General features: G+C 39.0%; 1 protein-coding gene across 3 annotated transcripts; it reads left to right on the forward strand.

The window, feature by feature from the left end:
- The first annotated feature begins 15,408 nt into the window (after positions 1-15,408).
- Cnr1 (cannabinoid receptor 1) lies at positions 15,409-41,020 on the forward strand. Of its 3 annotated transcripts, none has more exons than XM_074078362.1 (2): positions 15,409-15,466; positions 35,538-41,020. In XM_074078362.1, the coding sequence occupies exon 2, from the start codon at positions 35,600-35,602 to the stop codon at positions 37,016-37,018; it is 1,419 nt and encodes a 472-aa protein (XP_073934463.1). In that variant the 5' UTR covers positions 15,409-15,466; positions 35,538-35,599; the 3' UTR covers positions 37,019-41,020. The 3 variants fall into 3 exon arrangements, with proteins under 3 accessions (XP_073934463.1, XP_020019378.1, XP_073934456.1); XM_020163789.2 differs by lacking the exon at positions 15,409-15,466 and adding an exon at positions 15,678-16,649; XM_074078355.1 differs by lacking the exon at positions 15,409-15,466 and adding an exon at positions 16,710-18,158.
- Positions 41,021-72,089: the final 31,069 nt, after the last annotated feature.

The following is a 72,089-nucleotide window of genomic DNA, read 5'->3' on the forward strand; positions in this document are numbered from 1 at the left end:
TCCTAGTGTCTGCAGGCTGGCCTCAAGTCTCAACTCTGCAGGAAGCGCTCTGGGACAGACATACAAGTTCAGTTCCCCACCCCCACCTTTACAACCACTCCTGTGGGGAGCCACAGCAATGACAGGATAGTGACAATTCCACAGTCTTTCCTCACAGATTTTAAAGCACTCAAGGCTACTGCATTTACATTTTAACGGGAGAAACATCAGTCCCTTGATGGAGAGTGCTGTCTCCAATTCACAGCACTTCATTTTTTTTTTAAACAGTAGGGAATATTTTATCATAAGCCAAGACAAAGAAGATAAAGTATGACTTAATTGGCTCCTTCCATGCATATATTTCATTACTGACTACTCTATTTTCAGAAGTACAAAAAAGCTCACATTATCTTCATGACTTGAAAATAAGTCAATTCAGCATATTTCTTATCTAACCAGTCTACAAAAAAGTGACAGTATGTTTACTCAACTCCAAAACCCTCTTGTATTTTTCTTACTTTTACAGAAAATCAAAAGAAAATTGATTAAAATTACATTACATAAATATGCCTTTTATCTGTGACAATTAAATTTAGTTATATATTTAATTATAAATATTATAAAAGTATTTTCTCCAGAGGTAAAGTAACTTTGAATAATTTTGATTAATTACTGATCTGAGGCAATATGTAATTTATTACCTAGTACATTTTTGTGATTGTTGCTTTCCCTTGTGCTATTTTCTTTGTATTCTCTTAAACGATTGTTCAGAATAATATCTACTAAAATGTATATCATGTAATAATCATCATTGTGACAATTACTAAAACAGTAAGGCAGACTTCATTGGGACTTTTGTGGTAGGCATAGGAGCTACCTCAAAGGAGTTTTGCAGTAAAGGAGAGAGAGATTTGTGATGAAGCATTCCCTCAGTAACTTTATTTAAATTTTTGGGAAACCAACAGTGTTACTTCAATAAAGCTTAGCAGTGAGAAGAGACAGATGAAAAGTGGAGCCGACAGAGTTAGTAATATCAGTGTGGGCACACCTTGGAGAATATGAATCTCATGGGGTTCATGACACACTACCCTCTGCAGAATCTACTACCTTGGCATTGAGAAAACCACAGAATCAGGAGGTCTCTCTGTTCTCCTGCTCTTCTGCCTGGAAGCAGGCTATAAAACCCAGAAGATGGTTTGATCCCCAGCACCATAAAGAGAAAGAAAGGAGAAAGAGAGAGAGAGAGAGAGAGATTGAAGGAAGGAAGGAAGGAAGGAAGGAAGGAAGGAAGAAAGGAAGGAAGGAAGGAAAGGAGGGAGGGAGGGAGGAAGGACCTGGAAAAGAAGTGTCCTGGAATAGATCGTTAACCCATCAGAAGAGCTCTGACAACGAAAGGACGGAGTAGTACGTGAACAAACGTGGTTTGCTACAGTTTATTACAAATAGGTCCTTCTCCCCTGTTTAATCACATTTTTCCACAACTATCCACGGCTTCATCAAACAGCATAAAAATCCATGGGTTTTCAAAGTTGTTTCTTTGGATGTCTTCATTTCTAAAGCCTCCTATGTATGGAAACATATTGAATAAATTTGTGTGCTTTTCCGTTATTAATCTGTCTTTTGCTATAGGGGCCTCTGCTGCAAATGAAGTGAGAAAAGAAATCTTTTCTGCTATATAATTCTCATTAGCAAGGATACTAACAGGAAACTTGTTAGTGACCCTTTATTTACAGTTCCTCTAACATTAACACACGGTTCTGAGGACAAGATGATCTGGGTGTTAAGCACAACACACCAAACCTCCTGCCAGCATATAGGTGAGAAGGATATAGGTGGGAGTGCCTGCTAGGCCCTCTCTTTATGGTGCTTTGGACACACAGCTCTCTCGTCAATGGCTGCTTCAGTTCTCTCTCTGTTAACCTGCTTTCCCTACCTCCTGCTCAGAAAACAAACAAACAAACAAACAAATACAGAAGGCTGGGGCATGGCTTAAGAGATAGAATGCTTGCCTAGCATGAGTTAGGCCCTGGGTTCAATCCTCAGTACTCACCCTGACCCTCCCTCAGAAGCCATGGAAGTGAATATATTTTACTTTTTTGTGTCCCTAGTGCCAGTTCCATAAGGGATGATCAGTAAATTCTTAAATGTAGATGTGACATCAGTTCCCTGTGAAATTTTTCCCAGGCCTTTGAATTAGGCTATTTTAACAAACTTGTGTGTTCTTGTTACTCAATACCTACTGAGTGACAACCTGATGGTAGATACAGCTGATCCTTTTCAGCTCAGGATCCTGAGCTGCTTTGCCTGATTAAGCTCTACACATCTTTCAGGTTCAACTAGACCTCAAGTCCTTCTGAAGTCTCTCTGATCAGGCTGAACTGGGTAATTCCTTTCCCTGGCTTCTACTTTCATAGCTCTGCGAAGAGACCAATAACCCATTAAACTGGTGTAGCGATTACTTCAGAGAGAACACATCTGAGCTGTGGAAGAAGAAAGAATTTTATCCGAACTTCCTGTATCAGACAAGGGGTTTAATGAGAGTCAGTTGCAACAGAAGCACCTTTGGGAAGTTGACTTAGGGCACCAGAACAACAACAACAACAAAAACCTGTGCAAATAAACCTCATCAGAACCTTCCCTCCTTTGAAGTCCTAACCTCTAACCCATTTATAGGCTGGCATGTAAACCTTTGTCTCTAATTGTTCAGAGAGCTACTTTCTCTAACAGGTCCTCCTGCATGTGTAATAGATTGTTCTTCTCTTAATCTCTCTATTGTCAATTCCTCCCCAACCATAGAACCTAAGCTGGTGGACAAGTTTTCCCTCCTAGCACTATTTATTGCAAATTGACTTTAACATGACTAAATTCAGAAAGCAGCGACTGAGTCTGTCTTGTACTCACTGAATCCTCTAGAAGATTCCCTAAGCTCATGCTTATTCTCGACTGTGTGATTGTTTTTACTTCATTCACACATGAACAACAAATTAACTGGATATAGAATCTATGTATTACAGCATTTTCCCATAGTGCTAATTAAATATTTCTCAGTTGAACTAGTTCTTTGATCCATGGTGGATTACCAGTTACTCTCTTTATCTAAGTCCTCATCTTACCCTCCAAATCCATTCTGTGTTTCTCTACCCTGCTCTTATCCTTCTCTAGCAGGCTGACTGCTATTCTCTGCTTAGTACCCTTGCTGAAGAGTTCCTGGTTGGGTTCAACCAATGGGAGGTACTAGCAGGAACTAGAGGGCAAGAGGGGAAGGAGGTCCTTGTAATCTTTCCCAGGATAGAAAGATAGAAAGATGTGTTTCTTCCTGCACAGTGCAGCATCTTGGTTAGTAGCTGTGTCCTTTATGGATTTAGAAGACACAAAGGGCCCCTCCTTCAGAGTTCCAGCTCAGTAGGCTCTGCCTACTTTACTCTCCTGTTTCTTTAGCCCAAGAGACATTAATATCTTCCTGTTATAAGGCATCTCACTTTCCTTGTTTGCACTTTCAATCCTCTCTGTAAATACATCTAAAAGTCTTTAATTGAAACATCAGAGGTGGTTCCTGTTTCTTGCAGGGATCCTAAATGACAAGGTAGAAAACTGGATGGCTGTTGTTGGTTTTATTGTGTGTGTAGTAGGATGGAGAGGTGCTGAAAACGTCTAGGACTTTTACATTCTCTTAATAACCACATATGGTTGAGTATTACCTCCTTATGACTTTTGTCTGGGGATATTATTCATATTTTTAATTTTTGGGTGTTTAGATTGAGTTTCTTTGGATCAGCCAAGTTTTCTTCCAATAATACTTTGCTCTCTGTTTCTGGTTCATGTATTCTTTTCCCTCTAAAGAACTCTGTATTTCTTGTTGGATCTCCATGAAATTATTATTTCTGCCATTGCTTGAATATTTTAACCATTTCTTCTGTGTTCTATCAAAGTTTTGCAAATTCTTTTGTGACTGATTTTATTTAATATTCCCCATCTATTGACTGCTTCCATCTCTGTTAATTTGGCAGTCACATTTTTCAAATTCAAGCAATCCTTCATTGCTTCAGATTTTCATAATTGTTTATTCGAGTTATATAAATGTAATTCTCTCTTGAATCTTAATGAGAAAACAAACCAGTTATTTTTCAAAACAGTCTACTGAAAAATGGCTGTTCTCTGAGTTAGATCATTTCTACCCCCAGGTGTTTGGGTTTTTGGTTTTAAAAATATATTTGTAGACAATGTGATTTAGGTCATTACATTTAAGTCATTACATCATTCAAAGAATGCCATATGTTTCTCAGTGTTTGCTTACAATTAAGTAAAACTTGACTGGGTTCTATCAAAGATTGACTAGTCTGTACACATCCTTCTTTTAGCAAGCATTGGGACCTGGATTAAAGAAATAAAGGGGAAAGAATTTCAAAAGATATTAGCTCCTGGATCCAGTGGGGAGGAGTCAAAATGACCTGGAGGATGAGCTGCTGCCAAAAACCATGTTTTGTTCTTCTTTATATTCCTAGTACAATGTCTGGCTTAAAATTAAAAAAGAAAAAAAAGAGGTTTAAAGAGTGGATGGATGAACAAATGAATGAGTTCAAAGTTCAAGAGTTTTTTTTAAAGTAGTCACCGAAAGAAATTTTCCACATTAAGAAAAAAAAAAATCAAACTTTTAAATATTCATTATTTTAACACACTGTCAACTCAACAAAATTGTGGGTTTAGAGAACAGATTAATTTGATGTTTTTAAAGTCCCAAAGTGTCATTTTTATTAAAATGCCATTGTTTTCTAAGTTCTGCATCAATATTCTTTTTCTCTGTACTTGGAGGGAAAAATATGCAGATGAGTCATCCAAATTGCAAATAGGCCATGGGGGCAGAATGATGTCAAGAAAAGATCAAACCCATTTAGTGAGAGCAGACCAAATTCCCACTTCCATCTTTTTAGCTATATGACTTGCATATGTCATTTAAATGAAATCTCAGTTTTCTTCACTGAAAAATCTGCTTTGTCTATTTCAAAAGAAGTACATGTTAACCATGAGGCATTATTCAAACCTTAGTTGTGATTATTATAATAATTTCATGTATTGTGTTGATTTTTAAACAAAATGTTCTTTGAGTTAAGTATATGAAAGACTCTAGGTATAAGGCAAAAAAACCCAAAAAACAAAATGATCTCTGGCTGCACTGAAGATGGAACAAGAGGAAGTAAGTTTAATTAAAGAAGCAGAAGTTGAGAAAATCCCCAAGCCCTTGACCTTCAGAATAGGTGATACTGGCATGGGTCACCAAGAACGTCAGGAAAGCTCTCTTCCAAAGCGTATCAAAAAGAGAATAAACGGATCATTCTACATTGACCACCAGAGGCCTTCGGGAGCTTACAGACCAAATCTGCCCCCTGAATGAGTTTCATTTCCCCAATAAAGATGTTACTTTTTAAATAAACAAGGCACATAGACTTTCAGCCACAATAGTCTTCATGACTATTGTTCTTATACCCAGGCCCTTAATCATTCAAACCACTATGGAGTCCTAAAGGCTTTTGAGGTTTTTCCTTCCACTAAAGGCCAATGTCCTAGGTTGAGGCTTTGTTATCTCATAAGGTTTCCTGAAAGCATTCTAATGGTTTCTATATCTTCAGCCTGTCTTCTCTCCAGTCTCTCCTTCATATGATGAATTGGAGCTTCTTAGACTAGACATATAATAGCCTTTGAAAAAAGTTTCCAGACTTCCACCTTGACCCTCATCTCCTTCCTTGTTCTCACACTTTACCTTTTAGGTACTCCAAACTCTCCCTTTGCTAGATCTGACATCCTTTGTATTTCCAAATTTTTCATACAGTGTTTTTGTGATTAGAATGTCTGTTGAACTGCCTTTCCTTCTTTGAGGTCAAGGTCAAATCTCATTCCTATGAGGCCTTTCCTAATGTACTCTCATAACCCAAATTCTCACTCCATAAGAATTAGTTACTCCTTTTTCTGGTTTCCATAGCATTCTGCTCCTAATTCAAGGACTTCTACTGCATATGAACCTCTGCGTCCATGTCTCTGTCCCCACTGTAAAATCTTCAAGACCGGGATATCTGATTTACTTTTGTATCTACTTAATTTCTTAACATGATTGTAATTGAGGAGATTTACAGGATACAGAATTTTCAGTGGATATCCCCCCAAAGTGGGGAATACAGTCTATCATTTTCTCTTTCTTTTAGGATCAGTCACTACTCTTATATGGACCTTTTTGGTTGGGCAGTGATATTCTGTGGGATACATTAGAGAGCCAGTCTTTCAAAAATGTATTTTTGACAAAACAGAGAGGGCTGAGAATAATGCCAGTTGTTAGTCTATCGCCACTCATACTCTTCTTCCACACTTAAATCTGTAATAAGTACCACTCACAGCACAGGCTGAAGAGAAGTTGCTGGCACACTCCAAGGCACATCACCCTTGAACTCAGGTGATGTAGTCTGATGGAACCATACCCCTAAAACACTGCAAGACAATCTCATCCAAGTCATCAAGCAAGAGTAACACCTGTTTTTCACACTGTTATTAGAGAGAAATAAGACTAACAGATTAGATTTTTGCAAAAGAAACACCAAAGTAAAACCAGTGTTAAGAATAAAATGGCTTAAGAGGAATTTCATCATTTCTAGACAATAATCATTGTACATGATTTAAGTCTGCCCGTATTCCTATCTAATAGTGATCCAGCACACTCTAGGTCTTGATGACGATTGGACTGGACAGGCAGATTAGGTTAAACAAGCCTGGATGAAAAGCTTCCTGGCCTTTGAAACTTAAGCACAGTTGCAATGTGAAACAAAAGCAATCTCTGTCACTTTTCTATAATCTTAAAAAAAAAAAAAGGAAAGGATTCTTTTTTGCCCATTCCTCAATATCATTTCTTTTTAAGTTGACATATTTTTCTTTCTTTTTCATTATGACATTTTCATACATGTATATAGTGTAATTTGATATTTTCTCCATTACCTGGTCTTGTGTCCTTTTCCCCCTTCTTTGGTCTTCCTCTCCCCAGATACTCTCAGGAAGTTATTCTTTAAAGAATGTTTAGATTCATTTATGCAATGAATGCTTTTGAGAGCTGATTAGTGCTGTCGTAGATGCTAGGCTTGGAAGGATGAACAAAGTATATAGAGCCCTGCACTCATACAGCTTGTATTCTTGACGTGGAGCTAGTGTTTTAGTGATGAGTACAGATTTCTTACTTCTTTAAATTTCAGGGTCCTTGTGGTAATATTATGGGTAGTAAAGATTTTGGAAAAAGAATTTTCATGTTATGTAAATGCAAAAAATATATAGTGATAAGTCATCTTAGGAGAGAAAGAGAGAGACTGAAAAATAGGCTAAAGCATAATGAAATCAGAATTTAGTTATATAACACAAAACTTAGGTTTGTCCTAAAAATATGGGAGTCTGAGGCTATTATTAGCACACTGTGTAGTAAAACATATATTTCTTGCACTTATACTCTCTCCTTTCATGTCTAAAATTGCAAAAATCACCAGTTATTTAGTGTAAGTGGGGAGCAAGGATCTTGTTTTTACTCCTTCTCAGTAGGCTTTCTGGTCACTAAGTTGCCCAATTTGCTTTCTTTGAGAGAAACTCTTCTGCCTACAAACTGCCTGCCCCCTTTGAAGGGTAATATGCAGAAATGACCTATCTGGGCTGTGTTCTCTAAGGATACTGTGTAAGACTGGAATAACCTTTTACCTGGGGTTTCTGGGGCATGGTGTGGGGCAGGGGGACAGGCAAGAGCCTTGAGATAAAGCCAAAGGACTCATAAAACCAGGGGCCACATAAGCCAGCACAGACTGTCTGGATGGGGAAACACGATTGTTCTCTAGTGGGTTTCAATCCTGTCACACAAAACTCCTGTTTCTATAACAAATATTTTATAATATAATCGTAAGTGAAATAAAATTGATGGCTAATATAATTTATTCCACACATGCTTTTTTTTAAGAAAAATCAATATAATGTTCTAAATAAAATATAAAATGAACCAAAGGAAAGTAATTTATACACTATCTACATCATCATGTACAAGCTTAGGCAGTGGTGGCGTGGTCCAATTAGACAGAATCACAGTGAATCCACTAGTTATAAATATAGACTGAAAAAGATGTGTTGGTTGAGGGCTTAAATACCAGAGTGATGCAACTTTTCAAAATGTTTAACTCTTCATTGTATTCTGGTTGTATTCCTGGAAAATTCAGTATATTTTAAAGCCATGACCAAAAAATTTTGTATCTTTGTGTGAAATGTACTTAAGATCTGGGCCCAGAATAATAAGTATCTTCTTCACCAACATGAATGCCTCCCAGAGCATTTACAAATTATGTGAGACACAGGACAATTTTCAATTGTGTGGAAATTCCCTGTGCATTGCAAACTAGCCCCTTATTTTACCCTCCCAGTCATTTTAACAACAGAAAATTTTCATAACCTCTGCTTACTACCTTTGAGTTAGTTCAATGCTGCCCTATAGATGGAACCATGTTGGGTTTCCACTTGAATCTAGCCATGTATCCAAATGAGTTGATCAAACCCATTTAAAGGGCTTGGTGTAGAATTGACATTTTCTTTCAATATTTGAAACGTAGAAAACATTGACTTCCCCTCCAAGTTCCATACTTAGGAAATCACACAACCAATTATGTACACAAACAAACAACATGAAGAATTGCAGGATGGGGGAATAGGGTGGGGACTTCCTATCACGTTGTTTTTCTTTATAACGAGCATGTTTCACTGCTATTAAAATTAGTTTTTAAATGCTATTCTTATTCAAAAGTAACAGTAAAAGGCTGAAAATGTCATTGTCAACTTGAATTTTCAACCCATGACTTAATTCAGTTACTCATTCCACTAAGCACACTAACCCCAATATATTATTGCCATGTCACTAAATGCTGTCATCTTTGAAACACTTTAGAAATGAAACAAAATGAAATTTCCATACTTTGTCTCCGTGTGCTCTAACTTTCAGGTATATTCCTAGACCAGGCCATTTCTCTGAATTCTGTTAGAGCAGAAAGGAATAGTTAAGGGCCTCCCCTCACAGAACATGTGAAGAATTCTTCAAAATCAGACCCCTGGGGGCTACTGTGTGAAAGCTGAGCACCATTATCACTTCATATTAGACGAAGTGTAAGGCCACAGATCTCACATACCACCTTAAGTTTCTTATTTTTAGTACTTAAGGGAACCTAAGAGACACAAACATTCTGGAAAAATCTTCCTTCTTATTTTCCTACTGTTTCTTTTTTTCTTCTGTTTCTTTTTCCTTCCTTATATCATCAACTGACGCCACCCATGGCCTCCTGATAAACAACAAAACAAAACAAAAAAGTAGCTACTAGAGCGGAAAATAACTAGAGAGAGGGAAAGAAAGCCTCCTGTAAAAGGTGGCTGAGGAGCGAAGACCAGAGGTACCTCCTTTACATCAGCATTCTCCTCCTGTCACATCATCATAGAAAACTTAGAACTGACCAATGGGTCCTTTCCCCCATATGTTCTTTAATGACTTTAACACTACAAAATTGTCACCTCAGTTTTTTCTATAGTGTTGTGCTCCGCTGTATGAGATCATATCTGGGAAATTATTAATAGCCTTTAAATTAACTCCCCACATGGGATTTCTAACTTACAATTGGTTCTCTGATGTCTGAGAACCACACATGATATAGACATGAAGTTATCATTATTTCACTCAGTGCCAACAGTATGGAATATATGAGTTGTGTGGCCTTAACACCGAGCAATCCATTTTAAGGAAAATATTTTTAAAAGATAATAAATAATACGTTTTCTATCTTTTTACGCAGAAAGAAACTATATCCCTTGAGTTGAAAACATAACCCTTAGAGGGCAACAGTCTGTAGCACGTAGCAGTGCTAATCACAGGTAGATCAGTGTCTTCAGCCATTCAGGTTGCTACAGCAAAATTCCTTAGATGAGGTAATTTGTAAATGATAAGAATTTGTTTTTCACAATTCTGGAGACAGAGAAGTCTAAGATCAAGGCACCATGGAAGGAGTACATGCTGTTTCTTCACATGGCAGAACGGGCAAGACTGTTCCCTTCCCCCTCTTTTATAAAGGGCATATGTCACATTCTTGAGGGCAGAGCCCCATAACTTCTGAAAAGTCCTTACCTCTTAATGCCATCGCCTTGAAGGGTAAGTTTTGGCATGTGAGTTTTGAATGGACACTAACATTGAGACCATCACAAGCAGCCACTTTCCCAGTTTAAAGAGACATACCACTCACTGGGCCATGAACTGAAATTCCATACCCCGGCATTCTTGCTTAGGAGGCTTCAACTTAGCCATTAGCATACTACATCCTCTTCTCTGGGCCTTCAATACAAGATCAATGCTATCAAAGATTCACAATTTATTTACTGAAACCAGCAAAATAATGAAAATGTTCTATGTAATTTGAGAAATCAGTGGACCATTAAGCCAAATAAATCATTAATAGTAATAAAATCATTCATTTGAATTTTCTTGCAGCTTTTTCCAATTTATCCCTTTATTATCTTATTAGATATTTTCAAAGACTGTGTAATAGAAGTAATACAGATTAATGTTAGTCCATCTCACAGAATAGAGAGGTCTAGAAATGGTAAGGCCTGGGCCATCAGTGCCAGAACTGAGGAGTAAAAGTTTGATGCTTACATCGCCAGCTCCCAAGTCTCACCTACTTCCGTCTGAATCAATAGTTTTTTAAGCCAAAGATCAAGACACCATCTGATACTTTCAGTTCTTCAATAAGACTTGAGCTGTACCTGTTTCTTTCACAACAGATACAACAGACAAAGCAATGAACCCACAGACCAATCACACACCCCATTGGCTTTTGCCAATTCTCATTTTTACTGGCAGCTGCATTTCAAGGAAAATCTAGTGAACTGCAGGGAGTAAGTAATGGGGGCTTCTCAAGGTATCACTACATCCAGACCACTGTGCAAGGCAGATAATCTACAGAATCTTTTTAGAATGAGAGAGACAGCAAAAGAATCACAGCTGAGCCCCAAGAAACCCTCCAACTGCAGCACTGTGCTTACCAATCAGCTGCCTGGCCTCTGGTTTGAGAATTAAAGAGCCTTCAGCCATGCTGTGGTCATCTCCATATACTTAATAGAGATGCAGTCATAGCATAGCAGAAGTCGTGGGATAAATGAAAACAGCTTGCATTTATTGAGAGCTTACGTTCTAGGCACCAGGCTGAGGCTTTTATGTCTATTATTTAGTTTACCCCTCACTGCCCAAAATGGATGGCCATTTCTGTTTCTTTTGTAAGTTCCTACCAGAAGTTGAAACAAACCATGAAGAACACTAGGAACAGAGTTTACCCACAAGGAAAGCCAAGTGAATCTTTAAGAAGTACATAGCTTTTAGTTCCATCTTTACTATTTGGCATATTTTTACACAAAAATACTACTGCTTGCCCTATTTTATTTTTAAAATGAAATATTTAGACATACAATGTTTTTAGCTCTTTTAATTGGAGTTTGGATGACCAGCTTGTAAGTTTAATCAAGGGGGAACAAAAGCTTTATTAACCTGTTTTCTCACTCCCTTTACTTGCATTGTGTGCTTGTTTACTGTGTTCATATGCTCTGAAATGGAGGGTGGTCCATCTCCTCATTACTGATCCTCTGCTTGATGACACAAAACAAAACATACGAACAAAGGAAAAAAGCCTTGCTGTCACTTTTCTGCTTCCCCTGCTGCTGCTCAGCTGGGATGTTTAAAGATTGGGGTTTAATGAAAGAAGGTGAGAAGGTGAAGAAAAAAAAAAAGAACTCTAATGAGCATGTGTTTAGTTGCATGGAAAGACCACTGAGAAGTGGGGATAATTTTCTCCCTACCTAATACAACACAGTATATCCCCTAAGGTCAAAGAAGCTGTTCTGCCTTCCTCACTCATTCCTTCATTTCCTACCCTGGCGACCATCTTCTCCACTTGGAGTTGGCTCATCTCTGATGGTGAGGTGAAAAAGAATCTCCTGTCTCACTACCCACTTGTGGTTCTTGGGAAGCACAGGGAGTGGTACAGAGGTTCTTTAGGTGGCCTGTGTCACTGGTAGAGCACCCCATGAGTTGGCATTGTGGCTGACTGCCCTGGCTGGCCAGTCTGCAGGCATGCTGACACGTCCCTTTATATGGTGAGTGAAGAAGCCAATTCCCATTGCACATACTGCAAAACAAAATGCTTTAGTGCTTCAAAGGAGAGCCAATAACAGCTGTTGAAACTCTAAAGCAATGCTCCGAATTAGAATGAAATCATGTACTCATAATATCATTTTGGAAAATGTCTTTAATCAGCAAGTGTTCCAGGCCTGTGGTGTGAGTATCACACTGAAAATGTCAAATCAAACACAAGGGCCAAACCTTGGCCAGAGTTTCCAGATTCTAAAACAGAGTGATGGTTTTGTTTTGTCAGTTCCCAGATGAGGGTATCATTACACACCCCTTTGGGGAGTGGGAGGGAGGCATGAAAAACCATGACTAGTAAAACAAGAAACTTTGAAAAACGGCTCCTTTCAGATCAACAGCTATCTCATAGAGGCAGACACACCTCTCCAGCGTTCTGCGTCCAGTATTACTATGAGCAAATCGGCTGCTGTGAATTGAGACATTTCTTTGAAGTTGAAATATGCAGCCTTAACCGTGCTCTCATCTTCTACGTTTCACTGAGTGAATAACCTAAATTACACAGAACGACAGTAAATTGGCTCATCATAGCCCTGTTCTAATTTTAAAAGGATAAAGATCTAAAAAACCAGAGAGCCTAGCACTGAAGGAACTAGTGAAGCCAGTTAAGGAGCTGCCAGGATCTTTCCTCAGAAGGTCATGGATGCTAATTCAACCTAGGTTTGTAGTGATCAGGGACCATTCAAACATCTTGTGTTCAATGTATGTGCCCTCAATAGAACGTTCTTATAGGGATACTGATAGTTTACCTTTATCATTCTTGCTGAACAGAAATACAGTAGGTGGCCAGCCACATGCAGGATGTAAATCATTTCTTCCCATGTAGAGGTGATCTTTGCAATGTGAAATCCAAGGTTTCAAAGAGCATCTTTCCTTCATGCTGTCTGCTGCCAGCCTCTCTTCCAGCTCCCTGAGCTCTGAGAGAAAAGAACAGCAGCTTTGTGACTGTCAGTCTCACACCCTGAGCCTAGGACAGATGAAATTTGAGAACATGTGGGGCCAGCAGTACAGCATTTTCCAAACAACATAACTTTCTATTTCAACAAAGCATTCACTTGTGGCGATAAAATGACAGGTCATAGTCAAATTTTGACTCCATTACTGAGCCTTATCCTTGAGCTTTAAATGGAAAATCAGTACAATTCACCAGCTGTCCGGCTCCAGATCTCCACTCCTCACCACCACCACCACTCCCCAAACAACAACAGAATAACAAGCTCAACTGCTAGAGCTGCTGAAGTCATTTCTTGATTAGATTCTTAGTGACTAACTCAGTCCACAGGTCACTTTCAGCTAGTCAATCAACAAATAATTTCAGACATTCTAAGTTTCTTTTTGGAATTTTATAGGACTTAGTGGGGGAAAAACCCATTAAACAAAAGAGATTTGGGATGATTTAGAGACACACATAAGCTATCAGTGTTCCTCTGAGGAACAATAATTACATTGTTCCTCTTTCTGAAAAGGAAAAAGTTGGTGTTGGTTGAATTGAGATACAGCATTTCAGTGGCATACTTTTCACAGATTGTAAATAGTTCCCCCCTTCAGATTTGATATTAACCAGCAAGAGGGTAGATCAACATGTAGGAGAATGTCCTAGAAGTGTCATGACCAGGGTGTGTCAGGATTTTGTTCTGAGTGTTGATAAATGGCTGTGCCACCCCCAAGTGCAGGCACAGCGGGTTAAGGGGAGATGACAGCAACCTGGGAAATCCTGTTGTCTGAAAGCACAGAGGAGGCTACCTCCCCTGCATGTTCTGTGACTGAAAGAAGTCTCCCTCCATCACACCCACAGCAAGAGCTACCTAGCTCTTTTCTTTAATTACCAGCCATCATTTGAACCCAGATTGCCAGGGGGTGCAGGGCCTTGACAGTTAATTCTTGTCACAAGCCCCGGAGGTCACAGGGAGGGCAAAATTTTGTAAATGTTTCCTTGTAACAGGGATTTGAGATGAGGGTAAATATCTAACAACCATGACTCCAGAAAGAGAAAGGCAAACGATATTGAAGACCCCTTTCCCTGCCTTTAGGTCTCCAAGAAGAGGTGTCTTTGTGTTGGAGACTGGTTATAGATGGGCTATAGGTGAGTAAAGCTTCCACTTAGGCAGCAGGTTTAAAGACCAGCTGCAACGTTCTCCAGTCACTTCACCTATGGATGGCTGTCAGACCCTTGTAACCTTTCCATCTGGTAGAACTTGATTGTTTCAGCGGTGGATGCCATCTCAAATGGCCATTTCCTAAAACCTAAAGCCATCAAAGGGGGTTTTCACAGACTCAACTAGCGCTCTGCAGGAAGCCTTTCTAAGGCTTGGCCTGACATTGCCAGAGCAGATTTCAGCCCTCTCTACTCCAGGGCCTTGAATTCCCTATTCTGCAGCTTCCCTGTCCACCAACGTCCCTTCTTTCCTTCACAACCACCCCCACCCCCACGCCCCATCCGATTCCGATTCTTGTCATGTGGTCTAAGATATGAGCCCAGACACATTCTCATTACTGTTGGGCTCTGGGCTGGGGCAGGAGGACAGTGTGATGCTGTCTGGGCTAGACTTTGTCGAATCCCAGCAAGGTGTCTCGAGATGAATGCCTAAGGCAGCCACCACGAGGCCCGGGGAACCGAACGTGGTGCCCACGGCGAGGTCCCTGGGGGCGACGTGACGTGGCTCCATCAGGTGGAAACTGTGTGGTCCTGCCCGACTCGACCCAAAGCACGAGAGATAAAGATGTCTGCATAAGCAGGACCGCCGCCGCCACCACCCGGCCGGGGCCCGGGGAGGGGGAGGAGAAGCGCCTTCTCGGCTGAAGCCGCGGCTGGGGCTTGTTTGTAGGTTCGCAATTCACCATGATAAATGTAAAGACCAATTAAGGTTTGATCCGTGCACACGGGAGGCAGACGGCGGCTGATAGTGGAACCAATTAACGAGCATGTCCCCTAATTCCTGCCGCGGTCGCCCGGCGCACCGCGGATCCCCAGGCGCCTATAGCGGCCCCTGAGCCCCCCACTCGGCCCTGGAGGGGGGCGTCCTCCTCTAGCGAGAAGGTGCGAGGAGCGGGGCCCCCGGGTGGCTGGGGAGGGGGTGCGCCGGGCAGGGAGGCGCGGTGCCAGCCGCCTACGGTGCCCAACTGTTTGCAGCCGGGTATCGGCGGGAGGGGCGCACCCGAGTGGTCGCGCCCGGCGAGGGTGGCGGGGGCCGGAGCAGCGCCCAGCGTAGAGCTGGGTGGCGCCCCGAGGGCGGAGGACAGGTGGCCGCGCGCAGCCAGGTAGCAAACGGCTTGGGGGCTGCGCGCGCGGCGCGATCTCCAGGCTTCGCTGCCCCCACCCCGGGCCCGGCTCGCTGCTGGCCACTGCGGGAACGGCCTAGGGTAGAAGGCGACCAAGGCCGCCCCGCGGGGCCCCGCGTGCCTCGGCTTCTCCCTCCCGCTCCCCTTCCCCTTCCGGCTCAGTCGCCTGTCCCAGACGTGACCTCCGCGCAAGGTGTTGGCGCTGCGCGTGGCGAGCCGCAGCGCGCGAGATTAATGGCCCCGAGGTCGGGGGTGGCGAAGGCGTGATCCTCTGTTTGGCCTGGCCAGGGTGTGAGGGTATCCGGGAGGAGAGCGGGGTCATGGCCATAGGGTCCCCCGGGAGCGTGGAGGTGGCGAAGGAAGACCAGGAGGAGGAGGAAGAGGAGTAGTAGGTGATGCGTAAGGGAGAGGCTAGTGCCCTCTGGCCCCGGGGCCAGCGCCACCGCTGGTCCCAGCGCCAGGAAAGTTTGGAGCCGCGGGCGCCACGCGCCGGTCCCTCCCGGTGCAGTTCCCTCGGCGGAGTCTGTGCCGCCGCTGCTGCCAGGGCAGGACAAAGGCTCATTAACACGTGATGGGACCGCGCTTCATAAATGGGACTGGAGCGAGAGGGAGCCAGAGACAGAGCGCGAGCGGAGGGAGAGGCAGGGACCGCGCCAGCAGGGCGAGGCGACAGGCGCTCAGGCTGGCGGAGACGGGCGGCCCCACGCCGGGCCAGGCGGGGCGAGCGGGAGGACCCAGTGAAGAGCCCGGGAGAGGGGCGAGGCTCCCTGGCGGCCACAGCCGAGGGGGCGGCCAGTCCCTGTCGCTGTCGCGGGCGGGTGCTGGAGGCAGGGGAAGCCGGCGCGCGGACCGACTGACTTACTGACTGACCGCCGGAGGCACACCCCGCTCCGCCCCGGTCCACCTCGCACGTCCCAGCCTGGGCGCCGCCTCCCCCGTAATCCCCCTGCCACCCGATCCTTCTCCACTTCTTTAACGCCTCCGCCTCTCCCGGGCTCCCGCGGCGCGGGTGCCTTCCCCTGGCCCAGGCGGGGCGCCTCGGCTCCCCGCGGAGCTCTCCCTAGAGTCAGGGGGGACATTACGTGCTAGAGGAGAGACAGCCCCTGAGCTGGGCCAGAGGTGCCCAGGGAGCTTCTGCCCCGAGGACCGGGGGATGCGAAGGGTAAGACCTGACAGTTGCGTTTGGAAATACTTTTTCCACCTTCCGCCCCCCGGGTGCTGACCAACGTGGTCCCCAAGTGTCCTTCGTGGAGTTCTTGTTCCGGGAGAGCGGGTCATGCTTCGCTGTTTACTTAGCTGGATAGCTCCAGCCTGTTAACTGTTGTCTGTGCTACTTGTGGAGGTTTCTACCATTTACTATTTATTGAATGTGTGTGCACCTGGCTCTCTGTATGCACTGACGTCTGTTTGTAGAAAATGTGTAATTGTGCATGTTTGAAAAACAGGCTCTTGAGTTGATGCTTGATGTTTATAAACCGTATCAGCAACTAAGTCTTCCCAGAGAAATACATCAATCTGCGTCAGACTAGAAACCGAGTAAAGTAAAATGTTCAATATCATGTAAAGAAATGGATGTCAAATAATAAACTTTTGATATAGAAAAAGATAGTTCCAGAAGCCACTTCTCTGAGGAAAAACAAATGTGCATAGTGTTTAATGCCTATATTTGAATGTGATAGAACCGTGTAACTCAGAGCTAGCTATTAGATGAATAAAGTTGAGGTTGCATTTTTAAAAGACATTTCTTGGTAAGGTTCACAGATCACAAATGGATGCCCTCCTGGGATGCAAATGTTTGCTGTGATAGACGTGAAAATCTGTCGTTTGGTCGTTTGAAAGTTTAAAAGCAACATGCATGTTTCTGATCTTAATAGATCATGTATCTTTCAAAGGTTTTAAATTGAACAGATGACTAAAAAATTTAGTAACCTATTAATCATTTTGCTTCCCATCTTTTTTATTTTCTTCTAAATTGCCTTTGTTTATTTCTTGGTATATTAAGCCACCTTGGGCATTTGATCCAATAAGAGATTAGAGCAGATTTACTGGTTCTAAAGGTGTCGAAAGATATCTCTATGGGTCCCATAACTTCTCCTCATTTTTTATTACCAAGTTAATATCTTTTGAACAATAGGGGAAATGCAGTTTCTTAGAGAACTCAGTGGACATTTAGCATCAGTAGGGTTACTACTGACATCAATCTATTTACAGAATATTGAGAAGCTCAAAGCAACCAACCTTTAAGGTTCCCACAGGACTTTATCTGATTTAAAGTGTTGCTTTTCTAATCCCACCCTCCTGACAGTTTGCAAGGGAAGATATCCTGATTGATTTTTCTCTGTCCCTTTTTTTCCTCTGGTACTCCTCCCCCCCTCCCTCTGCTTTCTAACTCAGTTAAGAGTAATTTTATCAAAATAAAAGGCCATGAATACTTTCTTAAATGTGAGAAATAATTTTGATTCTATCCGTACATGAGCACGCACCTCCAGAATGCAAAACAGTGCATACTGCAGGCGGTTATTTGCAGACATCGGAGTTGGACAAGAGGCTTGATGTTGATATGGTTTTTTAAAACTAATGCATTTTAGGTTATCAAGAGAACTTACTGTAAACGGACTCTTTTTGTTTCAAAGATGTCTCCCACTCCAAGCGAGGAGCTCTCTTGGCTGAGGTATGTATCAAATGTCCGATGGGGAGAGGTCTCATTGTGTTTCTTAGCCTCAATGGTGGGTAAAATAATGCCACTGGCTGGAAATGCTCACTTCTGACCTTTCAAAAATAAAATTACTATGCTTGCATATTCATTGTTAGGAATACAAATTAGACATTCATACTCCTGAATTTTAAAAGCATCAGGATATGTGTATATAAGTGAATGCTGTAACTAGAACCTTAAATAAGCCATAGCTGATGTTATTTAATTTAGTGTGTAAAGTTTGAAATTCTGGTGAAAATCAGATCTTATGTTGGAGTAGTGCTTGGCTTTGTTTGTTATCCACTGTTTTCTTTTTCTGTTACCCTTCTCCCTGTGGACTATGTTCCTCTCTGTCTTGCCTGTGAGATTTCTCTCCTTTAATAAGCCTAGCTGCAGGATCAGTGTGTTCTTTTTGGCATTTCAAAATGTTAAAATAATGAAATTGTTAAATGTTACCAAGATGAAACTACCGAGGGTGAAATTCTCCAAAGGAACCACTGTATTTGCAGCATATTGCAATCTTCTTACAGAAAACTCCTTGAATCGGTTTACCTATTTTCTCAAGAAGGAAGCAGCTCCATTGATTGTGTTGATAAGTATTTAGTATGCAGCATCAGCTTATTAATTACTAAGGCAAAGCCTGAGAAACTCTTTCAAAACAATCATATGACATTCTTCTTTGCTTTGACTCAGAATTTAACATTAAACATCAAGAAATTTAGACAGACTCCTTGGTTGTCTTGTATATCAGTCTTTGGAATTAGAATTGGGACTCTGTGTCAAATACTTACTGTGTAAGAATAAACTATTATGAAATAGAACTTATCATAGCAGCGAAGAGTTCACCACACTTACCAAATGTTTCTTTCCAGAAAACAATTGACCTAATAAAGGCATTATTTTCTGTAACTAGCTATCAAGGAATGCTGCAAGAAAAAAAAGTAGCAAATCTATTTTAGAAATACCTAATAACACATAATTAGTAAAAATGAGATTTGGTCATAGGTTCTTGAATTTGGTTAGTAAGATGGAGCCTGTCTTTTAGGTGGCTGCCTGTTATTCTTGGGGATAATTATGTTAGCTCAGTTGTATAAAGAACACAGATGAGAGCTTGCATGCCCTGCTAAAAAGGATGTCGTATCTCCCCCAGTGCAAGTCTGTCTCTTCTATTTTGGTATTCATAATTTTCTAATTGAACTGACAAATAGAGTGACACAAGCCTTTGGGTTTAAATTATTTATAATTCTAAGTTTGACTCTGAACCTGGACCCAACATTGTTTGGAAACCTGTACTAGGGCCAGGTTTATATATTCCATATTCTGTATTTGTGGAAATAGCCAGATCTGCTGATTTTTCTCTTTTTGACTGAAGATGAGTAGAGAAGTTAAAGAATAAGAGGAAATAAAAACAATTTATGCATTTTGTATTGGCAAAATATTAACTTCATATTCCCCTCCACCCTGAATCTCCTCTTTCTTAATCTTGTTCTCAGAAAAAATTAACCTTGTATTGTAACTGCATGGGTGATGTTTAGCTGTATGGGTGTTGTTTTGGGTGGGCTGGGGGCTCAACACTTTGCCATTGAATTGCTTTGATAACCATTTAATTCACTTATCCATGTATTTTTAGGTTAGGTTGGATTCATCTTATAACATAGATCAACTCAGATTTCTCCAAAATATTTTTTGGACTAAACGAAGCTATGTTATTCAGAATCTCTATACTATCAAATTGTGTGCTACATAATTTTAGACAAATGAGTTTATATACATTCATAAACAAACTTTTTCCTAGATGTAGATCATAATCAAGATAAAAATTTAGACATACTGCCTTTTAATATATTGGAACATTTGATTTTAAATGAACCCGCAAATTTAGGAAGATGTCCAAGTTCAAAGCAACTATGCAGATGGACACTGAAGACTCAAGACAAAAGGAAGTGTTTACCTTGAGTCAAAACAAGGCTGTTCTTGTTTTCCAGGATAGGTGGGAATCCGTTCCAGTCCCATGTGCTCTAAGAATTTTGAGATTATGCCAGGATGAGCATCACCACATTTGATTATCATAAACTCTGATGGGCTTAAGACAGCTTTTAGCAATCTTGCTAATTATTAGTTGGGCGATTAGAACTACACTAGTTGGAAGAAAATATGAAGTTATTACCATATCACACAATGCCTATTAAGATGGTTATGTTTGTTTTATATATAATAGATCATGATGCTATTGTGAGGAGGTTTAGACTATAGGAAGTTTGTGAGAAGGGGAAAAGGAGGATTGTTTTTAGTAGATTCCCTCACCTCTCTTGCTACTATTCAAATGTTTTGATGTTAGATGAGCTTCTAACTCAAGCTTACTCACATGGATAGAAGGTATATTTAGGATATACCAGTAATAATTGGTCAAAGTCATTGCATAATCAGTGAGATTACCTCTAGTTCTTAACATAAAATATCTACTAAAAGCTTTCCTGGATCATATTTCCTCACTGACCAGGATGTCTCATGGTAAAATAAAGTACATCCCATTGTAATAGTTCTGTTAGGACAGTTAGTTGCATGTACAAACATATTCTTCATCTAGTTTTCATTGATACTTTTCATATGTTTGAAGTGTTTTCCATATAGGTTGCTAATGAATAATGTTAGGATACCCTCTAGTTTGAAAGTGTCACTTGGACAGGTTAATTAAATAGCTTAGTAATTGAGGTCCATACTTGAGTTTGCATTTTGAGGAAACAATTGTTTACTTCTCAAATCTGAGCAAATGGATCTACCAGAGTCATCACATTTGTTCTAGAATGCTATGAATTCTATTTTGGCCCCAGCTGTATAAGTTTTCACACTTGCACTTTAGGAAAGCTTTCAGAGTTTTGCTTTCTTTGTTTTGTTTTTGAATAAGTAAATTGAGACTGGTTAGATGAGAATCATTGTTTTTTTAGCTAACTTTAAAAAACTCATTATATATATATATGTATATGTATATATATATATATACACATAACCTAATATATATGTATGTAACATTACTTTATATTCTGTGTTTTTTAGTAAGTTTCTTAAAGTTGATTTTGCATCTTTTAATTCAAGAAGATATTTAAGTTCCCTTTTTGCTGACCCAAATGGCAAATAATTTTTTCCTAACAGTACAGCATTTTATTATTTAATGTCTCATTTTTCACTCTTACTTGGATTCTTAGAGTTTCAATTCACTGAATAGATTCAGTATCTTTGACTTGAGTCCTTACTACCATTATCAACTCTGAGTAGCTTTACATTTTTTTAACTTCAAGAGATAAAGTGAAGTATAGCTTCCTAAATTTGATAATGTAATATCTATTTTTTTTCTTACTCGCAAATTCCATGCTATTGCTTTTTAAAGAAAAGCAGAGGCATTTTTCAAAGATGTGCCAGGCAATCTGTTGTGGTGGTTTAGCATACTGACAAATGCTTTCACAAATTGCGTATGTCCATAGTATATTTAAAAATAATTAAAATATGATATAATTAGGAAATCAAGTTTTCAGAGCTTATATTTAAGGGAGAGAGAGGGTCTCCTTCTTTCTTCATCATTTCTTCATTCTTTTAGGCCATATCTTTAAAGAAGAAATTGGAATCAATGTGAGTTTTGCAAATTGAGTTAAGTTATAAGGAGTGTTGCATTCAAACTGCTAATAAATTCTAATAATGCTTTTTAAAAAAACAATTCAAAAATTTATTTTAAATAAATGTCTACCTCAATTGAAATGAGGTAGACATTTACTTAAAAATGTAACAAGTAATTTTATAGCATTGATTTCTATAAGTAAATCAATATCATTGGTCTTCAAAAATTTAGGTAGTATATATGCCTGTCATTCATGTTTGCTTTAAACTCAGCTATATTTAAAATCAAATTTATTTATTCTTTTTAAGAAGGACTTAATTTAATGCTACTATGGTCTGAGTATTTTGTTTATTTCCTAGTGGCTGGTCAAATGGACCAAGTTTTCAATTCATTTTAGTGCATTGCTAACCACAATTAGTTTGTTTTCTCTCACTTTTGAACAAGTGATGAGCAAATAGAGAGAGAGAGAGAGAAAAAAAGAAAAGCTAGACAGTTTAGCACCTAAGTAAAGCCAGCAAAAAGATTGTCTGAGGGATTCTGTATCCCTGCATATGTGGGAGTTTGACTTTGGGAGATACTCCACTACTTTCGGAAATGACATCTAACTTCTAATCAACACCAAAGGGCAACGTTTACATGATTTTAGTTCTCAACTAAGGTATCTATAAGTAGTAATCTGTGATCCATTTTTATTTAAATAATTAGGGAAAGAACAGCTTGCCCAGTCAGACATTTAAGAGCTTTAGGACATATTTCCATATTTGTATAACATTCAGGTATTTTTGAAAGATAGTGGTCAACTATAAGAAGTATAAATTGTATCACTGCCAGAGTTAATTTTTGTGGGACTTACAGTGGATCTGTAATGAGCATACTGCAAAATTTCCATCCTAGTTTGTCTTTTTCTAGGTTCACTTCTTGTGATACATTATTTTATGGTTTAGGGGGAAAAAAGAACAGAAACAAATGTTTCCAGCTTAAAATGAGATGTTAATCACTTTTCCTTTTTCTTTTTCTATTATGCTCAGTAATCATGTATTCCTTCCCACTGTTGTTGAGAGAAATATCTTAACTGTCCTACAAAGCTTTGCATAGACTTTGTAAATAGAATTAGGAGAAAATGGTATAGGGTTTCTTAATTTATGTCTGTGTATTGTGTCAGTACACATTACATCTTGAAGACACTTTCCTTTGCTGAACAAAATATATAACAGTAAATTTCCTGAAAAAGTCTAGAGAAGCCTTGAATTTTAGACTGAAAAACCTTGGAGGTTCCCCACTTCCTTATGCTTGTTTTCAGGCCAGACTATGTTATTCTGTTTCAGTCAAATAGGAATACCCTGGTTTTAAAGCTGTCCTGTGGGAGGCTGCTGTATGAACAGGTTCCCTTAGCAATCCACTGAAGTCATCTAAAAACCTATACTCAGAATATTATTTCTTTTTATCCAAATTCAAATCTTCTTAAAGATTACTCTCTCCTCGTCCCCCATTTTGTCTTTTTCATTGGTCTTCATAATCTTTAACAGAGACTCTTAAATGTGGTAGAAATTCCTTGAGGCTTTGTTAACAATGCAAATGTACCCCAAACTTGGCATTTCTGATGGATCAAAGCTAGAGTCTGGGAACTTGCATTTTTCCAAAGTTTCCAGATGATATGGTGCTGCTGTTTGGGAAAACACCCTTTGAGAGCCACTAACCTGTAGACTAACCCTGCGGTCACTTATAGACCACTAGGTGACCTCTCAGACTGTTTTCCAAGATGTACACTAGCGCTTACTCCCATTTGCACCCACCTCATCTCCTACTTGTTTATCTTCATGTCACTCTTTCTAAACCTTTGAGTTCCAGGTCTGTTCAGAATCTCAAAATTGTAGCACACAGACTATAGGATGAATTTGACCTTGAATGAGCACAATAGAACTACCTCATGGTTTCAATGGCACAAAAATTCTGCATTTGCATCCATTTCATATGCTTCTAAATCACAGCTACATTTTTAAAATGTATTTTGCATTGCTACTGAAGCCTAATACTAAATACATTTCTGTGTGTATAGTTATTTGCATCTTCAAAACGTATTTTTCTGGTTATGTCTTGCATTGCTAGTACACACTGAAAAATTTCCCAACATTTTAACTATAGTAGGTACATAAGTGCCTGATTTTTAAATTAAGTCCAGGAAATACTGGAATTAATGATAAAAATATTTGGAATAATTCCAGTGAGAGAATGATAGGAAGGAAATTGAATTATTTAGAGTCACTTTTTCCTCAGTTTGTATGAATATTTAAACCAATATTCACTTCTTGTGAAATATTACAGGTTAGTCCCCATAATGATAGAAAATAATTTTCATTCTTTTTCAGCATGAGTTATAACCTGTGCTAGCAATTTCATATTTGTGAATTAAAAAGCCAAATATTTCATAAAATAGAAAAATGAGTTGAGTTTGTTATTAGAATTGATTTTGGGCTCCTGAGACCGCCTGTCTTACTTTCAGCATCTCTTGGCATAAACATATTTGTTTTCAGTAGAACTACTTTTCTTTACTCATTCTTAATTACTTTCTTGAGGCAAAATTCCAAATATTCACAATTAATTTTTGTCAATATATTAAATTTTCTCAGTGCTCCTTTGCCTCAGAAAAGTAATTAGAAATTTGGATTTTTGTAGGCAGTAGTAATAACCTGTTTTAACCCTCCGTGACATATTTTCTTATTTATATTTTAATTAATTCAGTTGTAAAATTCATAAAATGTTGTAGCAAGAAGAGAAGTTGCTCAACCAAAGCCAGAACTATGTCCTGTGAATGGAATAATAAATTGATTCCTGAGGGCTTATAAAAGCCACTCCATCTAGTGGTTGAGTTTTCACATAACTTCTCTTACACATTGTTTTGAAAACACACTGGCAAATGGAGAAACCCATTTGGGATCTCTCATTTGGGAGAGATCAATGCATAACATGCACTCTGGGAAGGAAAAGGTCCATTATAATAATAATTTCATATATTATCTTTAAAGATCTATCAACAGTGCATAATTAAGATTCATTGAAGATTGTGCATATCATAAAGCTCATTTTATGTATCTTTATTATGTGGTTAATTGTTCATAATACCCACAGTGAATGGGGATTAGAGTAAAAAGTGAATACCTGGTCTTTGTCCATAGCTTCCACTTCCCATCAATAGAACTTGCATTTGATGCTGAGGAAAAAGATTCTGGGGTAAATCATTGTTTCATATCATTTTGACATTTGGACCCTTTTTCAGATGGAAGTTTATGAGACTAAGATTTTGGTTTAATCCCCTAAGGATCAACTGGCTTTATGCCAAGAAAAACTATCCATACTAAAAGCCATTCTGTCAAGTTCACCTGCCACGTTGCTGTTGCATGGTAATATCCATTTAGTAAACAGTACCTACTCTGTGCCAGAGCACTGTGCCAGCAGAGGACTTGCAAGGCCAAATAAGGTGTATCCAGGCTCTCAGAGTATTGTGGTCTAGAGGGTTTAGACACAAAAGAGACTACTATAGGCTGTCTTATAGTTGCCCATCATCTCTCCCAGAAGAAATAGAAAAGCCCAGTCCATGTTCTTTGATTATTAAAATGCTCCTATTGCATTTTTTTCAATATCCCTTTCTTTCCTCTATAGAAGGGGATGGACAGATGGGTGGGCTTTATTTGATGGGGTGAGGTGGAAAGGAGAATCATTTCCCCTGCTTTATCCAACCTATTATAATGGAGTTAATGGTTAGTGGAAAACCCAGAGTACATGCCCAATAACTATGTGTTAAATGAAGGGTGTAAAGACATAACTCAAAATCTATCAGCCACACTGCTATAGTAACACAACTTTATATATCTATTAGGCACTGGGAGTCTAACAATCACTCATTTGTTGGAACCTGAATAAGGTTTATGTAATTTGTCTACCTTGATTCCAGCCCCAGAGTTTCCTCAGGGTCTAAGAAAACTATTCTGTTCATGGTGGGAACTTGAGTGATTTCAAGTAGGTTTGATTTTCACCATGCAGGGAATGGATACTTTAAGCTTTTGTTTACTAACAGCCATCATGTCTTCTTCTGACATGAAAAGGTGTCAGACACTGAAGGTGCTGCCTTAGTGTCTCACTGTTGTGGAAAGGTGTCATTTACCATCTACAACTCTTGTAATTGATTAATGAAGCACAAAACAAAATGAGAAACAACCACCTTCCCTAATTAAAAACATAGTGACAAGATAACTTAGATTTTACTTACTTGCCAGCGATTACTGAAAATAAGGTGTTAATTTGGGGTTAGGATATATAACTTATAGTTAATTGTCATATTTTGTCCTCATAGACCAGGGGCAAGGATGCTTTGCAGGTGATATGGACAGTCTTTTTGCTCTCAGTGGGTCATCCCTTCAGATTTTAGTTGTTTATAAACACATACTGTTTATGACCTCCTTTCCCTCAAATCAACTCTTTCCTCTTCTGAGAAGTCAAAGATAGGGTGCCTTCCTAGGTGGTACCTGAACTCAGAGTGAATATCAGGGGTTTTGAGTTAGGCAGACCTGCCCCTCTATTTGGAGACTTGAGGCAAAACATTTTTGCCTCTTTTGTTTTGTTTTTCTTTTTTCAGCAGTAGTGGGGTTTGATCTCCAAGCCTCATACTTGCTAGGCAGGCACTATGCCACTTGAGCTATTCTGCCAGCCCTTTTCTGTGTTTGGTAGTTTCAAGAAGATAGATTTTTGTGAACTCTTTGTCCAGGCTGGCTTTGAACTGAGATGCTCCTGATCTCTGCCTCCTAGGTAGCTAGGATTCCAGGCATGAGCCATCAGTGCCTGGCCATTTTTGCCTCTCTAAGCCTCAGTTTTCTGGGGATTATAATATCTGCTTCATATGGATATTGAACAAAAATAATATATATGCTTAGCGTGATACCCAGGACATAATAAGCATTCAGGAAATGTTTCTTTGATGAAAATTTTGAAGCATTGAGATTTTTTAATATGCACTTATTCATTCAAATCTCAGCTTTGAAGCTGGAGAGACAAGACTTGGATTTTAGTTGGACTTAATTTTTATGCTTATTGATTCAAAGAGAAAAAACCCCTTTGCCGATAGATGGAGGAGAAGAAACTGAAAGTTGTGGTGCACAGTTGGACATCATGTAGTATACTTTCAAGCATTGCTGTGAAGACCTTGATATTGAACTATAAAGATAAAAGCCTGTTTACTGAGTTCAACATATTTTATGGGCCAAAATAATGTATTGCTTTCTACTGATTTGACTCTTTGTTGTTGTTGTTGTTTTGTGTTGTTTAGTTTTTGAAAAAGGTCTAGATAGCCTAGGCTGGCTTTGAACTCACACTCCTCCTGCCTTAGCCTCCTTAGTGCTGGGATTATGGGTTACTATTCTCAGCTCGCTTTCTATGTTTTATGATCAGATCTCATGTGAAAGATAAAGACAGTTTTAATGAGAATCTGACATATGGACCATGGCTTTTATTGAATCCGAAATGTTGCATATTTTCTGTTAAGGGAAGGCTCCTTCCATAATTGCTTTTCTCACAGACTATGTGGAAGAGGTATCTCTCTCAAGGAAAAGGCCAATGTTCTTTGTAGGAGGAAACAGCTAAACAGTAGAACAAAATTAAATGGCAAATGGTATTTGTTACACAAGTCAAGAAATCATTTCATTTGTATTACTAATTCACCTTTGTGATGGGCTTTTCTTGTTAACATTGTCACCAAATAGTGCTTAAGCCTATGTGATTTCAAGACATCATTTTCTTGAGCCCTGAAATTAAATTTTAATAAGCCTTTAAATGTTAGATAATAAGGCATATTTCACATTAAATTTGAAAAGAAATATACCCTTTCAGTATCTTAATGTCTTTAGTTCATATTAATTGATATATTTTAAGAGAAAATCTAACATTCACTCCTATTGTTAGTAAAGAATAGACCAGAGAAAATGGTACATTTAATAACTTCTGTTTTTTGTTAGAAAATATATGAAGAGCTGAAGCTTTGAGAGTCAACCAAGCATTACTAAAGTAATGGAATTTTCTTTCATATATAGAAAAAGGAGCTGACATTAATACAAGGAAGAAAGATTATGTATTTTGCCTGAATTATCAGGTTAATTAAATAAATTCTTTATTTTGCTTTGCGATAGAAGATCATGGGGAAAAAATGAACAAACTAATAATTTTAACTCACTATTAGGTAGGATTTAGAAAAGACTCATGGTCCATTCAACTGACATAGAAGCATCATTCATCTGTTATAATGTTGGCCCATGAGACCTTCCATGTCTATTGAGGACATGACTTAGACATAATGTAGTTACAAGAGTCAACTAAGATTTTTCCTACTAACTTTAGAGAAATATGACCTCCTTTCTCTCAGATCAACTCTCTTTTTCTTGATTAAATTAGTAGAAACCAGACTTGTTCCTAGAAATTAATGGAAAATAGCAAATACCCACTGGGACTTCCATTCTTTTGTACCCTTCAGAAAGTTCTATGAAGGCCAAATAAGCAGAATAACACAAACCAACCAACAAAGCAGGGAAAATAGAAGGGTTAACCAAGGGCTAGAACTCCTGCATTTGGTATCTTAGATTCTTGGCAGCTCATACAGTATGAGCTGACATACAGTATGAGTTTAGCATTGTCTCCTTAAAATGTTTATAAACTTAGAATATTAGAGGAGCAGTGTGACTGGTTGAAATAATCTATAACTGTATTAAAGAGCACCGGTCTTTCAGATACTTCTCAAAGGTCTTCTGCTGCCAGCCTACTACCTATTTCCCCAGAGATGCTACACAATCCAGATTACAAATAGTTCAATTCCAGATACAACAGTGATAAATGCCTAAGTTATTGCAAAGTCCCTCCAAAACAAGGAGGGTCTTCACTGGGGCAATGGAAGCTAGAATAACTGCTGTTAAATTATACTGATAGAGAAACGATACTATTTGAAGTCTTGTTTTCAAGATCAACTCCAGAAATGTGGATTTTTTTTTTTTTTTTTTTGTCTTTGAGACAAGGTCTTGGTATATAGCCCAGGCTGGCCTGAAATTTGCTGTCCTCTTGTCTCACTCTCCTGAGTGCTAAGATTATGGGTTTGAACCACTACAGTGGATTGAACATGGATATTTTATATCCTTAATGGATCTAGAAGTAAAGATTTGGACTCTAGATAAACATTTTTCTGAAAAAATACGCTGTTATGCTTGTAAAATTCCTTTGGTGCTACCACAGCCTGTTCATTGATAATGTGCATTTTTTCTGGAGGAGGAAAGGAGAGACAGATGTGCATATAGAGTGGCAGACAAAAAGAGCAGGTGATACTGTTGTAAAAAAGGGAGCTATTTTTTTCCTAAAACAAAAATTGTACACATTAAAATATTTTATTGTTAGTGTAAAGGCATGATTTATACCTTAGATTGTTAGGATGTTTGTTATATTTTTAAAAGTAGAATTCTAGGAAGATATCCTTGAATGTCATTCAATAATTCTTTTACTATAACTGCAATAAAAACTGAGTATTCCTTTAATAGGTACATCTATGCATCTTGCTAGAAATTTCCAATTATGATTTTCCTATTAGTAAACAAAAACGAAATTAATGGCAGCTACATCCCCCAAAGCCTAGGCTATATTACTAATGAACTCTCAAAGAAAACTCTCCATGCAAAAAAATAATAAGGTGGAAATTACTGTAATAATCCAAATGTAGAAATAAAGGAAAAAATTACCAAAATGCAGAGAACAGTTCTCCTACCATGATCCTGTTAACTGCTGAAATAGCCTGTGCACAGTGGTGTTTTGACATTGTCGAGATCCCTGAACTGCATAAAGTCATGTTGTTTTAAACTGTGTTCTTAATTAAAGTTGGCTTATATTGGACAGAAATTATATCTCATAAAACACTATCCCCTGGCTTAGGTTTTAACAAGCTGGTTTGTTTTAATGAAAGTGCTTGGTCATATTAAAATGGGAAATTGTATAAGCATTATCAGAGATACATACACACATACATATACATGCACATACACACACAAACACACACATATATGCATATTTGTGTTTCCAAAAGTGGGACTGTTAGAGGACACTAAAGGAGGAAAAGAAGAAAAGACTGACGGAGAGTGTGTAACATTGAAATACATCACATCTATGTAGGAGCAGGGCACAATACAACACACATAAAACTGTTGAACAATACAGAGTAGGGGGAAAGGATAAGGAAAAGTAATACAAAATGTTAGACTGATTAAAGTACAATATATTTATAGGTAAAATACCAAGGCAAAACCCCACTGAACAAAGAACAGGCAAACAATGAAGGACAGGAATGTAAAATAGGTCATGTTAAGAGGCAGGTAATAACGGGAGGGGAGGATAAATGAAGAGGCTAAAGGAGGGTGAATATGGCTGATGTACTTTCTATACATGTATGAATGTGGAACATTGAAACCTGCTTGAGTTATTATAAGAAGGGAATTGGGGAAACAGGAAAATAATGGAGATGAACCAAACCAGGGTACACAATATATGTGTGTATGGAAATGTCACAACAAAACCCTCTGTGTAACTATCACATACTAATAAAAACATTTTAAAAAATGGGAAATTGTGATCATATATGTAGGAATCTTACAATGGAGTCTATCTCAGAATGTTTTTGCATTATTGAAGTAATTTTGAGATCTTTTGTCATCACTGAAGAAACTTGATAGTTCTTCCAAATACTGAGGGTAGTTTTAAACCTTTGGGGCCATGCAGTAGACAGATTTGTCTAGATGAGCTAGGATAGGAAATAGTGATTTAGTAGGAATTAGTGTAAATTACTAGTATCAAAATGCCTTAATTTACATTTTTAAGAACCTAGAAGATTTGAATATAAAATACAAATGACTTTAATCTAGTTACTGTTAATCCTTGAAACAACCCAGAGTCTAAAAGATTCTGGAGTCTGGGAAACATGGATCCATCTACAAATCCTTCATATTCTGGATAATTTGCTTAATATCTAATAGCTTCTATTTTGTCTATGAAATAAGGATAATAAGTAATCACCTGATAGGTTACCATGGAGTTTAATGATAGAATATATGCAAAGTTTCCCAAATGTCTGAGTCAGTAAAAGTTCCCCCTCCATCACCATGTATGTAGCTTCTAATTGCTTCATGCTTTAAATGCTAAGACAAAATAAAATCAAATAAGCAAATGATCTAATTAAAGTAGTGCATTTTCTTGAGATATAATTAGTATATATAATATCATAATTAGTATATATTATTGAAATACAATTAGTGGGTAATACATGGCAAAAAGCCAAAAGTACTAAGTATTGATGACAGTAATATTTATTGAAGACTTACTTTTGTGCCAAGCATTGTGCTAAGTGTATGCATCTAGCTTGGGGACAATTCTGTGATTTAGGTATTATCATCAGCATCATTATCCCACTTTGCGGATGAAATATTAATACTTAAACGCTGACTACCTGCCTGAGTTATGGTCTGACACTAATCTTGGTCTGCTAGTTTCTGATGCAGTGTTTTTTCCATTGACTAGGGCTTTGACTGGATGGAATCAGTAGGGAAACAAAGGAAAAGAGCTTAGAGACAGAATGTATCACGAAGGTTAAAGAGCAGGAACTCTAGATTCACACTACCCAGTATGATAAGCCACTAGCCACATTAAGCACTTGCAATGTGGTTAACATCCAGCTTTGGTTCCAGCTCTACCACTTATTAGATGTGCTAATGGCAAATTACTTACCATCTCTGTGCCTTTCATCTAAAAGTGGGGATAATGACTACAACTACCTGATAGGGCCATTATAAGAATAAGCGAGTTGATACATGTAAAAAGCACAGAGTGCCACCTGCCCGTAATAAGCACTATAGGTGCTTAAATGGGGAAAATCAGCAAGACTATAGAGCTTATTATGGGCAGGTGGCACCTGGTTGTAGAAGCCAAGAAGGAGGAGGCGGCACAGCAAGATCAAGGTATGAGCTCAGATGACAAGAAAGGTTACTCACAATACCACAAGGAATGTGAAAAGGGAAGTGGTTGGAGTTAATTCCTAGTAGTATTATTTGTAATAAAAAAAGATGAAAAAACACCTGAAACCTGGGGTCAGCAGGAGGCTGGTCACATTCATCTAACAGATCCTCAGGGCAGCTGCCCAATGAGGAAGGAGGTTTTGTATGCTAACATGGAAGTGACTTCATTGTATACTCAGTGGAAGGCAAGGTGTAGAGCAGTGGGTACAGTATGTTACTACTTACTAAAAACAAAGTAACGAGGGGTAGCCATACATATACATCTTTGTATTTGCTTAAATGTGCATGGATGATCTCTAGATGGAGTAACAAGAAACATATTTCATACCTCGGAGAGAAAAGGTGCATGGCTAAGACACAGGAGTGAGAGAGACTGACTTCACTATACATCATTTGGTACCTTTTGAGTTTTGAATCTTGTAAATCTAATACATATCACTGTATGATATCAAAATTTCAAAATTAGCTTCTACTGGGAAGTGTGGCAGGGAGTTAGTTATTTGAACCATGGAATGGTCCCAGGAAGTACTTGAAATGTGGGCTTTGACTGATTTTTAGGTTGAATGTTCATTGAGTTCTCTTTCTCTCCTCTAATTTTAAGAAAAGGCAAATGTACCAGATGACAAAATTCAACTGCTGTCTTACTGTGTTCAGGTGAACATTTCTGTGGGAGCCCAGCTATCTCTTCTCCTGCTCTCAGGCTGGTAAATCACATTACAGAAAAACAAACAAACAAAAGACACTCTGTGTTTGGAAACTGCATTCTAGTTGTGGAAATAAATATATAAACCTATGATTAAATGGTAGAATGAGGCCTCTGACGGAAGGATGAACTAGGGGAACTAGTTTGGCCTGGTGGCTCATACTGGTTAGGAAGGTCTCAGACACGGAAATAGAATTGACATAGGCCTAGAAAGGTAAGTTTAACAGGCAGGCTGCTTGGAAATGAATATTCAGAGGAGTGGGAGGAGGGGGGAAGGTTTGCAGGTGTGTGGAGTTCTCAAGACCAGTGAGTCATCTCCTAGGGCCAGGAAGTTGTGTGTCTCATGGGTTTGATGAGCTACGAGGGCCATATGAAGAACAGCTCTCATAGACTGGCTGGATCCCTTTGATTATGGACGAAAACTTCCGTATGTACATTGAGTTGTTTAGCAAACAAGTTTGTGAAGAACAAGAGTCAACTCTCTAGGAGACATAGCCCAATGTTGGGATGCATGGGACATGGTCTTAAAGAAATGAGAATGTGAGAAAGGATACAACCGATAAACAGGGAACCTAAGGACCCTTGAGAGTTAGTTAGAACCATCTGAGGTTGGAGAATTCAGGAGAGATTTTCAGTAAAGCAGCTGGGAAGCACCAGCGTCCAGCTTGGTCATTGGGCTGTGGTCTTTTATTTCTGCATCCTTTATTTCTGTAGCCTCAGCAACAGGCCTTTGCCCCTAGGCCCTTACTCCAATTTGGTTGGGCTTAGCAAACTCTAACCACACTCTGTGCCTCTGTTTGGTTTGTGCTCTGGAATTCCTGCCTCTGGGCAAACAGTTGATGGCTGTCATGTGTCTTGTTCTGTGCCAGTACAGGAACAGTGTGCAGAACTAAGAAAGTTTGATTTCCTGAGTGATGACAAAAGTTACCTATGGAGGATTCAGGGCCCTCTATTTGGCAGTGCCTTCATGCTGTCATTGGAGCAGGCCACACTGATCATGTAAAAGGACTACAGGACCATGGAGGGGCAAGGGAGCACTTTGAGTGCTGAGGGGTCTCACTCTGTTCACCATTTGGCATGGTAGTGTTTGCCTCTCTCTAGCCACAGTTGCCACAGAATGTAGACAAGGTGATCATTATGCAGTCAGCTTCATTCAGAATACTAACAACTTCACCTAACTGGAGCACTTTTTCTAGCACAGATGGAGCAGCTCCTTAGGCTAGAAACTGATTCAAGTGGCACACTTATTTATTTCTCATTACGATGACAACGATCCCTCTCCTACCTTGAGTAGAAAAAAGCCTTTTTGGTTCTCTTTGAAATATGTGATTAGAAGGGCTAGGACCAGAGAGAGGCAGAAAAACTGGTCAGCAGGCATGTGACCTAATTCTGGTGAGCAGTGATGATGGCCTGGTCTTGAAGGTGGCAGAATAAGGAAGGTGGGTCACATCTGGTACTTTTTGCCTGGTCCAAGTTCCTTTTTTTTTTTTTTTAAATAAAAACTTATGACACTAAAATTACTCATTTAAAAATCTTTTCTTTTACTCTGTGTCCTGTTCCCACCCACACTAATCATGCATCTTGCTATAAACATCCTTCCGTTGGGGAAGCCTCTTTCAACCCTAGGCTGAGTGTTCCACATATCCAGGCACAGCCACACCATACTTAATCATAATTGCTGGGGCAACCGCAGGCCCCTGCAAGATGGGGCACGTCATGTGGGCCATGTGACACGAGTGTCTACTACAGTGCCTGACACACTATGGGTGCTCCATAGTTATTAAATGGATAATACGGAAATCAATGAAATTATTGGTTCAGATAGGTAGGCTATATTTTAGCAGGAAGACCCAGAACTTCTTAATTTGTTCCAAGATTGAGACTTCCCCTCTTACCCAAATACAGTGTGTTATGTATAGGAGCAACAAGAGACAATTAATAGGAAGTAAAATATTGGTTTTATGATTATTTTAATTACTATAGATACCACACTGTGCTGCTTTTTTAAACTAAAGAAACAGCCACTTTTCACACATTTATAAATGGCGACGTCAGTTCTCTGGCTATTTATTTTAAAACAACACAAAATTGCTTAGCTTAGAATTGTAGTACCCTTAAAATTTGGCTCCCTCCTCTTAGTATTTTTATTTCCAGTGCCATCTTTGGAAAGTCTTGGGGCTCATCAGGCCTGTCTTCTGTCCCCTGTTGTGCTTGTGTCACCACACAGAGGATACAGTTCTCCATCATCACCCTGTCTGATGTTAAAGACCTTGGTCTTCCATAAGGCTCAGTGCAAGTTTGGACTTGGTGATGTTTTCCTTGGTTGGCATAGACTTTTTAGAAGTTCATGAGTCATGGCTCCATCTACACCTCCCCTCCTCTGGGTGAGGAAGCCTGCCTACCATGGCCTTGCACTGCCTCTGGTTCTCAGCATTCCAGTCACTATATACTCACCCCCTGATTCTACACTGTCTCATTCTTTGGTTGTCTCGTATGTTTAGTCTTACCTCTCTGACAAGGTGTGTTCTAGAGCATGGATCATGTGATGTATGGTTGCTATTCCCAGCCACATCCGCACAGGATGCTGTGTATGTAATGGTAGAGGAGAGGCAAACACTTCCCATGAAATATACATTGCACCCAATGTAACTTGCACCCAAGTTACATTGAATGTAACTTGGCCTATTTGACCCTGGATGTCCATTCAGGACTCACACAGTGACTTCAATCCAGAGAATTTAAGTGACAAGAGCATTACGTGTCTGGTGCGTGCTGCTCCATTCTCTGCTTTGGGGTGCCTTTCTGCGTTACTGACTCATTGTATTGACTGAATATATAAGAACTTGACCTGTGTTCAGAGTCAGGAACAAAATACCCTGAAGACATGTTTGTAATGTACACAGTATGTTTACTATTCTCCTGGTTTTCTCAGAATTCAGCTTCTCTGTTTTCCCTCCTGTTAGGGTTCCCTTCTGCCAACTCTTTCTCAGTCACTTTGAGTCTGGCCCATTTGAAGACTGAGGTTATGAAGTCGATCCTAGATGGCCTTGCAGATACCACCTTCCGCACGATCACCACAGACCTCCTCTACGTGGGTTCGAATGACATCCAGTACGAAGACATCAAAGGCGACATGGCATCCAAATTAGGGTACTTCCCACAGAAATTTCCTCTGACATCCTTCAGGGGCAGTCCCTTCCAAGAAAAGATGACTGCAGGAGACACTCCCCAGATGGTCCCAGCAGACACAGGGAACATTACAGAATTCTACAACAAGTCTCTGTCATCCTACAAGGAAAATGATGAGAACATCCAGTGCGGGGAGAACTTCATGGACATGGAGTGTTTCATGATTCTGAATCCTAGCCAGCAGCTGGCCATTGCCGTGCTGTCCCTCACACTGGGGACCTTCACGGTTCTGGAGAACCTGCTGGTGCTGTGTGTCATCCTTCACTCCCGCAGCCTGCGCTGCAGGCCTTCCTACCACTTCATCGGCAGCCTGGCGGTGGCAGACCTGCTGGGCAGTGTCATTTTTGTCTACAGCTTCGTTGACTTCCATGTGTTCCACCGCAAAGACAGTCCCAATGTGTTTCTGTTCAAATTGGGTGGGGTCACGGCCTCTTTCACCGCCTCTGTAGGCAGCCTGTTCCTCACAGCCATCGACAGATACATATCTATTCACAGGCCCCTGGCCTATAAGAGGATCGTCACCAGGCCCAAGGCCGTGGTGGCCTTTTGCCTGATGTGGACCATAGCGATTGTAATCGCTGTGCTCCCTCTCCTAGGCTGGAACTGCAAGAAGCTTCAGTCTGTTTGCTCGGACATTTTCCCACTCATTGACGAAACCTACCTGATGTTCTGGATTGGGGTCACCAGCGTGCTGCTGCTATTCATCGTGTACGCGTACATGTACATCCTCTGGAAGGCCCACAGCCACGCAGTCCGCATGATTCAGCGTGGAACGCAGAAAAGCATCATCATCCACACATCAGAGGATGGCAAGGTACAGGTGACCCGGCCAGATCAAGCCCGCATGGACATTAGGCTGGCCAAGACCCTGGTCCTGATCCTGGTGGTTTTGATCATCTGCTGGGGCCCTCTGCTTGCGATCATGGTGTACGATGTCTTTGGGAAGATGAACAAGCTCATTAAGACGGTGTTCGCCTTCTGCAGTATGCTCTGCCTGCTGAACTCCACCGTGAACCCCATCATCTATGCTCTGCGGAGCAAGGACCTGAGGCATGCCTTCCGGAGCATGTTCCCCTCGTGTGAAGGCACCGCGCAGCCTTTGGATAACAGCATGGGGGACTCGGACTGCCTGCACAAGCATGCCAACAACACGGCCAGTGTTCACAGGGCTGCGGAAAGCTGTATCAAGAGCACGGTCAAGATCGCCAAGGTGACCATGTCTGTGTCCACAGACACGTCTGCCGAGGCTCTGTGAGCCTGACGCCTCTCTGGCAGCACAGGAAAAAGAAATTTCTCTTTTTTTTAAAGCTCAAAAATCTAGAAGAGTCTGTCATCTCATCGGTTTATATATTTTTAAGTTTACCATGCTCAGTGAAAAGGTGACTGTCACCATGCTCATATATCAGTTCGCTGACATTTTCAATAGTTTAGGTACTCAAACTCTGTTCTCCAGGGGTTTACAGTAAAGAAAGCCTGTTGCTTCAGTGACTGAACAGTCCTTCAAAGTCTCCGTGAAATACGAGGGAAACCTTTGGCTACACAGTTTGAAGTCTAAGTACCCATAGAAAAATCCCATCAAACGAGTCATGCCTTTGTAATCACAACTTTCATTATAATGTGACATGTGTCTGTTTAATATCAGAGATGTCCATTTTTACTAGTACTAAAGTAGAGATATTTTGTAAAACGTATTGTGTCCTGTGAGTGGTGTATCAGTGTTTACTGTGTTATTTTTGTCTAGCTTAGCAAAACTAAAAGGTAGACTTTGTTGAGAACAATGGAAAACAGCAGTGGATATATGCCAACAAGACCACTTTTTAAAAAAGATATTATTGTCCATAATATAACTTTAGAAACCTTAATATTTCTCTAAGTATCTCTATTTAAAATTGACACTGAAATAACCATAAAGGTTATTTTTTTCTGTTAACACAAGAAGAAAAAAATTGAAGACTATCCAAAGTACTGAGCAGAATTCACTGACACTTAAAAATTCATTCGCCCTGTATTTTCATAGGGAGACATTTGTTATCTCCTGGACCATAGCTGCTCTGTGGGGGTCATGGATTATAATCAGAATGGAAGAAAGAAAGCATGTTGACTTTTTAAAGCTGACATCTCTGATTTTCTTCAGTTGTTAGCGATTATTGAACCTGTTAAGACAGCATGTGTCAACTTAATGTATATTGTTATCACTGTGCAGTTACTGTTTACTTGAAGAGTATTTGCATTCTTATATTCCAGGTATAAGTAGATGTCATGCCTGGGTCACCAAACAATAGTCTTTATTTTTTAACTGAAAAGAGTATTGTCTGGATCAGTAAAATTGTACTGTGTGTGAGTGTGAATATAAATGTGTGTAGGTGTGTTTCTATCCTGTAAATGTTACAGCAATGTTGTAAAGTGAGAAAACTGTGACCAAGTGTAAACTCTGCCACTTCCTGCACTCTTGCACATGAATTCAGTTTCTAAAATTGAGTTCTTCCAGAAATCTTGTTGATAAAATTTCTGGCTATGACCATTCAGAAAATCTACTCCCTTAAGAAACTGAGTCAGGTATTGCTAATATCTTTAGGTGTTACATAAGACCAGTGTTTACCAAGGAATAATCAGTGACAGATATTCCAGTAAAGATTTGTATTTACAGTGTTATTGTAGGGAAATGAGAGTGAGTGAGTTTCTGAGCACTTAATATCGATCTAGTCCACAAAGATGCAGATCATTGAAAGGAAGATTACTCTGGAAACCCAAAACAGGAGCATTTTCAATTGTGCATGTAGGCTGTATGAGTCCCAGTTGTAACTAATACTATACACCTCACACTAAAGTAGGACTACCAGGTCCATGTTCTGTGGCTCATGAGGCTGGCTCAGATAGAGGGTGACATAGAAAAGGGCAGAGAAGAGCTGGCACACTTGAGGTTGAGGCCTGGGTAACGCGCTGTTTCTGTGCTTTGCCCAGGTTCTCCTGGTGACAGTCCGGCATCCAGTTTTGCCTAGGTAAGTTTGGGCTAAGGAATAGACTTCTCTGCTCACTTAGGAGATCTGCTAAAGCATAAAGATGAGCACGGCTTGCTTTCTTGTGATGCCCCAGTCTCACACTCTTTAAAATAGTGCTGTCATGCTCAGAATTGGGCCCTCTTCCAGTAAGGAAAGATACTGCTTAAGAAGCCACTTGACCCTGACAAATTTTACTTGTAGTCTTTCTTATACAGACAGAGCATGACTCCTACCAGGCCCTGGAGCCTATGTAGCATGAAGTAAAGTGGAGCTAGTGTCTATCTGGTAATTTCCAGCTCTTGTAATACCCAGTGTAATGGGACAGTGCCCCTTTTTGCAATTGATGGTCCAGATGGAAAGTGGTCTATGGACTGGGCTGGGATACAGCTAGAATGTGCCTGCTGGGTCCCTCACTTTGCCTTTCTGTGATATGCAGACGAGGGCTCAGGTTGCTGGAAGAGTAATAAAATTTCTATAGAAGGAGAGAAGGTTATTGACAAAGCCTCACCAGGGTCTAGTTTCCACTGAAGAATTGCCAGTCTTTTGTCCTGCATCATTCTGAATCTTAACCCACAGTCTCCAAGCTCATCAGGTAGTACTGACTCTCTTCTCACAGCTGTGAAGACTTGGTAAAGATGAAATTATTATAGGTATAAAAAAATCCAGGATTCATTTTCAAAACTGTGTTTGTGTGAATGCCATGTACATTTTATAGTGTATTGTGCTTTCAAATCTAAATCACATATAATAAATTAAGGGACAATGGGGCTGACAGCACTAAACTTGGTGCTTATTGATATTCTAAGAAATATCTGTGAAATATCATCATGTATGTGTTATACTACCTTCATTTAAAAACGTTTAAAATTAGTTGGATTCATTTTGACACGTCTCATATCATTTCCTAACTTGAGAGACTAAAATGTCCTCCCCAGTGAATACACCCATTCGAATTACTGTTCATTAGTATCATTCACTTACTAGTCCCTTAATTAGATCATATAATTTAACTGTGACTTAAATTTAAGTATTTATAAGCTCTGACATCAGACTTATCTGCTTCCCTCTAAGGATTGCACATTTGCCCTGACAATGCATTCTGCATAACTTGTCTTTAGAAAGGGCCAAATTCCCAAACCTCAACTTTTTCAGAATAATGATGAACAGTCCCAGGCTAATAGTTTCATTTAGACCAGTAAGGCTGTCTCCAATCTAATTTTTAATTATGTCTTAAATATATGTTTAAAATATAAATCTAGGAGACTCTGCAGAGTCTGCAACTGAGCTGATCCCCAACCCACCCCGGCACTTTGAACCAGGTCTGTCTGGTATTCAATGTCAAGGAATTTTGTTGCCTAAAATCCTACTCTGCAGGTAACAGGCCCCATCACCAGGTGAGAATCAGGCCCTGGATGAGTAGCACTCTAGGGACTGTCCTGTTGATTAATTTCTGTCATCCCATCTCCATTAAAGAGTCCACTGATATCATGTGCAAAATTAGATTTCTCATACTCTTAACTGTATATTTGTATGATATTTAAAAATCTCCTAAATGCTGGGCAATGGCTATTCACATGTGTCTTGCACTGGCCTTCTGATGAAATGTTAACAATGCCTATTGTAATATAGACAAAACATTCTATCTACTGATTTGGGCTGAATGTATGTAAATAGGTTTTTTAAAAAGTCAGATGTTCAAGCAGTGGTTTACAAATCAGTGATTTTCAGATAGGAAGGTTTCTTTACATTGCTGTGGCATTCTGAAAGCTCTCTTCATGTAAACTTACTGGATGAGGCCTCCTGGGGATCAGAGTCCCCAAGAAAGGAAACTTTTTCTTGTAATAATATGAATCAAGACACCAGATTACCTGGATTCTTATTTCCAGTGTTTCAAGTGGAAAACATAAGTCTTTATTGTCTATAAATCTAACACTATTAATTTTCCTCTTAGAAGAATATCGTATTGTTAGATGTTTGTTGAACTGGTAACATCATTGCAACTGCTGTAATATCTTCGTTAGTAATCTGTATAATACTTTGTATACAAGTACTGGTAAGATTGTTATTAAATGTAGCCTCAGTCATTAAATTACTATAGCAAAGTAGTACTTCTGTAATATTTACAATGTATTAAGCCCACAGTATATTTTATTTCATTGATGTAATTTGACTGTTATTTATTCAAGGGAAAACATCTTACCATGTCTACTGTCCAAAGTTATCTGGAATCAAATAAAAGTCTAGATTATCATGAAGAACATATGTATATGAATTCTGCCTTATTTCACAGTCTCATGGAAAGACACTTGTGATTTATATCTTAAAAGATTACTGAATAAATAATTTGTTCCCCCCAAAAGCCCTAATGATTTTGTTTGAAAGGTGGAGACAGACTGTATTAACATACTCATTTTCCAACCTAGGAAAACCAATGCGGGAAGCCATCATTTAAACCATAAAGCAGAAAAGGCTGCCATGCCTTTCAAGGCATTATCTCATTAAAGATTTTAATGATTTTGCAATAAATTAAAACAAACCCAGCCACAATGTGTGTATTAAATTGAGACTTAGTAGGCATAATAAAATATAAATCTAAAGAGCTTATAAACATATTCTGAACCACATAAGAGATAAATGCTTCTCAACATAGTTTGTAAAATCTCACGTAATTACTATTTGATAAGTATAAAAAGTATTATAGTGAGGTTTAAATACTTATGTTTGAAACGAAGTATGTTTGCAGTCAATTTTGAAAAAAGTTTTAAATTTCTCAAATAATTGGTGAATATTTGGAAGTAGATTATCTTTGTTTTTAAGTAACTAATCAAAATTGATTATTCTGCCTCTTTTAGTGAATACTGTGGCTACCTGCATAAGCTGAGTGCTTCTAACAAAAAGTAATGTGTACAAGGAAGGGGTGAGGATAAGTAAGACACCTAAAAAATTAGTTAGCATTTGTTGCCCTTAACGCAGAGAAACTAAAGCAGATACCTTAAAAGCAACTGAGGCTAATAGGAAAAAGGGACCAGGAACTAGAGAAAAGGTTAGATCAACAAGAATTAACTTAGAAGGTAACACACATGTACAGGAAAGCAATGCGAGTCAACTCCCTGTATAGCTATCCTTATCTCAACCAGCAAAAACACTTGTTTCTTCCTATTATGGCTTATACTCTCTCTACAACAAAATTAGAAATAAGGACAAAATAGTTTCTGCTGGGTATTGAAGGGGTAGGGGGGAGAGGGAGGGGGCGGAATGGGTGGTAAGGGAGGGGGTGGGGGCAGGGGGGAGAAATGACCCAAGCCTTGTATGCACATATGAATAAAAAGAAAAAAAGTAATGTGTATTCTTAGCTCTTGAATTTTATAATAGGACTTCATAGGAGAAAGGTACTTATTTATTTTTTAAAACCAAAAATTGATCCCCCAATCAATATGTGTTGTTATCTATATTGAACTATATATTTAGAAAGATCTAGAAACAGAAACCAATTGAAACATGGAGAAAGTCCCCAACATTGCTCACAAGTGATTCTGACTGGACAAGCTCCACTGTCACTTGTAGAACCTTCTTTGATGAATTTTTCTGTATTGCAAGTGATACGTGTGAAGTTCTTGGCTCCATATCGGATTATAGAGCATGAGAAATGAATACTCTCCTTGTTTCTCAACTCTCTGCCCCTGAAATGCTGATGAGGGATAGTTGGAATGGATATACCTGCTCAGGCTAGGAGGGACTGAAATGTGGACTGGATGAGCTTTAGAATATCACAAAAGCACAGGTCATTGGCTGCTATTTTTAACTATTTCAACATTAGGTTTTTTCTCTACAGCAAAATACCTAAGATAATTAACTTAAGAAAGGAGGAAAGGGTTATTTTGATTCATGGATTCAGAAGTTTCAATCCATGAGTGCTTGACTCTGTTGCTTTGGCTTGTGCATCATGACAGAGGAGGCCTGTTAACTTAATAGCATTTGGGAACCAAAGAGAGATGGGAGAGGGCGAGGGTCCCATATCCCCTTCAAGGCCATGCACCCAATGAGCTAACTTGGCTTCCACTAGCTTTACCTCCCTATCATTCCACAGGCTAGGGACCAAGCCTTCAACCTGTGCACCTTTAGGGGACATTCAAAATACAAACTACAATATCCTATAATGTTAAGTAATGTGTATGTGGGATTATAGGACATATAGTTCCCTGTGACATATGCAATTAAAAAGGGAATGATAGGAAGGAATTGACAATTAGGAAGAGTAAAAAAATATTATAGCTATAGTCTTAGATTGGGAGAAAAACTAGACACCAGAACCATCCCCTTATTTTGAATATGGGTATTCAAATATCTGTAGAGCAAACAAATAATTTTGCTCCTAACACTAAAAAATAAATGACTAATGCAGCACTTTGGTGTTTATTTTAATAATAATAATAATAATATGTAGTATTACATAGACCTGATTCATCTGAAAACATTCATATGTTCTACACCTGGTACAAACTCTTCTTTTTCAACATCAAAATTAGGACAAATGTCAAAGATGCCCAGCCTGACTGGCAGAGGCAGCTATCCTGCTACAAAGAACCCTGGAGAAGGAATTATTAGACCCAGGATGTTTGGATCATCACTCACTTTCCAGCTGTTTGGAGTTGAACAAACCACAACCCATGATGTGACTTTCTCATTTATAAAAATGCCAACTCTGAAAATATCAGTAGCATCCTATGATATAAAGTGTTTTGAAGAACTTTGAAAACTGTGAATGGCTATACAAATATAACTAATCCATGTTTGAATCCTTCATTTTATCTTACTCAATTCTTTTGCTGATGATCGGGAATAAAGAAGCTCAATTTTACTGTGCCTACAGAGCAGCAAGCATTGCTCCATGTGTATAGTATTAACATCATTTGACAGGTGAAAAGAAACCTTACTGGACCACCAAGCTAAGGTTAGAACGGTGGGCTTTCTGATCACAAATCCCATATTATTTTTATTAACAGTACTTCATTCATCTGTTCATTACTTACTTACTTAAAAGCCATATATTCCAAAAGAAACTATTGAAAACTTCTTATGTGCTAGCATGAGAAGATCACCACTTCTACAAACCAAAATGTCTAGTAAAAAGATAATAATGCCTAAAGTTCTAGTACAGTTCTACATGTATAAGTGCAAAGAAGTCAAATTATCTTTCCCAAGTTGACAAGGACAGTTAGTTGTACATTGCATCTGTTCAGCTGAGACTCAGGTCTTTGGGCTCTAAGGCTAGATGTTAGTATTTTGTTTCCTTCATTTTCCAGACCACAGCAATTCAGAAACTTTATCAAATCCTTTCTGGGTATAAAACTAAATGTCTATTTTTTATTACTTGCCTAATATGAATTGTCACTCAGTTTGAGTAGCTGAAAGAATAGCTGAGGAGAAGTTTGATTTATTTAATAATCAAAACTGGACACTACAAGTACAACCCTGGTCCCGCCTATGGTCACTTTTTTCTAGTCTTTTGGCTACTTTCTACAGAAAAGTTTTCATTTTAATCACATAACTAAAGAAGCAAACTTCTTATTTTTTTTAACTTGTATATAACATAAGGTGTCTAGGAAATCATACTCTATATTATTCAATGAAATGTAATTTATTAAAGTTATAAAACATAAATCAGCAACTGAGAACCTATCTTGTATTTGACACTGACATTATGAGATACATCATCTCATTTAATCCTCTCAACTACTCTGTGAAATATTAGTACTCCTATTTGACAGTTAACTGACCAAGTTGGGCAACTAGTAAGTAGTATAGTTCAAGTTTGCTCTTAGCTACTAATTACTGAGTTGAGATTTGTAAGTCAATTTCCATTTAGTGAATTGTACTTTGTGTTTATCCTATTTAATTCAAGCAACATTTATTGAGTATCTACCCTGCTAAATTATCAAGTAACTTAAGATCTATTAGATGAACGTAAAGATTTTCAACAAATAATCTCAATGCAATTAAATCAATGCTAAAACAGAGAGGGATATGGGGAGCCAAAAAGGGCGCAAATAACTGACCTAGGAAGAAGAGATGATACTTGGGTAGAGTACTGAAGACAAAGTTGGATCTAGCCCAGAAAAAGAAAAGGGAAAAATGGGCATAGAGGAAGTGATAGGGAGAGAAATAATGGTTGGGTAGGGGCAACAGGCGAGAGGTGTAAGAGAGTATGATGCGTCCAGTGCATGACATGTGGTCTGTTGTGACTGGACATATATCTGAAGAAAAAGGATGAGGGGCAGATCACCAAGGGCCATAGACACTAAGGACATTCATTGTTTTCGGTATACTGCACTGTAATTTACAGAGGCCTGAACAGATTAATAGTATTATACCAGAAGGTCAATGTTTAGGTAGTCTTTTTCCTAGTTCTGCTAATTCAAAGACATTCTTACAAAGCACTATATACACATGTAAAAGTGTTACTTCCTGTGGGGCCTACTAGCTCACCAAAGGGTTGGTATGAGGGCTCCATATTCTATTTCCTCATTAGCTAGCCACATATTTTTCCCTCCTGAAGACATTATTGTCACTGCAAGAAAGGACATTATTCACTTGCAACAGAGGGACATCAATTAGCTCCCCAAACAGTGCAGTCATCAGTCACAAAGTGTTCTTGGTCATTATTCACCTGGACTGGGGCAAACCCTCTGATCCTGGGATGACAGGGACCTTATTGAACGCCAGCCCTTGGGGCCTCCAACCCTCTGCCCTCCTGCCCCCTTTGTAAATAAGATTATTGCTGTTGCTACTGTCTGGTTTGCCTGAAGGGGTACAGAAATCCTTCAGGGAAAAAATAGATAAGGACTAAGGGAGAAAATCTTTTTAAAAGCAGCCCAACCCTACATCTGACCCAAGTGTAATTATTTCATTCATACTTGATAACAGACTGTTTTTCAGTTAGGAGTTTGAGTTTTATAAAGGGAAGGGAAAACTGAAGACATCTTTGAATTATGCTGTGAAGAGGAGAGTAAAGCTTTAAAAATATTCTATTAATTTTTTCCAAATTAATTGCATATTTCATGTTATTGGTAAAGATTTTACCATACATAAAGTCACAAAATTTCTTCATGCAAATCTTATGTATTTTTAAGGAAGAGTGAGCTTTGCCTTACATTTTGACAGATTTTATTACTTGTACTTAATAAAACTAACAATAATTTTTCTGGCTTGTACGTCATTCAAAATATCTGATTGTTCTATAAAGAGGCACAGACCCCTCAGCCATTCACTTCAGTCTCTGATTGCTTGTCTTGTTAAATCTCAATCTTTCTAACCTGGGTGGCCATGAACTATTTGTCTTACCTGGTCATCCATCATGAATATTTTCAAATGTTAATCCCTTCCCACTAACTGAGGGAATTAGAAATGGAAAGCCTTAGAAAACATCCTTCAATTCCTAACAGTGGGACAACATTTCTGTATTTCATTATTATATGTCTAAATTGGATAGATGCAAATATCTCTTGGAATAGGCCATGCTTGCTGCAATATGCCACTATCTCCCAGGAACAGGCTCTTCAGAGAGATGAGTGTGATTGGGTCATGAGGTTATTGTAGCAAATCCAGTTCGAGAAAGATCTTAGCATAAATTCCCTTCCCAGAGAACCCTCCCAGAAGATGGGGCTTAGGAGAATCTACTTCTCCCAGAGACCCTGTTCTGACAGCCATTGTGATGTTCAAGGTGGAAGGAAAAAAGGCAGAGTTCATACATGAAGGGAAGACTGTTGGATATTTTCTTCAGTAATAATTCTGATCAGTTCCAATGCATAATCACTCTTTATTCTAATTATATTATGTCTAAGCAGAGGGAAATAGGAAAAGAAATATTGATTCTTAAAAACTGATTATGAAAGTAAATTCTTTAACAAGGTGGCCTCAGGAGATGCCTGAAGTAGAACAGGAAGCTTCTTGAGGCCTTATGTGTATATTAGCAGACTACCCTGGGTGCTTCAGACCTAGAAGCAAAGAAGGCTATGATGTGGTATCCACATTGGAATCAGCTTTCAAGGACCTCCATTTCTCATTCCTTTGTTACTAATGGACACAGACACATGCCTAGATTTTTTTAAGATTGAAGAACAACCAAAGATGCTTCTGGGTCTTCTAAGGATTAGGCATGTATGAGGAAAGTAGTCATTGACCATGATTTCTCATTTTAGATAAAAGAGGGAATTGGTACCACAGCCAGAGAAGAGTTGTGAACCAAGGGACTTGGCAACAAGGCTCAATGCCATTGTTTGTGTGATAATCATCTCTGCCAGCAAGTAGTATAAAGCACCTCAAAAGCAAGAGCTTTCCTTTGTGAAACTCTCGCTTATTTTTCACGTCACTATATGTTTGTGCTGGAACTCTGAAGCTGTGTACACAAGTGAAAGCAAAAAAACCAGAGTAATCACCTGGAAAATGGGAACTAAAAACCTGAGCTTCTGCCAGGAATAGGAGAGCAAAGATGAGACATAAACAGAAAAGAATAGTAATCACAAAAGTGAAGATGAGTTTATTCTGACTCTTTGGGTCTAAATGAAAAGTCTGTAGCAAGCAATTAAAGTATTTGCAAAGACACGAGATTTAGAACTGTTAAAAATTGGCCTTTCTTACCAAAATATACATAAAGACAATAATGAATACATTAAACATTATGTATAGTAGACATTTCTATACCTGGCTGTATGAACTGGTCCACTTAATTTTCTCCCATATGTATAGAGAGAGTGTCCAAGAATTGTAGAAACTTAGTCAGGTCTGGTCCATGGAAAACCTTGTCTAATTTATGATAAGCACTTCGTAGCTTTGAAAGTGGAAACAGCCAGGCAGTTTATAATGCTCCCTTGAGAGAATGAGTTCGTACGTCTACCGTACATCTCACAAAAGCATCTTGGCAGATTTATCTATACAGGTGTTCTAAGACAACTTGATATATTAAAATTCAAATTCATAAAAAGATAAACAGGGAGGGAATTATTTCCTCCCATAAATACTTTGCACCTGCAGAAAAGCTCACAGCATAGTGTGCTTTGAGGAGTTGACACACCTTTTTTCAATTCAAAATGTAACCAAATGCTCCTAAATCCAAATTACAAGAACTTGTCAGAACCAGCCTTATTGTTCAAAGTGAGATGCTCCTATATGGTAAAACTTTTTCTGTCCTACCCTTTAATCCTACACGATAGAGCTTCCTGTGTATTTTTGTATTCTATAACCTGGAATTCTTGGCCATAGATAGGGATTACAAACTGAACACACTCACTTCTTCAGGGCATCGGACTCCTCTACAAATTTGAAATAGTGTTAAGAACATAGGCTAACCTCAGCTATTCTCAGTAATAGCGGATGGAAGTGAAGTGAGTAATGAAATCCATAAATAATCCCCAGATCTCCAAATCCTTGATAGCTGAGTATGAAACATTCTGTCCTCATCAAAGATCTCACTACTGATGCTAACAAGTGGGAGAAGACTGATTAAAGTCTGACGATTTCTCTCACTGACCTCTGTCTGCTGACAGAAAGAACAGGAAGGCAAATGGTCAGAGAACAGGCAGCACAGGCCTGGGTGCTGAGACATTCTGTAGACTACATGATTAACTCCTAAAGAATAAGGAGAAGGCAGAAGCAAGCCAGAGGAGATTTTGCTTCCATTTAGCAAAGATTTTGTCCATGTCTGTTGGATGCAAGAAGACAAATGATCTCAATTTAGCATGGTACTTCAGATCCTCCCCCAAGACTTCCCTGACTGACCTTTATCATCAGCTATTATCTGCTGCAGACTCCACGAAACTTCTGTGGTGCAGTAGGATGCATGCCAGACCTGAGTTCAAGGCTTGACGTAGTAGTTGAGTTTGACCTTGGCTTTCTGCTCCATATAGGAGGCCCCATTGATCCATCTCCTGCCTGCTTTATAGGGCTAACAGACTGGCATTATGATTAAGTGGGATCACTTCTTTGACAGATCTTAAGGCTCTCAAGTACCATATTAATGTAAGGTGTTATTCAGGAAGATATAGAAAATAAGAGTGGTCAAGTAATGTTGGAGGGGCTATCTTCCCAAGAGGTTCCAATAGGGACCAATCCTTAATTTGATTTCATTCCCAGAGTTTGTATCCATCCCAAGCCCCCTCAATGAGTACCAATATCCTGAACAGTTTGAAAGGAAGTGTGACAACTCTGCGCTATATAGCTGAATTGATGGGAGAATTCTTTTAAAAATATGATCTGTCTTTTATGAGCAAATTCAGTACAACCTAGCTCTCCCCAGAGCCTACTGGTGACTCAGTAGCAGTCAATCTATTTGCACAGAATTCATACGTAACATCAAACTCTTTGCAATAGATACTATTTTTCCAAAGAGCACATATATGCAAAGAATTGAAAGCCTTTAAAATAAAAAATGTTGATTCCCAGTGGAGTTAGAAGCATATTTAAAACTTCTCCACATAACCGGCACCTCTATATCAGTCTCAATTTGAGATATAATTTTGAGAATTGGTACAATGTAGATTGAAAAACTTATCTTGTACATTTAACTATTCAAATAGAACAAGATTATGCAATGATTTCCAACTCTCAGATACTTTGTCTTGATATTTTGGTATAATTGCTTATTGCTATATTGTTCTGGTTTTTCAGCCCTACAAAAACACTGTGCAAAGACCACACTGGTAGTTAGCATGCATCAACTAGAATTTGTTTATTTGATGATTTATAGGTTGTTTATTCAACAAACATTTATAGTGCAAATCACCAATGTTAAGAAAACTACTCAAAGCCCAAGGAATTTATATGGTTATGTGATAATTTATAGTATGTAAGTGACCTTCTGTAGTCATGGATCTGTAATTTTCTGATTTTGAATATTCCCTACAGTTCTTTCCAACTTTTACTTCTTGCTCCAAGAATAAATAATTTTACCAAATCCAAGGAGATATAAAATCACTTATAAAAGTGTTAGAATAGAGAAAGGTAGGTGATGTGAAGCTTTCTGCTAGGAAATAGTATTTCTCTGTGCATTTTATGCCTTATAGAACTAGTTGGCAAGGCAAAGAAGAGTTGATTGTACAATGAAGGGAATGGGTAGTTGCTCAGAGAAAATAAGCTAAGATTTGTCCAGCTAGAAATTAATTCAGATTGACAAGGTCCTTTATTAGACTGTCAATGTCCTCTGGCACATTAAAATATCAGTCATTTATATCTTTGTATAAATTCTTTTTTAAATAGTGGCTTTAATTATACATTTTTTAAACAAGACTTTTACTTCACTTACTATATGCTGGACACTGTCCAAAATGCATCTTAAGTCAGTGTTAACTGATTAATAGTATTAATCAGAGAGCCCATATGCTCTACTCAGGGTAGTTCTTCCCCAATTTGAAAAACTGTCATGGCAAATAAATGTTATTTATATATTGCACTAGAGTAATATACATCAGCTGAAGCTGCTCATGGCTGGGAAGCACAGACCTCGGACCCTACCAGCCTCTCTAAGGATGGAGAGAAATAATTAAACATTTCTGTAGCCTATTTTTGGTACAGTGATCAAGAATGCCTGACTTAGGATCGGAGAGCTTATTAGGTGAATACAAGGATAGAATATCATAGGGTATGGATATTTACATAGATATTGTAGGATAGGGTATGCCAAGCATATCTTGTCAGGAGTTGGAAGGCTTTAAACAATGAGAAGGTAGCAAAAAGTCCTTAAGTTCTTTTAATCTGTCTGACTATGAAACAGGATTTTTCTTTATCAGCTGTGAAGTTGTCATTGGAAAGATTAAAACATGATATTTTTCTGGAACATAGGGAAGACGTTCTATCATCATGATCCTGGATATATTTTGGATGTTTATGTGGTGTATTCTGCTACTTGGATCCTTATCTACTCTCTACCTCTACTTCAGGTCAGAAGAGGCTCCCCTAATAACTCTCTTGCACACATTTTCATGTCCACTGTGAGAAGGTCTGTAGCTGCTTTGACCCCTCAATCTAATACCTTTTAAGCTTCCAATTACATCAATGATGTAATGCTTCTTCTGCACTTAGAATTTCAGATCCTAAGTGAAATATTATAGTAAGTCATTTTTCCAAATAAAAATAGTTAAAGATGATTTTCATGTGCTATAATGTAAGAAGTGCTATGGTCTTTTAAAATTAACAATAACTTGTATATAAATATGCAATTTTTTTCTACTTGAAAAGTGTTTTCCAGTAATTTATTAGTTTCAGTCAATTGAGTGCATTTGCCCTTTGATCTCCATGGTTCTTATTGTAGGAATTTTTTCTATTTCCCAGTAATAACTGGTATCAGGTCAGAATCTTTCATCTCTGCTTTAATTGATATTATCCTGACTCTAGAAGCAAAAAGTCATTTACAAGCAAATTGTTTTTTAAAAACTCATCACACAATAGCCATTGCCTGCCATTTGCAACCGTAAATACTGCCATTTACAAATGTAGATACTAGAATCACCTGAGAATTCCTTACCTTTAAGGTCGTGTCCAAATATGTCATAAACTTGGAAATGAAAACATTCTAGCCATTGTATTAATTACCACAAACCATGCAGTAATAATGGGTTGGAAAGTGAGTAGCCTCTATTGGGGAGAGAAATATTTCAGGGGACTCCTTCCACATTAAACTAAAGCATTAACAATCCTTCAATTTCATTGAAAGGATTTGAATTTGCAGAATAACTGAGGTTAACTGTAAAATGTAGAATACAGAATTTCCTCCATTTGTGGCAGGTTAGTCTGCAAAAGGCTGGAGCATCCTTTTTTCCACAAACCTAAAGAGACTTAGAGTCAGTTAAATTTGCAGGGATTTAGCTGATTCAGATCAGCTCGTGCCTGTAATCCTACCTACTAGGGAGGCTGAGATCAAGAGTTTTGAGGCCAGCACAGGCAAAAAGTTTGCAAGACCTCATTTTAACCAATAGCTGGGTGTAGTGGCTTACACCTATCATGCCAGGGACAGCAGGAAGTCTAAAATAGGAGGACCATGGTCCAGGCTGTGGGCAAAAAGTGAGACCCTGTCTAGGACTGGGGTGTAGGTTAGTGGTAGAGGTGTTACCTAGCATGTGTGAGGTACTTGGTTTGATCTTCAGCATGAGGGAGAATTAGGCCTTCTGGAGTACAAGTGTCAGAATTCAAAACCCAGTTCTACCACTTTGTGACCCTGACTAGTTGCTTAACTTCTCTCTACCTGCAGTTTTCCCTATTTGTGCCTATATGATACCGTAGTTTTGAGAGTCATTAAGAAATATACGTAAAGATCAATGTGGGTAAAGCATTCGAAGCTTAAAAACTCATCATTCTCTTTTTTTCCTTGTCATCTTGAACACTTATTCCCACAAATAACCTGTACCCTACACTTTTCCTTAACAACACCCAACTTTATCATGGGACAACTCGACTCAGTGACAACCCGACTCAGTGACAACCAACACACCTACCTTTGTTGTTCCGTATGGCATGACATTGGACAAAACACAAAAGGGGGGTATTGCAGACCAAAGATCCTCTACTTCTCATGGCAAAGTTCCATCAGGACACTTTCACTGTCATTTGGTTCTGAAACAAACCCTGGCATGCTTCTGAATTTACATCAGAATATTAGACATCTCGAACTGGTTCTAATATTCTGGCTACACACAAAAAAGTTTTCCTTTTGTCAGTTACTTTTTTTATGCAAATGCTGACAAACAGGCAGCCCATTCTTGAGCATTAAAACAACCTGGAACCCAACCCATCCCTTCACCTCCATCTATCCATCAAAATGGCTGCAGTTCTCAGAGCAGATCACTAGGCAAGACATTTTGTTATATTTGATAGCAAATGTTTTCTTCCACTATCCAAATGTAAAATAGCACTACATACTTGCTGAAGGAATCCATCTTCATTTTTCTTCTCCACTCTTCCCCCAGCCCAAAGCTAAATCGTCAAATGCTAATTTAATTGCAGTGACCGTACCATTAAAGGAGAGGAACATATTCTTTGTATCCAAATGTATTCTTCCTTGCCTTTGTAGCTGGTGGCTATGTCCAGTTCAAGCAGCACTATTCATGCTAGTCTAAAGACATAGTGTGGGTTAACCTGGTTACTTACTAACCACTGGTAACAAGATGTCCATAGGAAAACTTCCTGCAAAACCTCTTCACAAACTTTGGGAATGAAGTTACATTTATACCGAGCTTCAGTCTCAGAGATGCTGCCTTTACCTAGAAGAGCTGATAAAATTCAATGAGGTTAACAGTATATTCTTCTTTAAGGTGGGTGATCCTAGAGGGTGTACCAAGATCATGTCACCAGTCTGTATCTCCACAAACTGTGACACAGAACTGTTCCTTTGCTCTTCCCTGTCCTGGACCTGTGCTAGCCATGGGCAGGCTAATTATTTAGCATCCCTGGGAAAGGATTTTTATTAAATATTTCTTCAACATATATTTAAGATAAAAGTTGAATATTAGTCTTCAGGAGGCTCAAAAAGGAAGACCATAGGTAGTATTGCCCAAATTTGTATGACCGAAGAAAACATAAAAGTCCTACAATTAACTGGATGTACTTTTCTGAGAGATGATACCCCATGACCCACCACTTAGGTACTTTCAAGTACCATAAAAATCTCAGGACAATGAGTATAATTTACAGATGCATCCTTGGCAAAGCCGGCTTGTATTTGTGGTCCTCACTCCTGATCTTGGTTAGAAACCCTTCTCTTGCCCTTAAGACGATTGTAAAGCCCCCTGCTAGAGACCACAGGAACATGTTTTATTTCCCTGAGGGTAATGAAGAGGGGAAATCAAACAGACTATAATTAGCTATTGATTTCTTTCTTAAGATTTTACCAAGATGTAATTTAGGAAACAAGTCTTTTAAACCTAAATTAGTCCTCATGAAAAAAAAAACAAACATGAAAAGCTGAAGCCCCAATAAAAGTACCTGGAGCCAAGTAATTTGTAATGACCCCACTCCAGGTCTGTGAGGGTATTTTCAACTGCAATGAAGATTGCCTTCCATGCAACTTCAAGAAATAAGAGCCTCATGCTGCGATTCTCAGATGTTAACTTGCATTAGAATCATCTGGAGTGTCTGTCAAAATTGGGTCCAGATTTCTGGACCCAAGACCCAGAGTTTTCAATTCTGTGGGTGTTGGGTTGGAGCTGAGAATTGGCATTTCTGAAAAGTGCCTGGTGCTACTTGATCAAGACAATGCATTTTCTCTGCCTCTGTTGGCAACACTTATCACAAATGTAATTAAGTAAGATGATAATTAATCATTTAATATTTGTCTTACCCTTTAAAATGTGAATTCCTTGAGAACAGAAACAGAGTCCATCTTGCTTGTCACAGTAATCCCAGTTCCTTATATAATATCTCAAATACTTGTTGATTGAATACATACCATGATATTTCTTTTGTTTTTGTCTGCTTCACTCTCTCTCAAAATCCTCTTTATTTTAATAAAAACACTAGTTACAGCAACAAGGGTTCATAGAAACTGTGCCGAGTGTTTACATATATAATCTCACTATCACAACAATTTTCTGAACATTTTGTATGATTGTTCCTTATTTTACAATTAAAGAACTAAAATTCAAGAAAGATTAAATAACTTGAGACAGGTTCTTTTACTAGTAAGTTACAGACCCAAGATTTAAATCATACCAACTGACTCCAGGTTCTTAAGTACTGTGTCATTGTACAGCCTCTATATATCCTTGGAAAAATTACCATCTGCTGTTCATGATCCACCCTGACTACTTCTCTACTCTTTCCTTCACCCTCAAACCCTATGGCCGAGCCATACGATCTTGTTAACCAATTCTGCTTTTAATGTCTTTTCCACTTTTATGGATCTAGAAAATGCCTGTCCATCCTTCAAGACTCACCAAGTATTTCTAATTCTATAAAGCCTTGACTGACTTTTGCCCAATCAGCCCCAGTAAATAGGTCTAACCATGTCCTCATTATACCCTATTCAGCTGTAATATTCTATTGGTTTTTTTCACTATTGTTCTCTAGAATAGGAACTCCACAATATCAGGGACTGAGTGGGTCTTAATTGATTTTGGTATTTTCAGAAACTAATACAGATTTTAATAGTGAACATTAACAAATACTACATAAAATTCCCTTGTTTTTAAAATATTTATCATCACTGTACAAAATAAAAATGTGTCCCTTTCCAGTGTGTTATCTTTTGCCACACTAAAACTTATCCTCTAGCATTTTTTACTTTAATCTCAGCTATTTTCATTTCAGCAAGTTCTATTTAATTCTTTCAAAATCTACAGTCTCAAATTTATTATGTTCAAGATTTGGATAGCTAATTTTCATTTGTTTTTATGTCTTGACTCTCCTTCATGGTGATTTGTTTCCTCGCGTGGTTTGTAATTTTTTAATTTGTGAACTCATCTTCTGCAAAGCCTATTTTTCCCTGGAGATCCTGATTGCTCTGAAAGTGAAGGGGAAAAAAACCACTTTTGAGTCATTTCAAATATGTTTCCCCTAGGGATTTCATCATTCAATAGTGCAAAACCAGCTTTTAATGTTAATTTTATGGCTTAAGTTTTCCATACCACCTAGTAGAATAAATCCAGACTCTACACCAACAATTGGCACAACATGCACGTGGCATTAAATTTCTCATAAGTAACTTTCCTCTGTTCCTCCATGTTCCTACACAAGTAGTGAACTTTATTTCTGTCTTTTTGAACTAGTTTGAAAGTTTCTATAGATCTCTTTATGCAAATAAGGCAGCTTTTTACAGTTACAGGTTCTACACACACAGTTAGGCTTCAGTCTCTCAACTTCACACTGATTCAAGGCTATGTCTCCAGCCCCCACCTCCTGGATTTGGTACTTACCTAATCTGAAACCCACATTGGCAAGTGCTATCAGCAGCTACTTACTGCTTAGGTTTTGGCTGATATCTTAAGTTTGCCCTTAGGATTTCCTTTTTGGTTTTTGGACAAACTGTGGTGCTCATTTAGCCTTCCATCACTGTGAAGAAACACCTAGATAGCTTATAAAGAGAAGAGTTATTTTGGTCTGTGATTTCAGAAGTTTCAGTTTATGATTCCTTGGTCCTGTTTCTTTAGGACTGTAGCAACCAGTACGTCAAGAGAGGAGCACTTGGTGGAGGAGGCCTATTTACTTCATGGTGACTGAGCAGCAAAAAGAAAGAGGAAGGGACCAGAGGATCCAGTATCCCTTTCAATGGCACCCCACAATGACCTAACTTCCTTCCATCAGATCCCACTTCTTCAAGGTTCTGTTACCTCCCAATAGTACCATAGAACAGGCTGGGGACTAAGTCTTTAACACCTGGAACTTTGAGGGTTACCTCCAAACCATAACAGCTGTATAGTAAATAATTTGTGGAGAGATGTTTTTCTAGCACCTGTAGGTATGCTGTTGTAAGAGCTGATTCTCATGCTCTCAGTCTGCCATGTTGTTGGAAGTCTCACTTGAGATATTTAGAATATTTTCATATGCATTTTCACATGACTCACTTAATTACTCCCAAGAAAGTTTTGCCTGAAATAGATTCTTTTACAGTAGCAGAATCAAATAGTTTAGGTGATTTACCTAAGGGCTCATTGATAAAAAATTACCTGGCTAGCTTGTTTTGTTTTGGTTTTTGGCGGTAATGTGGGTTGAACTCAGGGTCTCATGTTTGCTAGGCAGACACTCTACCACTTGATTCACATTGCTAGCTTTTTTTTCTTTTTTTTTTTTTTGCATTGGTTATTTTTGAGATAGGGTCTCACTTTATATCTGGGCTGGCATGGATCTCCACCCACCTATTTGTGCTTCCCTGCATACCTAAGATCACAGGCTTATGCAGCCATTGGTTGAGATGGGGTCTTATAAACCTTTTGCTCAGATTGGTCTTGAACTGCAATACCCCTGATCTCCACCTCTAGAGTAGTTAGGATCACAGGCTTAAACTACTATGCCTGGTCACCTAGCCAGTTTTAAAAACTCAGATCTAGATAACCTAAAACAGGTATTGCTTCCCTGAACTTTTAAACTTCTTTGCCACTAAAGCCCTCTCCCAATCTGGCCCCTTTTACAATCAGCCAATCCCACAGACTGAACCTGAAACCTGCCTAATCCAGGGAAAGTGCAGCATTGTGTTAGAGATAAAACCCTAGCAGACTTTGGTGTGTTTGCTTCTCAGACTCTTTGATTAGTACCCTTTTGCAGAAGTAAAATTTGCCTTACCTCTTGACTTCTGAGTTGTGTTGTCTCCTGTGATACCCCAATATCTTAAAGATATTTCTAACACACACCTATGACCAGGACCTTTCAATAATTCTTCATGTTTGTCAATCAGATTTGGTTGAACATGAACTGAAGTGTTTTCGTACCATGGCTTGCCTGTCACAAAATAAATCTCCTTTCTCTACCCTTCAAAAAAAAAAAAAAAACAAAAAAAAACCTCAGATCTATGTTTAGCCTAACACTTTTAGCAAACAAGGAACAAGTGATCCTTTGGCAAGTAGTCCTCAAAATAAAATCACCAACTTAATTTTCTGTGGACTGTAGACCTTACTTTCTCTTTAAGATTCTTGGACCTTACTTTCTCCTGAGTATGTTGAATACTTCTCTACAATTCTCAAGCCCATTAAAGCTGTCTTTTCTACCCAGTGATCTCCTAAACTTTGTCTCAAATCTCATGAATTTACTCCCAAGGTTTTTTCCTTCATAGGAATTATTTCCTTTTGTCTAATGACAAGGAAGCTGTTTCTGTCCATTCTACATCTTTCAGCTTCCACTCCATCCTTTGGGAGCACACTCACTGTTCACACCCCCAATCACTGAATGGAAGAAGTTAGGGAAGATAGGTGTCTTGGTTAGTTTTGTGCTGCTATAACAGAATACCACAGACTGGGTAATTTATGAAGGATAGAAATCTATTTTCTCTCAGTCCGTGTGGCTGGGAAGTCAGAGAATTTCCATATGGATAGCAGCTTTGAAACAGGGTGTGTGGGAGATTAGAGATTCTCAGACCTGCTTTAAGGAGAGAAATTCTAGTTTCTATGGCCTGCCTTGAGAATGTAATTATGAGTCAGGAACCAGGGATGAAAATGCAAAACCATGTGTCACAGAATCCCAAATCAAAGAATTTTCTTGGGCTTACCTTGCTTCCTCTACTTCAAATCTTTTCTTATTTGATTTCCTTGGTTTTCTTGAAATGTTTTGCTTTGTATCTTTCAATTTTTTTTTCATTTAGACTCTTTTGGATTTAGTGAGTTGCCTCCAACTGTTTTCCTTAGTTATAACTACAATACCTTTGGGCACAGGATCTGGAAATTCTTCATCATCTTGAAGTCTCAAGTGAGAACATAAAGCATTCTATTAGATGGATCCCAAGGACCTCATCCTTAGCCTTTCATATTTGAAGGGGGATCCAACTGTTAATCTCTGAACACCAATGAGACACTGATAGAATAGAGATTACAAATCTAGAAATAAATCCTACACTACACATTTTGTTCCTCCTCTCCTCTCCTTCTAAAGTTAATCAAAGGTCTTACTGGCCTCAGATTTCATTTCAGCCACATAAAATGAAAATATTTACAAATGGAAATCAGAAACACAGGCACTCTAGAGTATTAGCCTCAAAACACTTGCTAATTAGTCAGCTTTTGTCATTTCCTTACCTTAGGTCAGTGTATGCGAGAAAAAAATCTATGTAGACGCATTTGTTTTTCTGGAATTCTTTATTAATAGTAAAAGATGTTTGCATCAAAATGGGATATTTAAAATTATCTCCTTGTTGAAGATGGCACTTGTCACAGTGTGATTGCCAGCAACAAGGGAGAATTAATGAAAATAGTCTAATATTGCCACATCTGTGATGTATTCCATTAGTGTCACAGAGCATTGAGTTAAATGCACTGTCCTAGAACACTGTATCTCTATTGTCCCTTTGCCTTCCTGGACTAGTGTACCAAAAAGAAAGAAAAGACCACCCAGCTGTGATCTGAGGAAATGTAAGGACAGGGAGCTATTCCTTTAACCTGTTATTGTTTTTAACCAGAGAGAAGCACTCAGAAAGCTTAGACTAAGCAATTGGCAGTTGGCCATTGACAATGCACTTTGGTCATGGGCAAAGGTGACTTGATGGTTCTACACTGCTGTCATTATCTCCCCACATTCTCATGTGGATTGTCCAGGCAGGAACTATCACAGAAACCAGCTTGGGACATAAAGGTTGTTTTTCTTCTGTTTTGGTTCCCCTGCATGGAGCTGTGGCTTTCTGATAAATTGAATGCTTCTTTGGGAACTCTAACTCTGTTCAGTAAGTGTAGCCTGAAACTCTTGAGACAAGTAGGAAGAGAGCAGGGAGGTCACAGACTATGATAATCTTGTCAGCAGGAATTCATTTACTTTCATCTACTGGGGCCAGTGAAGGACATTGTTGAAGAATGTTAGCATGGGCTGCTCCTGAAATCAAATGCTTTTTTCAGGATATAATATTGCTTTATTCTAGGACTCTGCATGGTTTCTGTGGCATTGGGCATTGTTTGACAATTCAAAGAATTCTCCAATGGCAAGCATGGCTGTTCTAAAAAATAATCAATTAAAAACTCAAGTGCTTTAGACACTATGAAAGCAAGTCACAAATGTCCCTGCTTTGCATCTGAAACAAAGAAGAGAGATTGAATGTTATTTTAGATCAAGGACAGCTGTCACTTAATGGGGTAAATTCCTTCCACAAAGAAACTGCAAGCAATGGAAAATTCCAAGGCCTACCATTGTACTAGCAGGTTAAACTAAAATATAATGCATTCTAAATATTTTGTAGGGTGGTTAGTTTGATTTTATTGCTTTGTAGGGACTATAGAGATGGGGAAAGAAGGATGACTGACTTTCTCTAGGGGATGTTATCCAATAAGTCATGTCAGAATTTCCACCACTTGGTTCCACTGACTTCCTAGAGAGATTTTCTGCAAATGTAATGTTCTGTTCTTCCTTACACATTGGATATATCATTCTCATTTAGCTGTCTCATTTGCCACTCCATCACCTTTATCAATACCTGAAAATAACATTGCCCACAGTATAGTCATATTTCTATAGTCTGCTCTGGATGTGAATGGTCAGGAGCATTTTCCTGATCAATCTGTTCAGGAAATAAGCATGGAATATATCATCTGTGCCTGGAAGGTGCAAGAGATTGGGAAAGTGTCCTGAGCTGAATGTTCTAATCAAGCTTTGCTCCTGCCAAGAGCTGAGGATGCCACATAACTCTGGAAGGATTCTGGCACTTGCCTCTAGCAAGTGTGGCTCTGGAAGCAGTGCCTCACCTCACACTGCACAAGCCAACTCTGCTTTTCTGCAGGCAGAGAGGGAAGTCAACAGCAATAATAGTAGCTGGCATTTATGGAGTGCTTAGGATGTTCCAGGAATTGTAAGGGCCTTATGTGTATTAACCCATTGATTCTCACAGCAACCCTACTATAGAGAAGCAACTGAAGCGCTCTATAGTTTAGACAGGTGTCCTGTATTTTAGAGCTGGTAGCAGCAAAATGAAAATTTGGATCCAAGCAGTCTTCTCCAAGTTCATTACTCTTCAAACCAGATTGAATACCATCATAAAATGAATACGTAATATTAAAAAGGAGGATCATGAATTGATTTACTACTTTGAAAACACATACCATGTACTACATACTTTAACAAACCTTGATCTCTAAGAGCCGCTTTCTAACAGAACAAGCTGGGTTTAATTATATTGTTATTGTTATTGGTGGTGGTGGTACTGGTAGTGGTGTTAACTTAAGTGTTGGTAGTGTTGTTGCACTTGTCATTGTTGTTGGTAGTGTTAGTAGTTGTGGTGGTGTCTGTGTGTTTAAAAAAGGAAACATGGTTTAGTTTTTGTTAGATTTGTTTTCCAGCAGGGTATGAGTTTTTCCTTCACAATGGGCTCTTAGAAACAGATGCTGTTGACATTTCAATCAGTTGTATACTCATTGGGAGACATCCCCTATCTCCTTTCTCTTAGTTTTGCATACTTGTAGGTAGCTCCTTCCTTAAAACCAGTTTTATTTTGTTGTTGTTTGTTTTTAGTCTCTGTTAAATCTCTTATTGGAGCGAGTTTTTTCATGCTCCTGTTACTACCGACCTAACTGGGCTAACCGGGGGCAACTGGAGGTGAGAAAGGACAAATGATAGAAGACAGACATGCAGAAGGTTGGGGCCAGGTGTGCTGGGTGCTCGGATGGAGATGCACAACAGCCTCATTGCTTCTTTTCTCTTATTCTTTAAGGCCTTACTCCTTTATAATTCTTTAAAACCTTGATACTTTTCTATTCTTTAAAGTCTCTTTCCTTAGACTCACACAGTCCACGTTTTCTCTTTAGCTTTCTTAAAGTCTCAGTGCTCAGACTTGCACAGTCCCATGTTCTCTCTGAAAGTCTTTGCCCTCAGACTTGCAGACAAATAACAGCAGCTGCATCCAAAAACTGCATTATCGTAACTCATAAAATCTCGGTCCTTAGACTTGCACTGTCCCATGTTCTCTTTAGCTTTTCTTTAGCTTAACTTCTCTAAAGCCTATGTATAAAGTTCTCGGTGCAGGCTTGCACTGTCCCATGTTCCCTTTAATCTCTAGCATAACTCAGCAGCCCACCAGCAGCATCATTCTCTCAAGCAGCCCACCAATCAATCCATTCCCCCATCAAAAAACTCCCAAGTCCTCCTTCAGCCAGTCTTTTATACCCAGTGGTAAACGAGGAGGTGGAGCAACAGTCCTCTGGGAGGGGTGTGACAACAGCAGGGCCCCTCTCTACTTCTCTGAACTTAAACAACTTAGGAAAAGCAGTTGGGCTGCATTTTGCCTTCTTGCTCTCTTCTGCAGCTGGGGCCGTGCCAAACTCAGCCTGTAGATCATTGAGCACAGCTGTGCTTATGTCAAGTTCTCATAGGCCTCTCATAATCCACTCTTCACATCTTATCATTCTTTAATATCTTTCTTTTAAAATACTTGTTTTCTTCTTTTCCCCTGAGCTCCCTCTTGATGATTGATACTGTCAGATAGCATTTTAGTCACTTTGAGGAGATAACTCATCAGGCTCTGCTGAACATTTGAGCTCAGATTTCAGGTCTTGAGGTTCTTGGACACAAGGTTCAGTGTCTCTGAAATTGACACCTGCACTACTTGTTTAGGACAAATTACCTGGAGGTAGAAGCAGGTGAGACAAAATTCAAATGAGGAATCCTCAGAATAAGATGGAGGTCTAAGATTGTGGAGAACACTGTGTTGGGGTAAAAATCACCAAATGCTAGGGACAAGGGAAAGGGTGGGTCCAGAGTCTCTCACTGGAGGTGAAGGGGGTGGAAAGTTCTCACTGAGAAAGAAGCATTGTGTGCTCTATACAATAACACATATCCAGGGCCCAGTGACTCCTTTGATATACGTGGTGCTCCAGGGCCTGTGAATATTGGTGGTGTGTTTGAGTTGGAATGTATGCCTCCACTGGGGAATTAAGACTGATGTATATAACTTGTGGGGCCTGGTGCAAAACGAAAACAGCAGGGCCCCTTGTTTGAAAAAATAAGAAACTCAGAACTATGACAAATCAAGTTCTGGGGTCTTTCTATGCCTTGCCTGTGAGCCTGCATAGGTCACATGCCTGTGTGCATTGCCCTGCTGGAAATTCCTGTGAACGACAAGGTCTATCTCTGCTGGAGAGCTAGTTATTTCACAATTGGAAATTAGGTTTTGCGTGTGGGCCAATAAAGAAGACGTGATGATGAGAGAAACTCTGTTGGAGAACTTGAGGAAAAATCTGTGATAAAGTTGTATGAGCAGTTAAATAATCTCCTCAGCAGTGGAAGCTACCATCTCTGCCTGAGCATGTGTTTGGAGATAGCTCCACATTGAAAGATATCTCCCTTGGGACCACTGAGTTAATTCAAAGGTGACAGAAAGAAAAAAAGAAAGAAAAGGACCAGTATAATTTTGAGAGATTAAATGAAAAAGAAGAGGAAACTGCTTGAGAACTGAGCAAGAAAGAGTACAGATGTGTTGCTGTCATGCCATGTGGGTTATATAGGAAAGGCCAGAAGAGAAAAGAAAGCTGTGAAAAATGTAGATGGATAAGTCAATGGAAAGTTGTCATAAGTTAAGTAATCAAAATGAATATTTAACTGCAAATGATTTTCTTAGGAAGAAAAATGGTTTATCAGTTGAGTGCTGGGAGCTGGGGGAGATGAGCTGAAAGACTCTGATTAATCAGCTTGGAAATCCTTAAATTAGTAACTAATGAAAAACAAATTTGCTTTTTCTTTCCTCATTAATTTGTATTATGTGAAGGAAATTACACTGACAATAAATAGGAAAGAACCGAACATTTTGTTAAAATAGAAGATACAATTATATTACTAAATAAACACACCACAGTGGTTCTCCAGTTAGTTACTGTTCATGAGGTGCAGTGAGATTCCTGGAGAAAGGGTGCTGCAGAAGTGGATCCTATTACAGTTCTGAGTGCAGGTAAAATGACCACAAATGAAAACACACACATGCTGCATTGGAATGTATGAATGAGAAAGCTATCATATAAATTTACAAAGATGAGAAAGACGATTATTTCCTGGTTCAAGGGATCTACAAATCTCCCCTGGGAGAATCAAAATGCATATTTGAGTTCTGCACAGTGCCTCTCTATGGATTGTGTTCTGGGGTCAGTTAGGGCCAACAGGGGTCAGAGAGGACTGCTTAGCAGCTGTTCTTCACATTGGGGTTTTTCTATCTCCTGTCCAACACCTGAACGGAATTCATGGGGATTCTGATAAATGTATTAGGTCAGGAAATCTAGTTAGTGTCACTGGGCTGCTGGTCACTTGGGAAAGCTCAAAAGGGGAACTCCTATGACTTCTGGAATCTGAAGTTTGAATGCCCTTGGAAATAATCTGGAGTCTTCCTGGAAGGACTCTAAGACTGGATCACCAATAATGAAGCAGCAAGAGGACCAGAATGAGTAGGGTAAAGACTCTCAAACAAACAAATAATCAAAACAGATGCAGGCAGATGGGGAAGGGACCCATGCACACAAAGGCAAATTTGAATATGAAGAGTAATATGATTTTATAGTAGTCTCTCTCTTTCTCTCTCTCTCCTTCTCCCTTCTTCCCTCCCTCTTCCCTTTCTGTGTGTGTGTGTGTGTGTGTTGTTATACATAGTGTGACCTATAGGGTTTTGGCAAAAAATAGTCTTCCTTAGAAATTTGGCCCAAGAACAACAAGAAAAGATTTGGCTTATTTGTTTCATTAAAAAAAAAGAAAAGAAAGAAACAGTGAAATGAAACTATAAAGTTGAACACGAATGGGAAACTAACTCAGGGTATTTGCAGAGCAAGGAATCCAGTAATTGTCAGCAGCCATGATAATGTGGTATTTTAAAGGCTGAATAATTTTATAGCAATTGCTGCAGGATTGCAAGGCAGCATAAAGTTATTGGCTTCCATGTTGTCACCCTCACCCTTTTCCTTTGCATTTGGTAAAACAGATCTCTTTGGCTGGTCTCAGCCTATGCAGTTTTACCTTAGGAAACATGGTTGAAACGACCAAGAATGGCTTCACTTGGATTAATTCTGGCAGGGCTCTGAGTATAGTAGCTGACACTGCTGGAGACTTAATCTACAACAGGGGCAGAGTGAACACACTGACCTCTCATGGGTGGTCATTCCCCAGGGCTTGGCACTTCACAGTAGACCAATCTTCACATGTCATCTTGGTAGTAATAAATAGTCAAAACAAGAATCAGAAATGAATCCCTGCTGTAATTTATCCCTCAAACTGAAAATGTAAAGGATGAGGCTAATCAGTTTAGGTGTCCACTAACTGATACATGGATAAAGAAAATGTGGCATATACATACCATGGAGTATTATTCAGCCATAAAGAAGAATGAACTTGTGTCATTTGCGAAAAAAAAAAAAAAAAGATGTAACTAGAGATCATTGTGTTAAGCAAAATAAGCCAGACTGAGAAAGACAAATATTCCATGTTCTCTCCCATATGCAGAACCTAGTTCTTAAAAAAAAAAGAATGATGTGAGTGTAAAATGGGAGACTGTTTGGGAGTAGGAACCAGGGAGAAGGGGTAGGGTGAAAGAAAGGGTGAAGGAGGGTGAATATGATCAAAGTACTTTATGGTGTATGAAAATAAAACAACAAAACTTGCTAAAATTGCATAAAGAGGGGGAGGGATAAGAAAGAGTAATAGAGGGGTGAATTTAGTCAAAATACATTACATGCATGCAAGGAAATACCACAATGGAATCATTTTGTACAATTCATACACACTAATAAAAAAGAGAAAAAAGGGATTCCAAGATGGCGGCTAGAGGTAGGAAGCAGAAAGCGACCCTCCTATAGTGAAATCTTGGAGAGACGCTGGAGACACACTTTGCAGGCATAATCACCGAGAAAAGGCATAACTTTGACCCCTCCACACCTCCAGCCGGCGTAGAGAATCTCCACTTCACGTTAAACGGAGAAACGAGGAGGGCCCCCGGGGCCGCCAGTGGCCGGCGCCCATATGGCTTGGAAAGATGCGGACCAGGTGAGCTTCGCGGTACCGCGGTAGCCCCACAGACAAGCCTGGGCCAGAGCAGCATAGCCCCCTGGACAGACTGACGACCTCCACCTGGGAAAAAAAGAGAAACTGAGTAATAAGCAATAAGAACAGTTAAGACACGCTGGAAAGAGGGTGGGGTGCCCTGAGCGCTGAAGATTGGGGGAAGGGAATCCTTCCCGGGACTGTAAATAAACAAGCCGGGCGGGCCGGAGAGCCTCTGGCAGGAGCGGGGCGCACGCCCAGCAACCAGGAGGGGAAGCTTGTGAGAGTGGAGGAGGGAGGAAAACTCCACAGGAGAGGAGGGAAGACTCACTTCCCACGTGAGCTGTAAACAAACATGGCGGCCAGCAGGAGCAGCAGCACCGCCCAGTAAGCAGGAGCAGGAAAGCTTCTGAAAGTGGCAGTGGGAGGAAAACTTCAGAGGAGAGGGGGGAAGACCCACTTCCCACGTGAACTGTAAATAAACACGCAGGCCTGACAACGCGGGGCAGTGTCACCTTTCCCAGTGCTTGGAAAGGGGAAAGCCTGTAGCAGAGGCTCCCGCACAGGAGAACTCTGAGCAAACAAAGCCTGTGGGACCAGGTGAGTGCTAGCTCACCCCAGAGATCTGCATAAATAACGCCACCAGCTACAGGCTGAGAGCAGCAGGCAGGCAAGCCACAGTTGCAGATACCACTCTCAGAACTGTCTCCAGACGCTTTTTTTCTTTTTCTCCCTACCTTTGATGATAGAACAACTGAATTACACCTGCAGGCCGAAAAACTTACTGAAACTGTATTGCATTTGAACTTGGGACACTTGGTGGGGCTTTTTGTGTGTGTGTGTGTGTGTGTGTGTGTGTGTGAGTGTGTAGTTTTGTTCTACTTTATGCATCCCCTTTGATGAGACAACTACAGAACAACATCTGAGGCACCAACTCCAGGACTGGAGATTGAGACGGACACCCAAATTATTAAGACTGAAACTGCATTGCATATAAACTTGGAAGTTTTTTTTTCTTTTTTTTAATTTTCTATTTTCCATTTTATTTTAATTCATTTTTATATATAGATATTTCTTTCATTTACTTATTTTTTATCTTTGATTTTCAATCCTCTCTCTGTCTCTCTAATGTCTGTTCAGCTTACTGTCAATTAGTACACTAACACTCGTTTATACCTTTGAAACTCTCTTGTCTGATACCTTGTTCTGCTTTCTCCCTCTTGTCTGTATATTTGTTTTCCCCTTTTCTTTAACTTCTTGCTTTCCATCTCAGCTCACTCTTCCATTCTAAATATTACCATTGTTATTATTACAAGCTAGAAAATACTTAATTGCACACAGTACAGGGACAGTAACAACACCAAGAACAATGACAGGAAGACAGAAAAAGCAGGGAAACCAGTTTCCCCACAGCAAAAAATTAGTACAGGAACCAGAGGGGAATGAAGAGAACAGAAACTCAGATCCAGACTCCAACAAAATGAAGATAAACTATGCCAAAGGACCCAATGAAGCCCACAAGAATAATTTAAAAGAAGACATACTACAAGTACTCAATGAGAATTTTATAGAGATGATACTGGATAGGGTCAACCAAAATGTACAGGAGACACTCAAGAAATTCCAAGACAATAAAAATAGAGAATTTGAAAAAGCAAAAGAAGAAATAAAGGAAACCATAGAAGCACTGTATAAACACCAAAGTGAAAGAGAGAACACAATGAATAAATGGATAAATGAACTCAGGACAAAAATAGACAACATTAAAAAAGAAAACTGCCAGGATATGGAAAACCTCAGTAAAAAGAATGAAACAGAACTGCAAAACAAAACGGAAGGCCAACCCAGCAGAATAGAACAAACAGAAGACAGAATCTCAGAACTTGAAGATGAAATGGTAATTAAAGGAAAAACCGAAGAACTATTAATTAAACAACTCAAGACCTGTGAAAAGAAAATGCAAGAACTCACTGACTCCATCAAAAGACCAAACTTGAGAATCATGGGCATCGAAGAAGGAGAAGAGGTGCAAGCGAAGGGAATGTGTAATATATTCAACAAAATAATAACGGAAAATTTCCCAAATCTAGAGAAAGATATTCCCATACAAATGCAAGAGGCCTCCAGGACACCAAACAGACCAGATCAAAATAGAACTACTCCACGACATATCATCATTAAAACAACAAGTTCAGAAACTAAGGAAAGAATATTGAAGGCTGTAAGAGAGAAAAAACGAGTAACACACAAAGGTAAACCCATCAAAATCACAACAGACTTCTCAACGGAAACATTAAAAGCAAGAAGAGCGTGGGGTGAGATCTTCTGGGCACTGAATGAAAATAACTTCAACCCCAGGATACTCTACCCAGCAAAGCTATCATTCAAAATAGATGGAGCAATAAAAGTCTTCCATGATAAGCAGAAACTAAAACAATATGTCACCACAAAGCCACCATTACAAAAGATTCTGCAAGGGATCCTGCACACAGAAAGTGACACCCAACTTAATCATGAAAAGGCAGGCAGCACCAAACCACAGAATAAGAAAAAGCAAGACAGTAGAGAGTAACATCAAGTTAGGTACACACAATCAAACCTTCAAACAACTAAGACAACTAAATGGCAGGAATCACCACATACCTATCAGTACTAACGCTTAATGTTAATGGACTTAATTCACCCATCAAAAGACACCGTTTGACAAAATGGATTAAAAAAGAAGATCCAACAATTTGTTGCTTACAGGAGACTCATCTCACCGACAGAAATAAGCATATGCTTAGGATGAAAGGCTGGAAGAAGATTTACCAAGCCAATGGCCCCCGAAAACAAGCAGGAGTAGCAATACTTATCTCTGACAAAGTAGACTTCAAACCTATATTGATCAAACAAGATAAAGAAGGACATTCCATACTAATAAAAGGGGAAATAGACCAAAAGGAAATAATAATCATCAATCTGTACGCACCCAATGTTAACGCACCCAATTTCATCAAACATACCCCGAAAGACCTAAAAGCATATATAAACGCCAACACAGTGGTTGTGGGAGACTTTAACACTCCATTATCATCAATAGATAGGTCATCCAAACAAAAACTCAATAAAGAAATCCAAGATCTAAAATATGCAATAGATCAAGTGGACCTAGTAGATGTCTACAGAACATTTCATCGAACCTCTACACAATATACATTCTTCTCAGCTGCCCATGGAACCTTCTCCAAAATAGATCATATCCTAGGGCACAAAGCAAGCCTCAGCAAATATAAGAAAATAGAAATAATACCGTGCATACTATCTGACCACAATGCAGTAAAAGTAGAACTCAACAACAAAAGTAAAGACAAAAAACAGCTGGAAACTAAATAACTCATTACTTAATGAAGAATGGATCATCGATGCAATAAAAGAGGAAATTAAAAAGTTCCTAGAAGTCAATGAAAATGAAAACACAACCTACCGGAACCTATGGGACACAGCTAAGGCAGTCTTGAGAGGAAAGTTTATAGCCATGAGTGCATATATTAAAAAGATTGAAAGATCCCAAATCAAAGACCTAATGATACATCTCAAACTCCTAGAAAAACAAGAACAAGCAAATCCCAAAACAAATAGAAGGAGAGAAATAATAAAAATAAGAGCTGAAATCAACAAAATAGAAACCAAAAAAACCATACAAAGAATTAATGAAACAAAAAGTTGGTTCTTTGAAAAAATAAACAAGATCGATAGACCCCTGGCAAACCTGACCTAAAATGAGGAGAGAAAAAACCCAAATTAGTAGAATTAGGAATGCAAAAGGGCAGATAACAACAAACACCATGGCAGTCCAGGAAATCATCAGAGACTACTTTGAGAACCTATATTCAAATAAATTTGAAAATCTAAAAGAAATGGACAGATTTCTAGATACATATGATCATCCAAAACTGAACCAAGAGGAAATTAATCACCTGAATAGACCTATAACACAAAATGAAATTGAAGCAGCAATCAAGAGTCTCCCCAAAAAGAAAAGTCCAGGACCTGATGGATTCTCTGCTGAATTCTATCAGACCTTTAAAGAAGAACTGATACCAACCCTCCTTAAACTGTTCCACGAAATAGGAAGGGAAGGAAAACTGCCAAACACATTTTATGAAGCCAGTATTACACTTATCCCAAAACCAGGCAAAGACACCTCCAAAAAGGAGAACTATAGGCCAATCTCCTTAATGAACATTGATGCAAAAATCCTCAACAAAATAATGGCAAATCAAATTCAGCAACACATCAAAAAGATTATTCACCACGACCAAGTAGGCTTCATCCCAGGGATGCAGGGGTGGTTCAACATACGAAAATCAATAAACATAATAAACCACATTAACAGAAGCAAAGACAAAAACCACTTGATCATCTCAATAGATGCAGAAAAAGCCTTTGATAAGATCCAACATCATTTCATGATAAAAGCTCTAAGAAAACTAGGAATAGAAGGAAAATTCCTCAACATTATCAAAGCTATATATGACAAACCTACAGCCAGCATTATACTTAACGGAGAAAAACTAAAACCATTCCCTCTAAAATCAGGAACCAGACAAGGATGCCCACTATCTCCACTCCTATTCAACATAGTACTGGAATTCCTAGCCAGAGCAATTAGGCAAGAAGAAGGAATAAAAGGAATACAAATAGGTAAAGAAACTGTCAAAATATTCCTATTTGCAGACGACATGATCCTATACCTTAAAGACCCAAAAAACTCTACTCAGAAGCTTCTAGACATCATCAATAGCTATAGCAAGGTAGCAGGATATAAAATCAACATAGAAAAATCATTAGCATTTCTATACACTAACAATGAGCAAACGGAAAAAGAATGTATGAAAACAATTCCATTTACAATAGCCTCAAACAAAATCAAATACCTAGGTGTAAACCTAACAAAAGATGTGAAAGACCTCTACAAGGAAAAGTATACACTTCTGAAGAAAGAGATTGAGGAAGACTATAGAAAGTGGAGAGATCTCCCATGCTCATGGATTGGGACAATTAACATAGTAAAAATGTCGATACTCCCCAAAGTAATCTACATGTTTAATGCAATTCCCATCAAAATTCCAATGACATTCATTAAAGAGATTGAAAAATCTACTGTGAAATTTATATGGAAACACAAGAGGCCACGAATAGCCAAGGCAATACTCAGTCAAAAGAACAATGCAGGAGGTATCACAATACCTGATTTCAAACTATATTACAAAGCAATAACAATAAAAACAGCATGGTACTGGCACAAAAACAGACATGAAGACCAGTGGAACAGAATAGAAGATCCAGATATGAAGCCACACAACTATAAGCAACTTATCTTTGACAAAGGAGCTAAAAATATTCGATGGAGAAATAGCAGCCTCTTCAACAAAAACTGCTGGGAAAACTGGTTAGCAGTCTGCAAAAAACTGAAACTAGATCCATGTATATCACCCTATACCAAGATTAACTCAAAATGGATCAAGGAGCTTAATATCAGACCCCAAACTCTTAAGTTGATACAGGAAAGAGTAGGAAATACTCTGGAGTTAGCAGGTATAGGTAAGAACTTTCTCAATGAAACCTCAGCAGCACAGCAACTAAGAGATAGCATAGATAAATGGGACCTCATAAAACTAAAAAGCTTCTGTTCATCAAAAGAAATGGTCTCTAAACTGAAGAGAACACCCACAGAGTGGGAGAAAATATTTGCCAACTATACATCAGACAAAGGACTGATAACCAGAATATACCGGGAACTTAAAAAACTAAATTCTCCCAAAACTAATGAACCAATAAAGAAATGGGCAAGTGAACTAAACAGAACTTTCTCAAAAGAAGAAATTCAAATGGCCAGAAAACACATGAAAAAATGCTCACCATCTCTAGCAATAAAGGAAATGCAAATTAAAACCACGCTAAGATTCCACCTCACCCCTGTTAGAATAGCCATCATCAGCAACACCACCAACAACAGGTGTTGGCGAGGATGCGGGGAAAAAGGAACCCTCTTACACTGTTGGTGGGAATGTAGACTCATGCAACCACTCTGGAAAAAAATTTGGAGGCTACTTAAAAAGCTGGACATCGATCTACCATTTGATCCAGCAATACCACTCTTGGGGATATACCCAAAAGACTGTTACTCCAGAGGCACCTGCACATCCATGTTTATTGCAGCACTATTCACAATAGCCAAGTTATGGAAACAGTCAAGATGCCCCACCACTGACGAATGGATTAAGAAAATGTGGTATCTATACACAATGGAATTTTATGCAGCCATGAAGAAGAACGAAATGTTATCATTCACTGGTAAATGGATGGAATTGGAGAACATCATTCTGAGTGAGGTTAGCCTGGCCCAAAAGACCAAAAATCGTATATTCTCCCCCGTATGTGGACATTAGATCAAGGGCAAACACAACAAGGGGATTGGACTATGAGCACATGATAAAAGCGAGAGCACACAAGGGAGGGGTGAGGATAGGTAAGACACCTAAAAACTAGCTAGCATTTGTTGCCCTCAATGCAGAGAAACTAAAGCAGATACCTTAAAGCACCTGAGGCCAATAGGAAAAGGGGAACAGGTACTAGAGAAAAGGTTAGATCAAAAAGAATTAACCTAGAAGGTAACACCCATGCACAGGAAATCAATGTGAGTCAATGCCCTGTATAGCTATCCTTATCTCA

This window comes from Castor canadensis, chromosome 1 (genome assembly GCF_047511655.1).
Source record: "Castor canadensis chromosome 1, mCasCan1.hap1v2, whole genome shotgun sequence".
NCBI classification, from domain to species: domain Eukaryota; kingdom Metazoa; phylum Chordata; class Mammalia; order Rodentia; family Castoridae; genus Castor; species Castor canadensis.

Bases quoted from the DNA above. Each gene is read 5' to 3' on its own strand.
- Cnr1 (XM_074078362.1), top strand. From the start codon at position 35,600: ATGAAGTCGATCCTAGATGGCCTTGCAGATACCACCTTCCGCACGATC.